This window comes from Dermacentor variabilis, chromosome 1 (genome assembly GCF_050947875.1).
Source record: "Dermacentor variabilis isolate Ectoservices chromosome 1, ASM5094787v1, whole genome shotgun sequence".
NCBI lineage: Eukaryota > Metazoa > Arthropoda > Arachnida > Ixodida > Ixodidae > Dermacentor > Dermacentor variabilis.
The window spans coordinates 203,233,839-203,305,927 of NC_134568.1; the positions used below are offsets into that span (position 1 = coordinate 203,233,839).

General features: G+C 44.3%; 1 protein-coding gene and 1 long non-coding RNA gene across 2 annotated transcripts; one reads left to right on the forward strand and one right to left on the reverse strand.

Annotated features, from left to right (window-relative positions):
• Window positions 1-11,003: 11,003 nt before the first annotated feature.
• On the reverse strand, window positions 11,004-18,682 carry LOC142591085 (uncharacterized). Its single transcript, XR_012830331.1, has 3 exons — window positions 18,469-18,682; window positions 15,112-15,214; window positions 11,004-14,257 (listed from the first exon to the last, which is right to left on the reverse strand). It is a non-coding gene; the product is annotated as an uncharacterized LOC142591085 (long non-coding RNA).
• Window positions 18,683-18,967: 285 nt separating this feature from the next.
• On the forward strand, window positions 18,968-21,130 carry dup (chromatin licensing and DNA replication factor double parked). Its single transcript, XM_075703472.1, has one exon. It carries the CDS (start codon window positions 19,098-19,100, stop codon window positions 20,739-20,741), a length of 1,644 nt encoding a protein of 547 aa, XP_075559587.1. The 5' UTR covers window positions 18,968-19,097; the 3' UTR covers window positions 20,742-21,130.
• Window positions 21,131-72,089: the final 50,959 nt, after the last annotated feature.

Sequence of the window (72,089 nt, forward strand, 5' to 3'; positions counted from 1 at the left end):
TCCTGTATAGATACCTCAACACTCTCCCAGCCAATTTACTTTCTTCCATATTCCTCAGTCGTTCTTCATACTCAATTTTACTGCGAGCTTCCCTCACTTCAAAACTAGTCCAGCCCATATCAGCCTGCACAACTTTATTTATAGTCTTCCCGTGAGCGCCCAATGCGAGGCGACCCACTGACCTTTGGTTCACATCGAGTCCTGATTGTACCCCTGATTTAAAGCAAACAACCGCAATCCCAAAAGTAAGTCCTGCAACCATTACACCTTTTCACATACCTCGGAGCACCTCGTACCTATTAGTATCCCCATAGCGCTCTGCGCTTCATTATGGCTGCCCCCATTTCTCTTCCCCTTCACTGTTATTGTTTTTTCCTGTGTTTCCATATATCTATTGCCGTCGTTTATCCATATACCAAGGTATTTACATTCTCTTACCCGAGGTATTTCCTGGCCCTGTGTCGCCACTGTCTGTTCACAGTTTTCAATGAATACCATAACTCCTGATTTTCTAACACTAAATTTGAAACCTAAATTGTTGCCTTCCTGTCCGCAGATATTAGCCAGATGTTGCAAATCACTTTGCTTGTTATCTAGCAACACAATATCGTCCGCATAAAATAAACCTGAAAGCTGCTGCTGTACTACTGTACCCGCCTGTTTGTATGAGATTGAAACCGATATTACTTCCTTCTAGCGCCCTCTCCATCCTCACCATGTACATCACAAACAGCAGTGGGGATAAAGGGCACCCCTGTCTCAGTCCCTTGTTGATATGAACTTTCTCCTCGCTCCTCATCCCTTCCCATTCAATGCATACGGTATTTTCTAGATAAATCTCTCTCAAAATCTGTAGACAATCGTCACCTAAGCCTTTCCCTTCCAGAATATCCCACAAAATTTTCAGGTCTACGTTGTCATGGGCTCCTGTAATGTCTAAAAAGGCCACATATAACGGTCTGCTTTCTACTTTTGATATTCCAATACACAGAGTAAGAACAAATAAGTTATCGTCTAAACGCTTACCTATTCTGAAGCCATTCTGAAGTTCTCCCAAAATGCCATTATTCTCTGCCCATGCTTGAAGCTTTAATTTGATTACCTGCATTGCTAACCTGTATATTACTGATGTAATGGTCAACGGTCTATACGAGTGAATTCTATCTTTCTCCCCCTTACCTTTATAAATTAAATTCATTCTACTTTGTCGCCAACTGTCTCGTATTCGTCTATCTTGTAAAATTTTTTCCACTGCTTTCATCAGAGCTTCCTTACTTTTTGGTCCTAGTTCATTAATTAGCCTAACGGAAACCTCGTCTAGCCCTGTGGCTGTGCACTTAGGAATTTTCTCTTCGGCTTTCTTCCAGTTGAAATTTGTCAGCACCAGCTCTTTTTCCCACCTGGGTCTCTTTCATGTTTTTTTTTTCCTTCAGGTACAACCTCGGCATTGCCTTAGAAAGATTTGGCTGCTATTTTTCGGATGTAATTTATTGCCGCTTCTCCTTCCAGTCTGTTTTCATCTTCGTCTAGGATATGTTGTTGTATTGTTGTTGACTTCCTGCCTAATAATTTTATGTGGTTCCAAAATATTCTAGGTGCGGCCTTCTATTTCTCTAGTATTTCTGACAACCAACGTTCACTTTCACCTTTTATATTTGCTTGCACCAGTATTTGAACCATAGACTTTTTCTCCCGGTATATTTCCCATTTACTGGCTACTTCATCCTGCGGCAACTGCGCCTTCTTTGCCTGCCTGTGCTCTCGAGATGCTCTCTGTCGTTCGGCGATCGCTTCTCGTATTTCCCTCCTGCTAGTAACAGCGCAAAATGTAGACAAGGGACGAGAGAAGAAGACACCACAAGCGCTGTGGTGTCTTCTTCTCTCCTCCCTTGTCTACATTTTGCGCTGTTACTAGCAGGATGGAAAACCAACAAGCCCAAGCTGCTATTCTATCGTATTTCCCTGTTCCACCAGCTTTTCGGTTTCTTTTTTCCTTTCCAACGAACATGTTGTTTCTCTTTCCGTATTTCTGTCGTAATTACACTTAGAAGCTCACAATATTCCCACTCTTTATTTGGCCATTTGCCAAGTTATTCCTCGACTCTAGTGACTATATTTGTTATTTGTTCAGCGTTCAAATTATAGACCGATGAAAAATTATAGACCGATCAGCTTACTGTCCGTTGCCTACAAACCATAGAGTTTCTCACTATAACACCTAGAGGGTAATCTGGCGCCACCGTCTATGGGAGTTTCTTAAGGGGGCACCGTGCCGCCATGGGAATGACGGTATATGTGTCTGCGAGGCTCGTGTTGGCTGGTGTTGTAAGAGGCTTCGTCTAAAACGTGGATATGGCTACGAAAATAACGCGTTCTCAAAGTAAAATCTTCATAAAATGTTTCCATTCACGCATATTACATCTTTACTCACCCACAATGCATGACCAAGCGAAGAAAAGCAAGAACAGACGACCAACTGTTTCAAAGCGAGCGCGAACCTTGTCGTCTGTCCTCCAACTTTAGCGGCCCGCTGATACTTTTTACGTAACATGTAGTCGTACACACAATAACAAGTTCTCATAGTTAAACAAAACATGTTTTCGAGTAATAATAAAGCTAAAACAGCTTTTCACGTGCTGTTTTAGTAGAAAGTGAATCATTCTGACAGACGGAACGGTACTTGCCAAGCTCGTCTTCAAGATGTCTTGTCTCTACGAGAACGATGCCAATCCGAAGTCACAATATACCGGCATTCCCATGCATACCACAGCGCAGCAGCGCCAGATTTCCCTCTAGGTAATGTAGTGAGAAACTCTATGCTACAAAATATTTACTAAGGTAATCGCAAATAGAATCAGGAACACCTTAGACTTCTGTCAAGCAAAGGACCAGGCAGGATTCCGTAAAGGCTACTCAACAATAGATCATATTCACACTATCAATCAGGTGATAGAGAAATGTGCGGAATATAACCAACCCTTATATACAGCTTTCATTGATTACGAGAAAGCGTTTGATTCTGTCGAAACCTCAGCAGTCACAGACGCATTACGGAATCAGGGTGTAGACGAGCCGTATGTAAAAATACTAAAAGATATCTACAGCGGCTCCACAGCCACCGTAGTCCTCCATAAAGCAAGCAACAAAATCCCAATAAAGAAAGGCGTCAGGCAGGGAGATACGATATCGCCAATGCTATTCACAGCGTGTTTTCAGGAGGTATTCAGAGACCTGGATTGGGAAGAATTGGGGATAAAATTTAATGGAGAATACCTTAGTAACTTGCGATTCGCTGATGATATTGCCTTGCTTAGTAACTCAGGGGACCAATTGCAATGCATGCTCACTGACCTGGAGAGGCAAAGCAGAAGAGTGGGTCTAAAAATTAACCTGCAGAAAACTAAAGTAATGCTTAACAGTCTCGGAAGAGAACAGCAATTTACAATAGGCAGCGAGGCACTGGAAGTCGTAAGGGAATACATCTACTTAGGGCAGGTAGTGACGGCGGATCCGGATCATGAGACGGAAATAATCAGAAGAATAAGAATGGGCTGGGGTGCGTTTGGCAGGCATTCTCAGATCATGAACAGCAGGCTGCCATTATCCCTCAAGAGAAAAGTATATAATAGCTGTGTATTACCAGTACTCACCTACGGGGCAGAAACCTGGAGGCTTACGAAAAGGGTTCTACTCAAATTGAGGACGACGCAACGAGCTATGGAAAGAAGAATGATAGGTGTAACGTTAAGGGATAAGAAAAGAGCAGATTGGGTGAGGGAACAAACGCGAGTTAATGACATCTTAGTTGAAATCAAGAAAAAGAAATGGGCATGGGCAGGACATGTAATGAGGAGGGAAGATAACCGATGGTCATTAAGGGTTACGGACTGGATCCCTAGGGAAGGGAAGCGTAGCAGGGGCGGCAGAAAGTTAGGTGGGCGGATGAGATTAAGAAGTTTGCAGGCATGGCATGGCCACAATTAGTACATGACCGGGGTTGTTGGAGAAGTATGGGAGAGGCCTTTGCCCTGCAGTGGGCGTAACCAGGCTGATGATGATGATGATGATGATGAGCGTTCAAATTTGGACTGGCCATTTTGCACTCCTCGCTCTCGTTCCCAACTACACATCCCATTTTCAAAATGATGCGTTTATGATCGCTCCCTATGCTGCTATACCCTTCCTTATCGAAGACCATTTCTCTCAACTTATCATTAATTCCTTCTGTCAGACAGTAATCAATTGTTGCTTGCCGGTTTCCCACTGCCCCACGTGATCTGCCCTTCACACTTAGGCCCTGTATTCACGATAACGAGGTTATGTTGCTCACAAAGGTCTAGCATTGACTTCCCGTTGTTGTCAGTATAGCCATCTAAATCCTGTATGTGGGCATTCATGTCACCTAATAGGATAATTTCAGCACCATTGCCGAAACCCTTAATATCAGCGCTTATGCATTCCACTTACTCTTTATTCTTCTCTGTGCAATTATTTCCTGTCCACAAATACGTGACGCACAGCCAAGTTTTTTTTTTCCCACTCATTGTACACGATAACCAAAGATGCTCTTGACATTTTGAATTTACTCTTTTCCATTTGGCTCCCTGATGGATGAGCATTCCGACTCCCCCCTCCTTTTCTTTCCAACTTAGTTCTATTGCTCTCCATCACTGGCGGCTCTTCTGAGTCTCTAAGGTGCGTTTCTCTCACCGCATGCACTCCTATTTGTTCGCTATTTAACTGCTCCTCAATCTCTGCCCACTTTTCCTTTCTTCTGCCGCCCAGCATGTTTATGTAGTCTATTGCATGGCAAGCTCTCTTTTTTGCTTGCCTCCTTCTTTCTGTTATCGACGGCGATGCTCATCTGAGGTTCCCCCTAGGGGACCTTCTTCATTACTACCTACTCTGGCCTCCTGAGCGCCCGTGGGCTCCCTAAATAAAGCAACAGCGCGACCATCAAGTCGCCAGCCCACTTCTTGTGCCAGTCTGTAATTGAAGTGGATCCCGTCTCGTTTAAAACCTCCAAAGCTTCTCACTTCCCTGTTTTACTTCGACAACCTCGAAGCCTTTCTCTCGACTCATTTTCCATAGCACCTCATTAGCAGCCATTACTGCTCTTTGTAGGTGACCGTCACGTACAGGCACCTCCGGCACCGTGCACACCACGATCTGCACCTGAGGGGATAGCTCGCCCAAGTCGTCCACCCCCCTTCGCCAAGCGCTGGGCTATTCCTGTCCCTTTCCTGTTTAGGACGTCATTTAGCCCACCGGCTTGCTAGTATGACAAGGTTGCACACGTGGGCACTTTCCGCGAGCTTTTCTTTTGCTCGCTCATGACAGACCACAGTGTCCGCCCTGGAAATGTCCCTACCGCCACTCTTTTATCGCCTTTCATCCTCTCCACAATTACTTCTGAGCGCCCAGCCAGGTTTGAGTCGCCGGTGATAATCACTCTTTCACTCTCTGCTACCTCTCCCTGCTTCCCTTTGTCCTTTTCCGCGTGATTCGGACTCGACAAGGGGCATTGTCCCATGTGCCCCTGCTTTTTCCGCGTGGCAGCCTCAAGGTAGGTGCCGCTCTTTCCAGCTAACCCTTCACTACGTTGCACGCATTCCACGTACTTTGCTAGCCCTCCCGCTCCTGTCACGTCGGGTGACTGCATTCCATTGTCACGCACATTCTCGTTCACAGTGGCGGCCCTGTTCAGCTTTTCCTCGGCTGCTTCAAGTCTTTTTTCAACTACCTTCCGTGCATCACGCTCCCTGCTTAGCTCACTTTTGAGCTGTTCCACCTGTTTGACAAGGTCTTCCTGGAAGGCCTCCATTTTCTGCAGCCTAGTATCGACATCACAGTGTATGTCAGTTTACTTGATTCCCTCTCCATTCTCATCCTTAAGGGACCCCCTGCGCACTGCCTGCTTTCCCGGCTTTTTTGCCATGTATTGCATGGCTTTTTCTGATGCAAATACTATAATAATATAATAATGCAGAGCGCATGCCTTTTAGCAAAAACCGATACACACAGGATCCAAATCCTCAAAAAGTCGCAAAGCAACTCTCACCACTGTTTCAAAAGCAATCAATGCTGTGGAGACCTAAGATATGACAAGCTCTCGCATGCGCTCAACCACGCTCTCACTTTCCTACCAAAACACGCACAGTAAAACCCCTAATAGCTATTAGCCTCAACTATTAGTCAACTATTAGTCAACTATTAGTAGTCAACTCAACTATTAGTAGTCTCAACTGTTGCTAATAGCTATTAGTCTCTCTAATAGCTCAATGACCCACCCGGCTGCACGTGTTAAAGCATGTGGTGCAAAAGGGCGCTCTAACCATCCTGCAAAACCAAATGTACACAAAACACACCCTCGCACACGAAATATGAGACAAAAAAAGGAAAAAAAGAATGCCACCCAGTTACTATTTAAATGCAAAAAACCGGCAAATCAAAAACAGAAGCAAGCTCAAAGCATGCACAAAAACTTATGATTTCATCGCCGCCACGGAGCCCCAAAAGGAACATCCATTCGCCACAAGATCTCAAGCAACACCCCCGTGCTTCTGCACACACTGTGACATCTAGTGGCGCTGCCAAGTTCATGTGTGGCCTCCAAGATGAGAAGCATGGCACACCTGTGGCTTAGAACACTGTTTTCTCACTTGCCACATACCCAGTGGCACATACTCAGCGACCCAAGTTGATAGATTCATTGAAGAGCAGCATGTATACCCAGTGCAATCATGGCGCAGCTGGCTAAAGCATTGGCATGAAAGGCGTTAATTGAAAAGCGGCACATAGCCAGTGCATTTGTGGCACAGCCTGCTAATGCATCGGGTTTCTGCCCTTGAGGAATCCTTGTGACGTGGGTTCGATTCTGCTTGGCATCGGAGAAATTGAAGGGATCTCTTTTGTCATTGTAGAGCGGCACATTCCCAGTAGCAGACACCTAGTTACTCAAGTTGGCGTTCAAAACATTAAATGAAAAGTGGCACCCACCTATTAGCACATGCTCAGTGGCCCAATTAAGTTGGCATCTAAGAGGTTCATTGAACACCAGAACAGCCTGAGTGGCACATGCCCAGTGCTCCAAGTTGGCATCGGAGTTTGTTTGAACAGCGGTACCCACTCAGGCCCGCACCTACAGTGAATCATATCGATGTGAAATAGATTAGTTGAGAGACACATATGTACACATTGCCACATACATACTGATCCAAGTTGGTCTAATGGTTGGTTCCGAACCCTGTTCCCTAAGCACAGCAGCACGATGTGCTACCCATTGCCTCATGGGCTACCCAGTGAGCCGGATGGGCTGGAAAACAATTAAATATAAACAAACATAGATAGTTGGCCCCTGAAAAGTGTGTGAAGTACCCTAAGAATGGCAAAGCAGAAAAGACAGGACAGTTGGCTGTCCAGTTTCCTGGCTGCTACACAGCCCCTCCTGCTTTTTTTTGTGTGTTTGTGTGTGTTGATTCAGTGAACATTTAATGCTACATAGAAGCTGGTTTTTCATCACTGTTTTCTCCCATTTCAGTATTTCTGAACAGTTAATAAATTCCTTCGTTTGTCAAAGTCCAGACGGAGAGACATGCCACGCTAGTCATGGCCACAACTGCCTCTCCGATACTTAGTTCCGGCTGTTTTTTTTATTATTATTCTCTCCTCCGTTGCTGGCTCAGTGGACATTTAATGTTACACAGAAACTAGTTCTCCTTTGTCACTTTCTTCCAATTCATAATTCATAAAGTGTTCATAAATCTTTTCATCTGTCAGAGCAAATAGTCCTGCCACACTGTTTGCCATGGCTGCCCAGCTGTGACAGAGTGACAGAGCACTTAATAAAGTTACTGTACAGGCTTAGTAGGCTCCCTAAAGAGAGCCTATACAAAGAGAAGTGAGACATTTGCTTCACCTGCAGTCCGTTTAACTTACAAGGTTTTTGTTTGTTTAGATGACCTCTCAATAGATGGCACAGCAGGTACACAATGTTATCGTTTGTGAGAGTTGATTCTGGAGAGGCAGTAGGTGCACTGAAAACACAAAATGAGTATACTCAATAGTGGCAGGTGATGCTTGGGTGCTGTGCGCTGCCGGGTGCCCGAGTTATCTCTGCACTGGCAGTCAAAGGATTAAAGGGAGACTAAACAGAAACACTAAATCAGTTTAGATGAGCAACATATTCTTTCAGACCCAAATTTTTGTTAACTGCACAAAAATAAGTTGAAAATTACAAACGAAAATGAAGATCCAAGTTCCATTTTTTTTAAATTTTGCATTAGAATCACAGCATTGGTATGTCAGTGTGATGTCACAGATATCAATGTATTTTTTCCCATCTAATTAATTTATAATGCTCTCTGGGCCGTCATGGCTCCGTCTTAAAGTTTGGCAAGTTCATTGTTTGGCTTTTTTAGAATACAATTTAGCCCATATTTACTGATAGAACATTAACTAGGCCCGCACAGATGCGGTTGAAATTCACGACAGTGAGCTGGTGTGGGAACTTGAGCATCGTCGCCATCTGTCTTCTATTACTGTCTTTTCAGGCTTACCAACCCTCTTCCTTGACTTTTTTTGGCATTGTAAAAGGGTATTTCCTATTACAGCTTAAATTAATTTCTCTTTAGTGGACCTTTAAGTGCAACCATGTGCACACATCATAAAGGGTAGCTTTTTTTTTAAGGCCTACTAATCCGAAGGAAATTTGCATTGTACATTCTGCTAGAAACATTGGTCATGTATGTGAAATTGTGCAACTGACATATGCACAGCTTTACTTAAAATTAATATTGGCAAGCCCACTACCGATTCCTGTCCCTAAATGGACAATTTGTATTAGACGCCTTGCGCTTGTCGTTGACATCAACAAAGTAGCAGCAGTGCTAGTGCAGATTTCTTGCGAGCTGGTCTTTAAAGTGTGAAGGAATGTTGTTGCCGTGAGCAACTGTATTCAACTAATTTGTTGGTATAAAAGTATCAGTGCAGCAATGCAATCTTCATAGCAGATGCCTTTTGTTACAGCTTTTCCACCAAAAACTGTTAGAATTCACTGTAGTCACTGCTCTTGTTCTTGGCGTATGCCTGTCATAACGACAGCATCAACATGCGAGAAGCAGCCGGTGAGCCCTCGGGCTGCCCAGTCCAGTTTCAGTGTTCTTTCAATTAGTTCTGCATTCTTATGTAAAGTTAAATACACGTCACAGGAGGTGCAAAAAACTTTTGAAAAAGCATATTGCTGACATACGGTAAAGGCGATCACTGGAGATGCTCTTTAAGAAAGTGCCCAGCGGGCCACAGTATCAGTCAAGAGCTTGTAAAGTTTTAATATCGCCATTTGGCCCATTACAGTGCACCTACGTGACCATGTGGCTCATCTTTATTTATATTTATTTCAAAACACTGCAGGCCAGGTATTGGCCAAAGCAGGAGGGATTACATCATATAAGAATACAAGTGATTCCAACAGCAGAGAAATCAACAGTAGCAATTGACATGTCAGATCAGCAACATGACAACACAGATGAACAAAAGTGGTGTTCCAATGCAGCTACAGTAGCTACGTCATCAGCTTCAAAAACATTGAGTGGTAAAAAATAAAGCTTTTCAATAGACCACAGGAAAAAACTGTGCTCGTTCTTGCGAAAATTGAAGTTAATGAATGACTGTGGTCTTGAAAGGTTTGTTTGCCAAGAGGTTCGAGATATTTAGGGGTTCTTACATTACGTTTACCTAATAAAATGTTACGAACTGTAAGGCAGCTAGTTTTACATAGAACTTGCAACGTTTGGGTGTTATTTGTTTGCATTAAATGAAATGGCAAGTCCTTTTTTGTACTTACCATAGATTAATCTAACCCCCTTTCGATTAATGCATTCCAATTTAATGATACCTTTATTTAGTAGGCAGGTCCCACATAACAGACGCATGTTCCAGCTTGCTTCTTACACATGTGATAAGTGCAGCTTAAAACTTGCTGGTTCTTTTTACACATTTCTCTAAGTACCATAATTTACGAAGGGTGGATGCACAATGTCAGATATGTTAATAGATGAGCTCAAGTTATTGGTAATAGTTATGCCGAGATAAAGGTATTTCCCTACTTTTGAAATAGCTTTATCTTGTAGTTCATAGTAATAAAGACCGCAAGCTTTCTTCCACGACATACGAATAAGCAGTTTTTTCAGCATTAAGGCACATGTCCATAATGCTTGCACTACTCTTCTTCAACAGCAGAAACACCACCCTGCAACAAGCTATGGTCACTTTGTGATATAATCCTTTTGAATAGAATGCAGTCATCAGTGAATAACTTCATAGCCGCATCATCAGGACCCACAGACTAAATCATTTATATAATTTAAGAACAATAAAGGCCCCAGCACACTTTCTTGAGGGATACCCCCGGAAACATTCAGTGAATCAGATAATGAGGAACGAATTTGTACATACTGCAGCCTGTTCAAAAGGTATGCTCAAATCCATCAAATATTAAAGCGGAAGCCAATGCATTCTATTTTCAGGAGGAGCTTTCTGTGAGGTACCTCGTCGAACGCTTTGCTAAAATAGAACAAAACATAGACTTGCCCACCCAAGTCATGTACAGATGAAAATTCATGCACACGTCGCAAGCTGCACTATTGTTGACAACTCCCTTTGAAATCAGTGTTGGCAGGATGATAAGACATTATGTTCGGAAAGAAAATTGTTAATGTAGGTAGCAATAATGTGCTTCAGTAACTCGCAACAGTCACAGGTGACCGAAATGGAGCAACAGTTACGAACTGTTCAACGCTCACCTTTTTTTAAAAATTGGCACAATGTGCGCTCTCTTCCAATCACTTGGTACCTCCCTACCACTCGACAGTGAAAAAAATATTGGTTAAAAATTCAGAAATTTGTTCAGCCTAACGCTGCTGAAAAACATTAGAAAGCTCATCAGGCCCGGGTGATTTCACGACGTCAAGTTTAAGCTGCATTGCTAAATGTCAGTCTACGCAATTACAAAATTGTCATCCAATCCATCAGAAATTGCTATTTGCTTGCATTCATCCGATTTTGAAAGGACACTTTGAAAATAGTAGTTAAAATGTTGCACTATTTATGCCACAAGAAGTGGCTGCGAGATTACACATTTTGGTTACCGGTTCATTGCCTTGTTTCAGATAATACCAAAAGTATTTGGAAACTAATTTACTTTGGGCTTGGTTCATTTTCATCAAAAGCTCATTATTTACTTTGTGAAAATTGGGCATTGCCCATCAGTTAATTTCCTTTCCCTTCTTCCTCTGCTAGCTTCAACACTAGTTAAGGAGGGAAGGCATTCTCAAAAGGTGCGTGCGAATGCCAAACAGCGACACTGAAACCGGGTGGCCATGTGTTGCGTAGCGCAATTTCCGTGACTACGCTTCCCTGTCTAGCAGCGAGGCTCACAAACAAACCACAGTAGCACCCGAGAAGGTCGGCAGGACATATTGGAAGCACGGGGGCATCTAGTGGTAGCGGTGGCTTCAAACACACCCCTTCCTAAGCTTATCTTCGCACCCCGAACGCTTCCCATTTAGCTCGAACCATCTTCCCTTTTGTTCGGAGTGAGGGTGCGCATTTGGTGGCTCTTCTACAGGGCAAAACCACTAAGCCGCGTTTCTTTTCACGTGTGGGTGTCTCCCGCATCCTTCATTTTGCGGTAATTGGCCGATACAGCAGCATGTGAAATCGTCCTGTGCTTTGCTGTACTCGTATAAAATGGGCCACACAACAACAGCAACACCATATACCTCATACAGACTACATCTAACGCTGCTTTCTTAGCATTTTTAATTTTACCTTTAAGTGTATGATACCTTGAAAGGGGCTCCTTGTACAGTGCCAAGCTGAATGCAAAAAGAATTTTTAAAAATGCGCAAGGAAAGTCATAAAATTTAAGAACTGAAAACAGAAGCAGATGAAAACAACAGTACACCTTTTCGGATTTCACTTGAATCACTGAATAACATAAGCAGCAAACTAATGAGAGCAGTCTCTTTGTACACATAGTGGAAGCTTCCATGTTATAGCATAAAGAAACATACTCTCACCAACGTGGTTTTAATTTCATTTCGCACAAAAAAAAGAGGTGTAGGCAAATGGAGGTGCATCATGTCACCTCTTGCTGGAAAGTATGCAAATAAACAAAGGGGGGGAACAGGGAGGTAAGAGGCCCAGTGAAAGAAAAATATGCATTGTGTTGAAGTGTCTCACAGGAACAATAATTTGGGTTTAATGTCCTGAAGGTGCACAGTTGGCTATGAGGAATGCCAAAGTGGAGGCCTGTGGCTTAATTTTGACCACCCGAGGGTCATCAGAGGGCCCCTCACAGGGCCCTATAGCAAAGTTTGGTCATACTACACTGGAAGTTGTAAGGTGCAGCCTAGGGAGCGTTGTACAATTTTTCTTTTTTTTTTTTCAAATTGGTTCATTAGAGGAGACAGATGACCAAAACAGAAATTTGGGCTTTGTGCCTTGTTTCTGCTGTCGTCCCTTGTCCACAATGCACTGTGGACAAGGGACAACTTGAGATAGAAGAAATTGAAATGTCCAATTGCCATGCCGCAAGGAGGCGAGTGTCACTGCCAACAAGGACGCTCTGCTCCACTGCCTCGACTAGCGTCCACCAGCCTTCCTTCCCTGCCTTCTCCCAAACCAGAGCCAAGGGACCACGGCACACTCAGGTGACAAACCCCGCCTTTTTGTTCTCTTCATTCTTTCGCTGTGCAGCGCACTTCCAGTGGCGACATTGGATGTTCTGCATTGGATGGTTTACCGAAGTGACGTGCCCCAGTCAGTGACATTGCAGGCATTGCGTCTTGCATAGATGCATTCGTGTGTGTGACCTCGGCTCTGGCTGGAAGCAGGGCTCCCTCAACAGGAAGGACATGCTGGCTTTTTTTTTAAATTTCAGCTGTTTGCGCGCCGTGCATCATTCAATACTTTGCAGACAGGATTGTCAGCACTTGATCTATGCGCTGCACTTGTATGTTTGCATTGTCCAAAGCTGGCAAGGGGCCCTTTAATGCACACCTAAATCTGTACACAGGTACTTTTGCATTCTGCTCGTTGTGACCAAGAATTGATTCTACGATCTTGTGCTCAGAATCTGAATGCCATAGCAACTGAGTCGCAGCAGTGGACACGCAGTACCCCTTGTGTCACTGGTAGTCCTCTTGATATAACATTTGCTCCTGTCCTTCCTTATATGTAAAAAGGCTGTACAACTTAATCATATCGCTGTTTAGCACTTTTTTTGTCAGTACAACCGAATGATACACCAACTGAAAGCAATCATAATTAACAGCATAGTGCTCCTTCAACTGCTTCACAAAATGAATTTCTTGTGCCAGATTATCATCCCAGTGTCGTCATGAGAGTTAAGACATTGCCAAGACTCATATAGTGCAAACAACCAATAAAGAATATTTGCTCAATCTGCGTCAGAGGTCCTCTTTGATCAGCCAGTTCATCAACATAAATATCACGCAGGGCAGGTCGCCTGCAAGAAGACGTATGTGAGGAAACATGTGGAATATAATTCCTACAAATCTTTACTTCACACCCACACATTAGCCGAGAGGCAATATTGATACATGATCAGCTGTGTGAGCACACACCATTCAATACAACAACAGTAGTTGATATGCAAGTCAAGAGCTGCAGCAAGGACCTAATATGCATCACAGATGGGACAAAAACAGAACCCAAAAACAGTGCTAGTCCCAAGTGAGTTGTCTTTTCCTAGTCAGTGTTGCAGATGCAATGATGTGCTTCAGTTTGGAAAGAATGCTATCTTGAAAAGATCCAATAAATAGTGGACAAGAAACTTAGGTAAATTGAGCTTTCTTGATCAGGAAAGAAGGATACTTCCACGACTTCTTAAAGCTGATCAAGCAACATGCTGTTATGGGTAGCATGTTTTTTGCCTCCCAACTAGTCAATATCGTAATAAAATATTTCAACATGCACAGAGGTGAGAGCACTGCAATACAACTGCAAACTGTAATTTATTCCTACCCCACTGTAAATTAAAATTCCTTCAACAATACTAGATTAAGAGCAAAGTAAGATCAGCATGGGGCAATTTCGATGACCCTGTCAAAAACACCAGTGTATACTTGCTGCATAGTCTAAGTGCAAATTTGGGAACACTTTGTGGCAGCAGTGGTATTGCATGAAAAACAATGCACTATTCCTCTTGGTGTCCACCGCAATGATCATGGCTCTGAAAATGAATAGGCCCATGCATTTCAGGAACAAAAGGAGGGCACTGGCACAACCTCAACTGTAGCGCAGTTGTGGTTCCAATTTTATAATAATATCGCACGAGCATCAATAGCACAGAGTGTCAGCGACCTTGTAATGGCAAGGAGCCCTCCTGAAGCGTACAGCACAGCAGAACATTTTCAAACTCGAAATCGTCTTGCACGGCTGCGGATACTGTGGCGATCCCGCTGCCCCTTGCCGCTGGTTGTATGGATGGATAAAGCTGACCCCTTTATATCGGGTGGCGGCACACACGACCTAGCCATGACTAATAATATATTTTGTACTTAGTGGAGGGTGAATAATAACTTTTGCCTTGATTTTAGCCACCAATCAGATAACCTCCGTTTGGTTATTTCTACCCGCTTAAAGTATATTTTTCCTCCATTGTCCCTAAGCCCCAATGCTTTGAAAAAGTTTGTGTGCTCCCAAAGCAAGCCTACCTACCCCTCGTTGCTTAATTTCCAACCTTGCTCGAACCTCTGATCTCGTGCATAGGACTGCACTGAAAGTCAGACTAAGGACCATCACCCATTTCCAAATCCCTCTAACCACCTCGTACCTATTGCAATTCCACAGTGCCCCATGCCCCATTTTTCGTCACAGCTGCATTCCTGCTACCTTTAGGTGTTACACATTTTTCATGTTTCAATAGGTACTCAGCCCCATTGTTTATCCACATGCCAAGATATTTGCACTTATCCACTACCTCCAGCTTAACCTCCTGTATCTTATGCTTGCCACCCTGATTATAATTAAAAATCATGACTGCTGAGTTTTTGTTACTAAACTTTAACCTATCTCCCTCTTTACCGCAAATGTCCATCAATCCATGCAAATCTTCCTTGTTGTCTGCCATGGGTACAATGTCATCCACGTACATCGGTCCTGGTAATGACTGTTCAATTCATCCTCCCTGCTTGAAAAAAGAAAGGTTGAAGCCAAGTCTACTAGTCTCTAATCCTTGTAGATACAACATTAACAAAGGTGACGGAGGGCACCCCTGCCTACGCCCCCACTGCATCTCTATGGTCTCAGATACCCTTTTTTCCCATTTTATAAGCACCTTGTTACTTGTATAGATATCCTTTAAAAGATATTAGTTACTCCATCTTTCACCTCTAGTGTGCCCAGTATGTCCCACAAATCCTCTTGGATTACACAGTCATAGGCTCCCTTGATATCCGGAAATGCTAGCCATAGCGGCCTGTGTTCCTTTTTCTATTATTTTGAATCACTGCGCTCATGAGAACAGATTGTTCTCTAGCCTTCTTTGTTTCCGGAACCCATTTTGTAGTACCCTCAGCACCTCCTTGCCTGCAGTCTGTCCTTTACAATCTGCATCACCACTCTGTAAACCACTGCCGTCACCGTTTGGCACGGTAATGTCGCCTTTGTCCCCTTTTCCCTTATATGTCACATTCATACCGCATAGTCTTTACCCATCGGGGGCTTTGCCGTTCATTATCATTTTGCTCACTACTTCTTTTAATGCTTGCTTAGATTTTGGGCCCCAATGTCTTTATTAACATAATTTGGATGCCATCAGGTCCTGCGAATGTGCTACTAGGAACCCTCTTCTCTGCCCTTTCCCACTCGCTTTGTTCAAGCGGAGCCATTACACTAACTGGCCTATCCTCATCTGATTAAGTACATGCAACATTTCATTGTTTATTAGATTTTTCTGTCATCATTATTCTTGTATGTTTCATTGCCTCATCTCCTTCTAGCCGAACACCTTGAGCTGTAACTATCACCTTCAGCCCTAGGCTAATTTTATTACTCAAGGAGTCGAGATGTTTCCGAAATTTGTTAGCTACTTTTCTATCCTTCTTGTTTACTTCTGAGAACCATTCGGTGCCCTTCTAATCTTCTCATTGATCAAATGGGATGCTTCCCTTCTACAGTTTAAGAAGTTATTCCATTTTCTGTCCACATCAGCTTCTTGATCACCCCCTCTGCTTAGAATATCTGTGTTCCCTGGATGCTTCCCGTTTCTCTATGGCCTTCTTAACCTCCTCATCCCACCAGGTCTTGGGTTTTCGTCTTCTTTTCCCTTTGGACCAGTCTCATACCTTAGCAAGCTCTAGTTCAAATAGTCCTGTTAAATTTACGTAGCTCCATTCTGTTTTAGTATCCTCAAAAAGCACTTCCGCAATTTGTTAGGTTACTATATCCAGCTGTTTTTTTGAGTAAGAAATCCCATATGGTTGTTCATCTTGCCTCCTTCCTACTTTCTTTTCTAAAACTCAGCTTGATACATTTGTGATCCCTACCCAGACTTCTGGGGCCACATTCATCTATAGTCATTACCCCTAGCCTACCATACATCCTATGTGACATTAGTGCATCATCTATTATTGATTGCAGGCTCCCTACCTCCCATGTTATATGCCGTTCACACTTCTCAGTACCATTACATACAACTAAGTCATACCTTTCACACATATCCAGCAGCATGTTGCCTGTTCGAGTCTGTGTACCCGTCCATATCTTCTATGTGTGCATTCATATCTCCTAGTATAATTATAACCCGCCGTGGTTGCTCAGTGGCTATGGTGTTGGGCTGCTGAGCACGAGGTCGCGGGATCGAATCCCGGCCACGGCGGCCGCATTTCGATGGGGGCTAAATGCAAAAACACCCGTGTTCTTAGATTTAGGTGCACGTTAAAGAACCCCAGGTGGTCAAAATTTCCGGAGTCCTCCACTACGGCGTACCTTATAATCAGAAAGTGGTTTTAGCACGTAAAGGCTCATAATTTAATTTTTTAATTTAGTACAATTATCTGTCTCCTCCTAGCTCATTAACGTCTGTTGCTATGCATTCTACCATTTTTTTGTTTTCCTTTTTGTCATTTGCTCCCGTCCACAGATATACAAAGCCAAGGAGTGTCTGCTCCCCTGCCACTTTCCCTTTTAGTCATAAATTCTCCTTGCATTCCTGTGTGACTCTTTGCCAGTTTATAGTTTAATGAATAAATGCCCCAATTCCACCCCCCTTTCTACTGCCCTCTGTTCTATTGCAATATTCCCATGCATAGTCAGGATTACAGGCTGGTTGCTGCATGTCCCTAAGATGTGTCCCCACAAACCCGTATACCATCAGCTCCTCCTGTCTTCACTGCTCATCTATCTACCCCCACTTCAGCCTACCCCTACCACCTTGCATGTTAATATACCCTATGTCTTAATTACCTTGGCACTGGTGCTTACATCTATTTCTTCTTCTACAGACTCTACATTTCCTGAATGTTGGGGCCTCTCTGGATCCGTCTTTGTCTACACTGGTGGCCTCAGGGCTCTGGGTCCCCCCAAAAAAGCCATTGCTCGGCGGCCTATCCTACTACCCATCCTCCTGCCCGTGGCACCACTGTAGTGAATGCCATCCTGTGCAAAAAGGTGGGGGCCAGGCTCGTACACGTTCCAGTTTACCTCTACGACATGGTTAGCCTCAGCCACACTCCTTTCCGTCCCGCTAGACCCGCTAGACCGTCCCGTGCCCCTGGACCTCTGGGATTGTTCATATGGTCACATACACCTTCGCAGAGGCCTCTCCGAGTTTACGCAACCCAACCTCTGTATCTTGAGGTCCTGGCTACAAGGCCGATGACACGCCGTGCGGTAGACGTTTGTGAGGTTATTACAAAATTACCAGGGTGTACACGGGTAAGATGGAAGAATCGAGACAGCGCATTCTTTTTTTTTTTTACCCATGTACTTGCGCTACGATTATGTTTTGGGATCACAACAATTATCCTCTTAGAAATAGCATACCATCAGGCCCAAATTGACGCGACTGCGCTACACACAGTCCTTGGTCAGTGGCATCGCAAGTGGAAAGTCAGAAATATACAGAGTAATTACACCTTGGCCCCTCAAGCAGGACGGCAACAGAATGTCGGCATCACTAACCCCATCACTGGGAACGCACTGGGAACGCACTGGGTATGACAACCCGCAAGCTATCGCAAACATATTGGTTACGACATTGGGTCAGGGACCTGCACAAACACACACCAGAAATCAGAGAGCGTTTCGTAGCAAAAGCATAGACACTTATGGCAATAGTAATTTGGGGCACCAACAGACGGCCCAACAGACAGCACCCTGATAGCAGCAAACACCCGTCAGACGGAACGCATTGCGGAACGCGCACAACACACAACGTACGAGCAGATACGAGCACGATACGAGCAGCCTTCTGTTTGCGGTACGGCTTGAACCCTTGGCCAAAGGCATTGCCTTGGCTTGAACCGCGTTAAGCCTAACAGCACGGAACACCTTGGTAACGGGCATGTAACAGGGCTAACAGGGACAAGGCTAAAGCCGTGCGGAGTGAATGGTAAAACTCTAGTAGAACGTCAGCGATTTGAGAAAGCGTAAATCGCACATCAACGAAAAAAAAAATGAAGAAAGAGACAGAGAGAGATCCGGAAGAAAACATCGGGAACCAAAACTCGCGCCGCTGTCACTCGCTTCAGTGATTTGATTCGTTTTATTTACGTAAAAATATATTGTTTTCTAAATATAACATGCTAGTAAATTCGGTTAAGTTTTGTAAAAATTGTTTCAGTTATTTATTAACAAGTCAAATCGTTACCTTTAAATAACGCAGGCGTACTTGTACTGGCAACGCTGGCAACAATGTAAAAGAAGTCGCCAATTTTGTTTTTGTGTTTTGTTTTATACATCCTATGCCGTAGTTTTCGCGCGTTGATGTAGAAGTCCGCGCGAAAAAAGAAGACAGGCTAGGTGTTGCGACTCTTTATTTTGGCGCGAACGTGCATTACAAGCTCAGAATGTCTTTGATGAAGCAGACTGCTCTCACGCGCTATTACAGTGCAAAGAAACAAGGTTCTACGTTGAAGAACAAACGGACCGAACTCGGAAGCAGTGTCGACATTTTGCGAACGCCAAAGACTGTCGCTCAGGGTCTGATCGGTTTCAACTCAGAGCCGTGTGCCAGCTTGCCTCACAAAAGGAGACGCACTGACGCTGCGGAGAAGACTCCGGTCACATCGAAGCAAGGTAACTGCTTGCCATTTCGGCGACCTCCTACTTCGGTTCGCAAGCGCCTGCTTCTTCATGAGGATGTTGACGGCGCCGACATGCCGGACTTCTTCAAGAAAACCAGCGCTAAACTACCATTCTCACTGCTTGAAGAAACGGAGAAGAAGCCTGACACTCTGTTGAAGCATGCATCTGACACGGATGAGAAACAGAAGAGTGCCGTCATAAAAAGGCTTATGGCGTCCGGCAAGCTGCAAGAGCTGCAGGATAGGCTGAAGGCTATCGACAACGCGCAGACCGCTCTCCAAAAAGTGCAGGCAACGAGGAAAACCCAAGACCAAGCCGTGCAAGGCCCAGCCTATGAGCGCTTTCACCACCTTACAGAGCCACTCGTACCGAGCCTGACCCTTCCATACAGTTACAAAGAACTGGCCGAAATATTCCGGTGCTGTGACACGATCGTTAGTATGTTGTTCAACAGAAAGGAAGTTTGCACGTTCGACAAACTGAAACGTTCTGTTGAGGAGATGTCAAAGAAAACCTTCAGCAAGGCCAAACTCGGTCAGATCACAGCAATCTTTCCAGGTGCATACATTTTGAGTCGGGAGAAGTTGCAGCAACGTGGACTCGCTGACAGTGGCTACCATCTTGTAATAACACCACATTTGCCCCCGGAGGGCTCAAACGTGCTCACTGCAGCCCACCTTCTGCACCGAAGAAAACAGTTTCATGCTCTTCTACTTTCTGCTGTGAAAGAGCATCACGAGAAGTTCCTTCTGAGTTTGGACCCACCCGTGAAGATTGCAGCGGATGCTCTAACCCGCTGGCATCCGAAGTTTCCTTTGGACAGCATACCCAACATATGTCCAAGACCTCTCCCCGAGTCTCCACTGAAGAAATCCTGCACCTCGGCACAGGATGTGCTAGACAAAGTCAAGGGAAGGCTTGGTGAGCGTATTGAAAAAGCACTGTTGAGCTTGAGCGCAGAACAGCGATCAGCTGCTAATACACCGCCTTCACATAATAATAACGTGGCCAGCACTTGCTTAAAAGGGATATCTGAAGATCTCCTTGCCCGCATACGTGAGCGCGAGTCATTCAAACTTGTCAAAGAAATGACACTTCGACCAGAGGATGAAAAAGAGCGGGCAGAACTGTCCAAGCTTCCAGAGTTCATCAGAATCACACGGTCCCATTTTCTTGCTGAGCAGAAGGCAGCTATATTGAAGGACGACCTTGTGCAGAAGATCAGAGAAAGCTTCTCATCGATTCAGGCAGTGGCTGAAGTTGAGTCTCTCATCACCCTTGCTTCAAAAGTGCTTCCTGATTGGTTTAAAGTACTAACTATCCGCCGGGGCACATTTGTTAAGATTGTGAAGGAGACTGACATTAATTGTCTTATTGCTCGTGTAACTAACAAGCTGCAGCAATGAGTATTGCGCACTGCTGATTTTAATCAACACATTGCACTGGCACTTTTTACCTTCTTGTACTGTGAAATAAGGCATCTGTTATCAATGTCATGCACCATGAGCACATATTGTGCATCTCATTGACCTACTTTTATTGCCTTTCATTTTTTTGATGCCCTTTATACCAGATGCTTGTGCACATTTTAAAAATTTTTATACAATACTTTTTATACACATTTCACATTGTTTTTTATACTGCCAGCATCTGGATGTGACAATTTGTCTTTCGGAACCCGTTACTCATGTACCATGTATATGTGGTGAGCCTCATTGTCGCTGCTCATGTTTGTACTTTATATCTGGCTTTGCTCATAGTTTCTTCAAGTCAAATAAAGTATACAATTTCATGATTAGAGTACATATTTGCATGTTTTGTTAAAGTGCATGCTGAGTTTAAAGATGCGGTAGAATTGGGAATATTTACTCCAAGCAAGTTTAACTACTTAACAGTTCATGATATGATGGCACCTTAACAACTTTTCTTTAAAGTTAAGATGCCATTTTATGAGCAGCATTATGCTCTGTGGAGAAGTCTGCTAGCAGAGTTTTAAAAGCCCTATAGTAATAAGGGAAATTTTTCTTGTGAGAGAAGTACTTGTTTTGCATATGTGAACTGGTTTCTTAATCCCTTTGTCACAGACGAGAGGTTCTGATTCTGCTAAAAAACCTGGACCTCCTATTTCAGCTATAAAATTTGGCTTCTCTGTCAGTTTTGCATGTACTGTCATCACAACATGGTTTAACAAACATAAATTGTCTCTGAATTTTTAAGTTTGATGCACTTCTGTATATTGCATAAAGCTGATGAGAGGTTTTGGTGCCGAAAGCAACCCATTTTCCTGGGAGGCCCACTGGTTGGAGTAGTATGGCAACAAGCTACATATTGTACCTCAGTTTTGTTTATTATGAGGGGCCTCCAGAATGAGAGCTCCAATTAATATTTAAATATGGCCTGAACATCAGAAAATGCAATTTATATATATTGTTTTATTGATGTATAGGCTGCTTTTTTTTATATGTGAACCATCCTTCATTAGGAAATTGTCATAGCACGGCACTAAGCTCTCTATGTTGGTTTCATGCTAATCTGCCACCCAGGTCTGAAACCGGGATGTCGCCACTGCCTGAGCCAGAGCATCACTTACAAAACATTGCCCTGCCAGAAATGGCAATTCTGTGCAGTGGGGAGTGTTTCATATCTGAGAAGAAAGTTCAGAAATTCTCAAGCATCAATTTTTTCTGATTGCTTGCTACCCACTTTCTTTCAATTCTGTAATGAGTCGTGGCTGGCAAAAATGGTCTTCATCTTGGACATTACATAGGCCAGCTGTGAACTTCGTGCACAATCGCCTGACCATAAAGTCATTCACAATGCCTGGTCCATATCGCGGGATCGAATCCCGGCCACAGTGGCCGCATTTGGATGGGGGCGAAATGCGAAAACACCCGTATACTTAGTTTAGGTGCACGTTAAAGAACCCCAGGTGGTCCAAATTTCTGGAGTCCCCCACTACGGCGTGCCTCATAATTGGAAAGTGGTTTTGGCATGTAAAACCCCATAATTTAATTTTTTTTAATGCCTGGTCCATACATTTCATACAGCTGCCAAAGTGCTGTCATCAGTTTCTTGACTTGCAAAAACTTGATTACTCCACGAACTTCGTATTCTGTGAGAGAGAATACCAGAGAAGCCATTTTGCACAACACAGTGAAAATTGCTCCTGCGACACTGTACTCAAACCAAATTTGCACTAGTGCAAACTTGTCCATGGAAAACTAGTGCTCTCTTTGGGGTTTCCTAAGCAGCAGGGCAACATTTTTTCATTTATGCTGTGATTCAGGCAGAGGTAGGTGACAGGTGGGCTTGATTTGTTGGCAGCAGATTAACATGACACCAGCATACAAAATTCAGCAATGTGTTAAGGTTTTCAAGAACTGATGGTTCACATCTTCAAAAACAACTTTTACACCACTTTGATAACACATAAGTGTTTCTTCTTTTTTTTTCAATGCTCATGCATTATTTAAAAACACTCGGAACTAACCTGCTGGACGACCCTTGTAATTTGAAGGCCAGAAGTGTAATACTCGCTGGCCTGTGAGACAACACTAGAACTGCTTTTAGTGTCCTCATGTATACAACAAAATTGGAAGCATGGGTCATGAGGGGGGTCCTATGTGAACACAAATTTGAGCTACTGTGACGTAATAATTCCTTTGACATTACTAGGCAAAGGGGCTTTACTACTAAAGTGATAAAGAACGAGAAAGCAGCGGTGCTATAATGGGCGAGGCGCGTTAACAACCACCGCTTCTCCCCTTGCTTGAAGATTGGAGTGAAGTGCATGCATGTGTGAGCTTTTGAGAGTAATTCATGGTTATGAAAAATAACTTGTTGGCTGGTGTCTGGTGCTGTTGCACAGTCATAGATGGGACATAATAAGAGGGGGACTCAAAAGCCGCAGGAGTGGGAGAATAATCTTTTTTGTTATAGTGTGGGCTACCTGCTGCATGCAGGAAATATTTGGCTTGCAAGTTCGTGGTAGCATTTTCTATGGATCACAAATGTTTTCTTACCATGTTCTAAAAGTGTTGTTGTGCCCTTTTTAAGCGGTATTAGTGGCTATGCAGGTGGCTGGCATTATACTGCACCGATTTGCAACATAGCATCTGTTCAGCATGAGATCAGCTTAAAATACAGTACTGTGTGATCTTGGCAAGCTTTTGTGGTGTTCAACATGGACTCCTAATGTCAAAATTAGATTTTTGGATGCAGGTATATATAAAAGCACGATGCAGCAGGCTTGGGCGCGACCATCCCGGGATTGTAGTTCAGTTTGACTTCTGTTACCTTTCCGAGAACCACTTGCATTGCCCTTGCTGAACTATATCTTCACTTAATTTATATCCTGCACGGAGTGCTAAAGAACATTGATTGATGCAGAAAAGGGGAAGCACTTGTTCAATGCTTTAAGCAACATGGCGTTGCTTCAGGCCACGACCACTACAATGGTTTGTTTAGAATGATGGATCCTCAGCACGTTGGTCGTCTGTTATACCGTATGATCACTAGATACTAGTCCCATGGAACAGGATTGCAGAATTTGCAGTGTTAGAGCTTGTTAAACTGGTTACAACCTGCGTTTGTCACATGCTGGAGCAGAGGAGGTTTCATACTTTGATCATTGAGTGATATCTACCTATTAAAGAAAAACGTTTTTTGTTACTATGTCTTTAAAATTTATGCAGGATGTCTAGTGACCTGGAGAAGTTAGGAAAATTCTGAGCACCTGGAAAGGTCTGGGAATTGTCAGGGAATATTTAATTTTAATCAGAAAATGAAATTCATGGAAAATGATTGATTGAACTGTCCAAGTTGCAAATTTGTGAAGGTTGGTTCCCCGCTAGGTTATTAGGCTCTTTGCAGCAATGCAAGTCTGCTCTTCTGTACAATAATTCTGATGGAGGAAGTGACTGGACATGGGCACAGAGCTGCTGTGACTCCTGCACTAATGCATTTTGTTACACTATTAAAACCCAGTTGTAATGTGTCTTCGTGACTACCATAAGGCAGCTATGTGGCATAAACCTAATCTACCATGATGAATTAAGCTTCTGCTGCACCTCTGAAAAAGGTTTGTTTTCTTGAAGAAATGCCCGTATACAAAAATTTCAACTCCAAGGGTGCAGTGCTTAGTTATAAAATGCAGTACCAAGAACTACGTGGTAGTGCGGTAAAAGCCACATGTCCTGCACTGATGCAGCACTTTTGCACAGGAAAACATACTGTCAACACATCAATTGCTCTCCATACTAAGGCATGCACTGCGGTAAAGTTATCATCACTCTCCTTTTATGTCCACTGTAGGACGAAAGCCTCTCCCTGCGATCTCCAATCACCCCTGTCCTGCACCGATTCCAACTTATGCCTGCAAATTACCTAATTTCATCACCCCACCTAGTTTTCTGCCGTCCTCGACTGCGCTTCTCTTCTGACACCCATACTATAACTCTAATGGTCCTCTGGTTATCTATCATACGCATTACATGACTGGCCCAGCTCCAATTTTTTCTCTTAATGTCAATTAGAATATCGGCTAGCCTCATATGCTCTCTGCTCCATGCCGCTCTCTTCCTGTCTCTTAATGCTATGCTAACATTTTTATTCCATCGCTCTTTGCATGGTCTTTAATTTTTTCTGTACTGTTCTTTTATGTTAACTTGCTCTGTTGTATTGTGACCCAATACTAAGGCGTGCATTGCAGTAAAGTTGCACTGTGACTGAACTTTTTAATTTGTTTTTGGTTAGGGTTTGGCTGTCTAAAGAACAATCACTCATATATTTAGATTGCCTGCGAAAATGTGCCACTTACAGCAAAACACATTTAAAAAATGGCATCTTCTTAAATGCGGGTCCATTGTTCTTGTTGCATGACAAAGTATTTTTATCCAATTATTCGATCATGTTTAAGACTACAAATAAAGGATTATAAAATGACAGGGAACAAAGCTGAAAGTTCTTTGAACGTTACACCTGCACCAAGTTCTGCTTCTTGATTCAACAATAAATATAGCAAAAAGTTGGAAGCTAGGTGATTCAACCTCTAGTTGAAGTTGATACAAAACAACGCCTTCCTGTTCAAATTGGGGGTGAGAATGGCGTGTATGAACCGTATAATTTACCTATTGTGAAAGCAGTGCTGAAGCGACAATGTTTGATCGGTCTCAACTACAGGTTGAATCGCCTTCCAACTTATTTGAGTGCGTGCACAGGAATTGGCCTCCCTGATGCAGTATTCGGCCACTACCTTCCTCATCATTCCTACAATTAACCCATGGCCCTCAGTCCCCAGCACCTGCGGAGCACCTGACCAAAGCGGCGTTCAGACCTGTCGCACGACAGAGGGTGCTAAGAATCTCTGGACCCGGATAGGCCACCAATGGAAACTGACCCTTTCAACCTTTAACACCAGAACTCTTTCTAGTGAGGCTAACTTAGCATGACTCTTTGAGGGACTATCAGGCATTGTTCGGGATATCATTGGCCTTTGTGAGGTTAGAAGAACTGGTTAGGCTTATACAATGCTTACTAACGGCCGCGCCCTCTGCTATAGAGAACTCCCAGATAAGAAGTTATACGGGGTAGGATTCCTAATACATAAGGACATAGCAGGCAACATTGACGAATTCTAGAGCATTAATGAGAGGGTAGCAGTAGTCATAATAAAACTTAAGAGGTATAGATTAAAGGTGGTGCAAGCCTATGCTCCAATAATCATGATGATGAAGTAGATCAGTTTTATGAAGATGTGGAATTAGCCATGAGAAAAGGGAAAACTCAGTATACTGTAGTAATGGGTGACTTCAATGCAAAAGTGGGGGAAAAGCAGGCTGGTAAACAAGCAATTGGAAACTACGGCATCGGTTCTAGAAACATCAGAGGAGAGATGTTGGTAGAATTCATGGAAAGGAATAAGCTACGAATAATGAACACCTTCTTCTGAAAGTGTAGCAACAAAAAGTGGACCTGGAAAAGCCCTAATGGGGAAACAAGGAATGAAATCAATTTCATACTTTCTGCTGATACCAGCATAGCGCAGGATGTAGAAGTGTTGGGTAGAGTAAAGTGCAGTGATCATACGTCAGTGAGATCTAGCGTTCACATGAATTTGAAGAGAGAAAGAGTGAAATTTGTCAAGAAGAAACAGGCCAGCCTAGATGTAGTAAAGATTAAAGCAGACCAATTCAGGCTAGTACTTGCAAACAAATATGCAAATATACAGAGATGTAGATGAAATAGAGGTAATGAATGAAAACATAACTAGGCTGGTTTCAGAAGCAGCAATTGAAGACGTGAGCGCTAACTTCCAACTGATGGTTTATTTCGTGGCACAGAAGGCTACTTATACACTCAGCGAACTATGTGACATGAAGAGATTACACAAAACCAAGCAACAAAACTGAAAGTAACCATGTGAAAACACATATTCAGACAGCCTGTGGTGGCAGTCTGTGCTCGCCGCAATTGGATCAACCCACTGGAAGTAGGTTCCATCTTTGGTGGATTCATTCCCTCATCTGGACATTCCAACAGAATCTGCAAAATTCTCAAATCCGAGTTGCACAGGCAGGCTCGACTCTATCGCCAGCTGCTCTCTCCTCAGCTAAAGGCTTCTACGGAACCTTCTTCGCTGGGTCCGACACTGCGGAAATTTCTATGCTTCGCTGACCAAAAAACCGAGTGCTTGCACTGGCAGTGCCAGTTGCATGAAGTTCGCGGTCGTTGTTCCGAGAGAAGACCCACTCCTGGAAACACTGTTCACTCGCTGGAAAACTTGGACCTGCCAGAACACATCCACAACATTTTGACGTTGGGACCTAAGTTCGCAGTGGACTCTAGTAAACCACCGGAAGAGATGCTGTCAATGGTGATCGAGGCAGATTTCCAAGTTCGCGGCGGAAGAGGATGTTTCGCGCGTTATTTCCGAAGGTGTAGGGGCCATATGCCGCTGTAGACGAACACTTCCGAAGGTTTCTTTGAGACGTGTAGCTAACTATATCTGCGTGACAATTCGATTTGCGTGTTACCGGCAGATAAAGAAGGCGGGTTCTGTGTACTCTCAGGAGGGAATTTTCATGCAAGAGCTCGTCAGGCAATTTCCACCATTTTTAAGCGGCAGGATACAGTGTCCTTACGTAAGGTAAACGCTAAGGCTAAGAAACTTTGCGGAGAATTTAACTTGGACAAAATGTTGAAAAACATTGCCAGCAGCAAATGAGATATCACCTAGAGGTGTTTTTTAGCGTGAAAACGCACAAACCTGATGTCCTGGCCGATGAGGGTTATTGTTTCAGAAAAGGGCACGTGGCAGAAGTCTGTCGCGCTGTTTCTGCAAGCCAAGCAACCCGTTTTCAATACGCAACTCTGATGAAGTGATTGACTTTTTGAAGGACGACTCCGATTGAGGCTTTCTGAAGTCTTCTCCATCGCTGTGAAGGACCTGTACTATTCTATTCCTCACAATGACCTGCTGTCAGCTATTTCACAGACAATTGATGTGTTTGGTGTCACCTGTTTTCAGAATAATGCTGGGCTGTCTAGTAACAAATTTTTGGAATTTTTGAGCTTCTATTTGTCATCAATGTTCATTACATATGGAATGACACGTACCATCTATTTGCAGAAAAACGGAGTATGCGTCGGTTCGTGCATTGCCTCGCGCCTCAGTGATTTATTTTTAGCTCACCTAGATGTCTCCATGTCAGTGAACCTTAATCAGACTAATGGTTTTAAAATATTTCGTTATGTGGACAATTTTTTGTTTTGTATTCTGTGTTCTCCGGCTGACCTTGAGACTGAGGTTGCCGTGGTGGTGCCAATAATCAAAGAATGCCTTGTGCCCCTTGACGTTACTGACGAGCTCCCACAGAATCACACGATCCAGTTTTTGGATCTGCGCTTAGCTTGTTCCGATATTCACGCGTGTTGGTACTATGAACCTCGTGCTAACAAACGACTTCTTCCGTTTCATTCTGCTCATTCTAAGTTGGTCATGAGCAGGGCCGGATTAAGAAAAATGGGGGCCCTGGGCTAATGCACATGCAGGCCCCCTTTGCCTATACTGCCTCTCCCCCCCCCCCCCCTGTCGCCTGCTACGCTACTGGAAATATGCCATATGTTTCATTTTAATTCCACCAAATTAAATAAAACGAAGTGTGATCAACGGGATTATTATTATTGTTATTATTATAAGGAAAACAACAAAACCTGCTTGAAACGCACACTGTTGTAAACACCAACACATACGTTCACTTTGTGATTAATCTGCATTCTGTTTTCAGCAAAAGCTAGGCTTTAAGGAAAAGTTTAGTGCACTCAAGATGAATAAGAACGTAGAAAAGACAACACAGCTCAGATGTCGATCCTTCTGAAGGGCTTTGTTTGCATCACTAAGTTTAATCCCGTGAGGAGACGCATGGTTGTATCCAAAACATTCTTTATTAAAATTCAAGCATCAGACTGCAGTAATCCTTATACACGTTACTCTATAAATATGCAATGGATACATACAATACTTAAGGCAATACAAACACCATAAAAGTGCACTAGAATACAGATAAAAATTACCAACTGTAATTACAAAACATTATTTGAATATTTTCGTTAAAGGTAAGACAAGCAAGGACAACACCAAATAAACGTGGCACTATCAAAAACAACAAAGATACAGTTCTTTATAAGCATGCTAAATATCACAAGAAGAACAAACAAGAGACAAACAACGAAGATTTGCATATCTTGAATTACACTGCTCAGCATTTCATGGGCAATGTGGAGGCTGGGAGGCGACACAACGAACTTATTGGAACTATTCATGTATAGCGAAAACAGTCCTCTTTTAAAATGGCATGTTTCGCGCCTTCGCTTTGGCGAAATCAGATATGGTCTGCCCGAAGGATAAATCATGGAGGAGGTCACTTTCAATGGACATGATAGCATGCGAGTTCACCTTGTCGTCAAGGAGGCTCGAACAAAGGTGATTTTTTATCAGCGACAACGTGGAAAACGATCGTTCGGTCTCACAGTTTGCCACGGGTATGCTTAAGTACATTCGCAAAGCAATAGAAAGGTTCAGAAACACATCAATAAGCTTTATTTCATGCAGCAACTTCATTATTCCCAGGGGACTCGTGTCCTGCACACAGAGTTGTGCAGAAAATTCGCAAACTAAATGACTTCAGCAAAAAATGCTGGCTCCAAATCATTTTTGTAGATTTTCACCAACTTCTCAGCCTGCTGTGCCAGAGAGGCCTCGCTCCCAACTTCTGTAAGCAATTTTAAGAATCCAAACCTTTCGCAGAGTTCATTGTAGGCACCCTTTCGCACTCGCAAAGCAGAGCCTAGACTGTGAAGTACAACATTGTAGGTCTCTACGATAAACTTTTTTCTACCTTGTAGCGCGCTGTCGCTTTTTCCGTCTGGGTGCTTAGTCAAAACGATGCGTTTGCCGTCATCCTGATAACATTTATTGGTACTTAGCGTGTGTGCTCTCTCTTCGAAGGTATCAAAGAGAGGTCGCAAAGAATTAACAAAGCCTTCTAGAGAGCTCAGCAGGTCTACAGCAGTTGAAATGTCTAGGCCTGGTTTCTGAAGTTCTACGCTCGTTTTGTCAAAGCACTCCAAGATTTCACTCCAGAAAATTGCCATGAATGCAGTCTCTAGTTTTGTCATTTTGTTAAAGAGAAAATGCGCTTCATTCCTAGTGTCACCGTTTTCTTCCTCGTTCTTTGATATAGCTTCAAGGCAACACAAGACTGCATTGAAATTTTTTAGAATGGCCTTACATGATTCAGCGTGTCTTGACCACCTGGTCCCAGAGAGACTTTCCAAAACAAGCTGCTAGCCAGATCCGCCCATGCTGTCCAAAAGATACCTCCATCGCTTAGGTGAGGCAGCAAAGAACACATACAGTCTCTGAATTACAGTGAAAAAATTGACTGCCTCAAGGCAACTGTCAACGCTACACGCACCAACTAAGTTCAGTGAATGACCAGCACACGGGACATAGAATGCCAATTTGTTCAAGTGTTTGATTTGAGCTTACAGTCCTTTGTATTTTCCTGACATAGTACTCGCATTATCATATAGCTTGGTCCCTACAATCATCAATTGAGATGCCATTGGTCGTCAAGAGGGACATCACGGTATCGAAAAGATACGAGCCGGTATGCCATTCAATTGGAATAAATCCAAGAAAGCGTTCGTACACTTTCCCATTTAAATAGTATCGTAAAACTACTGACAGCTGATCAACGTGAGTAAGGTCTGGAGTCGAATCAACAATTAAAGAGAAGTATTTTGCGCGTTTCGCTTTGTCAGCGAGGCATTCATTGACAGCCTTTTCATCACAAGTGGTTTTTGACAGATACGATGGGTGACCTTTTCCTTTGTTCCCGTAGCATTTGATGTGCTCCTCTAGAAAGGGATCAAACTTGGCAATGGCCTCAAGCACCCCCATATAATTGCCATTTCTCGGTGAACCAAAAATCTCCTCACTGCCCCTAAACGCTAGGTTGCACTCAGCTAGAAGCTTAACTACAACGACTACACGCTTCAACACCTCTGTCCAGTAAGCGGTCTCAGTGACAAGATGTTTCACCAGCTCCTTGTCAATTGTGCTGCTCGAGTTAGAGCGGGCGAGCCATGCTGCCACGTAGTTCCGGTGCTCAATGCTATTTTCAAGTGCGCAAACCTTTTCTTCTGCTCTTTTCCAATCAGAAAAGCCCTGCATGGTGAAAGCACTGGGGTTGCTTGAAATCGAAAATAGTTTGCACATGAAACAGTAAACGGAACCTTTGGACTCCGAGTACACTAACCAGTGTCGCTCGTATGCCTCCCCATTTACAGCCTTTCGCACGAAAAGGTGAGGTGACATATAGCGTTTCTGAGTTTTTTATTGCCTTTCGGAAGATGGAAAATTTTCTGCCCGATTTTGAAAATACAATGGCCCTTTCTCAAGGCATACACTCCAAAAGCTGTCAGTAATAACGTCCGGCCACTTAGCAGGGTCACTTCAGAGAATCTCGCAACGTACCTCTTGCTGTGGGGGTGTCTGTACTTCTCTGTTGCCGCAACGAGAAGCCATCTCATTCGTCTTCTCGAGGCACACTTTGGGAGTGGGAACATGGTTATTTGAAGCCAAACTAACAGAAAACAAGTGAGTCAGTTCTTGGAGTGTTGTTTCCTGGTGCTCGTCAGTAAAAGGAGGCTCATCGGGGAGGTTTGGCACCTGTTGATCAGCAGTAGTAGAAATCGGGCGTGGCGGACCGGGCACCTGGAGCTCTGTGGCAGGGGCCCGGCCGAGTAGCATAGACGTTGCTGACTCAGGGACAGGACAAGGCTCGGTTAGCGTCGGTTGCTCTGAAACATGGACGACCGAAGTTGTCACCGTTTCCACAGGATCCAGACAACCAAGATGAGTCAAACCTTGCTTCTTGCCAGGAAACCGTGGTGATGGAGTTGGCAAGTCCTCTACAGAAGCACAGTCGGTACTTTTGGGAGTTTGACACGGACTCTGGGTAGAGCGATCATACTGCTCCGCAGAAGCTACATTCAGTAGGTACTTTGTCATATTTGGTAGCTTCTTTTCACGCTCTTCTCTTTCTAACTTCGCCTTTCGTTTAGACGCACCACTTTGATGCTTCCGACCGAGCATTCTCGCATGAATGGATGCTAATTGTTCACCGGGCATTTCGTCAGTCCGACGCGACCGCAGGTGTCCGACGGTGGCCGTCCCGATGACTGGCGCACGCTGCCTGGATGGTCCGTGGCTGGCCAAGAGTGGTACGTCCCCCGGGAGCTCCTCAGCAGGCGGGCTTATGCAAGCTTAACTGGTGGCTCGGGGCTGAATCGCAGCCCGCGACCAACTTCCTTTTATAGACGCGCGCCTCGTATGTCTGTTACTAGCGCTAAAGCAGGCGTTCACATACGCATAGAGTTCCTTATACAAATTCCCTCCTTCTCCGTACAAACACTCTCGTCTTCCTATTGGCTAGGAGCAATCGTCTGTTCTAGGAGGTTCTCGATTTTTCTTTCGCCCCGTCGACGCCGAGCGCGAGAACGAAGGGGAGAGGGCGAGTCCTAGCACGGGCGAAGTTACGCGCCCTCCGTCGACTCTGAGTCGTCCTTTTCTACTTCTTTCTGGAAAGTTCGGCGGCCAGTCTGACCTACTTCTTCCATCGAGCGCGCGCGAGGGTGCGCAGCCACTAGGCAGGAATGGGCCCTGGAGACGGGCCTTTGTGTCCAGCTCTCCAACTTCCCCCTTCACTATTCCACAACCCTAGCCCGAACAGTGAACATTCCATGCCCCACAGCACGCAGACAAAAGCATGTGTGACGTTTTCTTTCCTTTCCTGCCTAGACTCTGTCACCAGACTCATCATCATCTGCTATCGGACTCATCCTCCCCCGCCCAAATTACCATCACGGTAAAGAAAACTCGAATGGAAGGCACTGTTGGGTACTGCAGCAGATCCTTTCTATGAGAAGGCCAGCAGCGGAACTATTTGAGAGGTGGAGGGTGGCGTGGTGGTGACGAGGGGCAAGAGAGATTTAGGTCCTCACCCCACATTACATGTTTTAGGTGTGTCCCCCTTGCCCCTCCTCTCCAGACAGCACTGGACAGACGGACTGACAGGAAACCACGAGAACTCTTCCAAGCAAATGCACCTCGCTTCGTAAGAAAGAGGGCCCCGCCGGGGTGGCGGGGGATTCCTGTTTTTGCAGCTCGACAAGCTCTCCCCAAATGATCAGGCTAAATGCATGTTGTTACATTAGGTGGGGGGCCCCGTCTGCTCATTCTGGTTTTCTCGCTTCATACATATGTCACTCGAAGTTCCGTTGCCCATGGTTCCATATACTAAGCAGGTTAGAATAAACGGGCCCCCTTCTCCTACTGTCCGAGGTGAGGCCCTGGGCTGCAGCCCCCTTAGCGCCCCCCCCCCCTTAATACAGCGCTGGTAAAGAGAGGCATTGCTAACCTTTGTCTAAATAATGCTTTGAAAAAGTCTTGCCGCCATACTGTTTCGTCTAGCTTTGCCTCTCAGTGGAAACGGCTTTCGCAGGCTGGTTATCCCATGTCCCTACAAGTGTCAGTAGCAGAACGGATTCTAAGAGAGTTTAGAAAAGACAACCAGCACAAAGGTAATCCTGCAACTACTCAGGGTAGGACAGGCATTATTCCTTATATTCACACCGTCTCACATAAGCTTAAGAAAATTGCCAAGCGAGCGAATATTCGTGTAGTGTTTTCTGCCCCTAACAAGCTTATGAGGATTTGCAAGCTCACTAATCCGGATAAGGAGGCTCCTCCTAGCTATGATAAGAATCATAAAAAGAAGTTCATTAATTGCACACATTGTGTTGTTTATTGTTTTCCACTCAAGTGCGGAAAGCGTTACGTCGGTGAAACTGACCGATGTCTGAATGCTAGGCTGCGCAAACATAGTTACAATGCTAAGAATTGTATTACAGCTGGGGGGTTCTCGCGCAGCACTGCAAAACGTGTGGTTGCAAACCTGTTCTAGAGGAATGAGTCATTCTAGGTCATATTCATAATCAGCTCACAAGAGAAATCATTGAAGCAAAGACTATCATAGGTCTGGGCCATGCGTGTGTAAGCTCACCTTCATTATCTTTATCAAGCAATGAATTGGCGTATCTCAGACTGCCACCACAGGCTGTGTGAATATGTGTTTTCACATGGTTACTTTCGGTTTTGTTGCTTGGTTTTATGTAATCTCTGAATGTCACATAGTTCACCGAGTGTATAAGTAGCGTTCTGTGTCACGAAATAAGCCATCAGTTGGAAGTTAGCGCTCACTCTGTTCTCCGTTCCTTTTCATTACTCCTTCCACCTTCCTTTTTTTTTCTTTTTCTGAGCTGCGCTAGAAGCCTAAAAAAGTGATGGAAGTATGTTGGAAACCTGCGTACCCCAACTGAGAGAGTGTGTGAATGAGAAAGTGTAATGCCCAAGTACTTATATGATTCTACTGGTTCTATGGGAATGTTTACTATCGTATAAGAGGACAAGAAAGGGTTATGGCAGCGGGTAAAAGATATATGTTTACATTTGTTGGGATTAAGAGTCATCAGCCAATGTTCACTCCAAGACTGCACATTGTTAAGACTTTGTTGTGAGGTGTTTACGTCAGTAGCATTAGAAACTGGATGGTAAATAATGCAGTCATCGGCAAAAATTTGTATCTTGCAAGATACATCTAGGGATAAATCATTAATATAAATTAAAAAGAGAAAAGGACCGAGAACTGATCCCCGAGGGACACCAGAAGTTACAGAGAGAAGAGTGGATGATTTGTCATTTATAGAAACGAATTGGTCGCAATCAGCAAGGAATGCTTCGAGCCATTTGAGTATGTCACTGTGTAAGTTCAAAGAAGAAATTTTTATATAGTAGTAAGTGGTGGTGATCGAGATACTTTGTCAAAGGCCTTTTGACAGTCCAGAAAAATAGCGTCAGTTTGTTGGTTAGAGTCAAGGTTTACATGCGATGGAGGGTCGTGCAGAAACAGAGCTAGTTGCGTTTCGGTAGAGAAACCCTTACAGAACCCATGCTGTGCCGAATGAAAAAAATTGATTGGGGTCCAACTGATTCATGATCAAGGAGTAGATGACATGTTCCATGATTTTGCACGGCATGTTCTTATTACCAGACTTGTAGATGGGAACGACCATACCCACCTTCCAGTCGTGAGACATGGAACCTGTAGAAAGTGACTGCGAGAATATAAGACACAAAAATGATGAAATATGTTTTTTTTAGTTTTTAGCAGTTTAGAGTTTATACCATCTATACCTGTTGAGGATGAAAGTTTAAGGTTTTCAATTATGCACAAGACACCATCAGGATAAAAGACCATGCTCGACATGCTAGAAGCTATGCTGCAGGGGACATTAGACAATGGAATGTTATTATCATTAGAAAATACTGACGAAAATGCATTGTTAAATATGAGTGTGCACTCAATTTCAGGCATGATTTCCCCCGTATCATTAACAAGAGTTATATTGCATGTGTTGCCTGGGTTGATAACTTTCCAAAATTTCTTGGGGTTGTCTGTTAACATTTAAGGTAAGTCATTATTGAAAAAGGACCATTTGGCATTGCGGACAGCACGTAAGTATTCTCTCTCAGCGGCGTAGTATTTATCCCATGAAGTTGGGCTTGGTTTCTGCTTGGCATTACGAAAAAGTATCTTTTTCTTACTTTCCAACATCTTTACATTGTTATTAAACCACGGGTTCTTATGATTTGCACGGAATGTTATTTTCGGAATATACTTGTTTGCTAGATAATTCATTTTATTTTTAAACAGTTCCTAGTTGTCTTGTACAGATCGTTCATTGAATGAGGTTTCAAAGAGTGCAAAAAAAGTGCGCAATTCTTCATTTATAGCTTCGAAGTTTGCTTTGTCATACAGGTTGATAGTTTTGCTGGAAAAAACAAGTGGTAGTGGGGCAAAGTCAAATGTGGCATGAACTGCACTGTGGTCGCTGATAGGACGAAGGTAGGTAACCGATGATAAGGTCTCTGGATGGTCAGTAAGTATAAGGTCCAAAATGTTTGCGCAGTCGCGCGTTACGCGTGTTGACTCTGAGATAAGCTGTGATAAGTTAAAATTCAAACAGATGTCGACAAAGTCCTTCGCCTCTGTGTTGTTTATTGCAGAAGTCAGGTTATTCAGGTTATTCCAATCAATAATGGGGAAGTTGAAGCCACCGAACAGAAGTATATGAGCGTTAGGATGGCGTGCTGTAATCTGGCATAAAGTACTGTTAAGTTCTGGTGAGAAGCGCCTAGAATGACATATCGAGGGGAAGAGCAAATAAGAAGGCATAGTATTTCTAGGTTGGAAGAAATAATATTGGTGTACAGGATAATTCATGACTGCAAGCAATAAGAAATCCACCCCCGTGTGCCCCTTGACGGTCACAGCGATAAACATCGAAGTAAATATGTCGCCGTACTGTCGATGTGCTTGTATAATAAGATCATCTCAATGAACGAAAATTAAGTTAGCCAGTTCAAATGTACGTATACGCAAGTTCGGACCAGAAGGCCTACTAATGAAGGCTCTTTTCATGCAGCTAATTTGATGTTTGGTGCACGACTGCATGTCATTCTGCTCGGACGCACGTGTTAATACGCGTAATAATAAAATCCGCAAAAGCAAGATGGCCACGTATAGCGGAAAGTCGCATTCAATTACTGGCAACGCTGGCATAAACAAATGGAGTGTTTTGACGTTTTAACGCGAGCGTTTGATGTTCGCTTTTTACGCGTCTTTGCCCATATAATGGGTATCCCTTGACTAGATAATGGTGTGCTGATAGGCAGGTAGCATTTGCTAGCGCGGCCTACGTCGAGCATCCCTCCTACGAAAACTGAACCAGGTAAGCGTTTCACAGTAAACGAACCCCTTCGCCCGTGTTTTTTATCTTCGCCTATTATTTTCCCGACCGCATCGAGCGTCTATTGAAAACGACGTGTTTGTGCGCACGCAAAAGCATTAAAAAGGAAAAATAAAAGCGAAGAAAAAAAAAAGATGCGGTGCGTTTTGTTTGCAAACTGAAGTACGTTAAGAACGCATTTCACAGGGTGGAAAACCTCTGGATCTTTCGCACAAAGATGAAAACATGGCGTCCGCAATAACGATGTTTCTTATAAAAGGACTTCAGTGACATTATGAACTGTTTTTAAACGCTTCTTTCAAACCTTTAGCTTTTACATGACCGCGTGTTTTGTACTCCACTTTGGTTCCGTTGTTAAATTTGACGTGCCGTCTTCTGAAATGCGTTTGGATTGATTAAAGAACATCGAAAGTGATCTTGCTAGTCGCGCGGAGATTTTTTATTGTTCGGCGGCAGCGCGGAAAAACTTCAAACGAGAACCACGGGTGGAGATGAACGCGCGAACTGTCGCTGCAAATGAGAAGTGCGTAAAACAGTGGAATAATAGTTTGTAATGGAGGCGGGAAGCATATATAGTTGTGAAATTCGCGCTCAATTTTTGGATGTGCTTCGATGTTCATCTGTGCTCCTCTGTCAACGTGACGCTAGGGCACTGCATTTTCCTTGATGAAAAGAGCTCTGAGTAAAATAATTGTTACTGTTCCAACACCTGCAGAGATGGACACAAACTTGGTTTTGGGAATGCATCAAGGTGAGTGCACCCCGGCGCAAATGTGTATTCTGCCTCCCGAGTTCATACACTGAGCTCGCCACATTTTTCGGAATTATGGACACTTGCATGCTAAGTGAACAAATATTTCGTGTCCTAATTGTTTCCAGGTTGCTGCAGCTTCTCTAGCTAAGTGCTAACAGTGCTGTTTTTCCAAAGTCGGATCACAGTAGTGTGTGATGTTTATAAACAGCAGTAAAGTGAATCAACGACAAAAACCTTAGCAGTTTTAGATGTGTGGCTGCGTATTCGACGTGTTGGAATGCATCATGTAACTGCACAAAAACAAGGGACAAAGAAGGAACACACAAGACAGGTGCGGAACTTCAACTAAGATTTACTCCGGGAAATCCCACATTTATACAAGTATCATAATCACACTTGCTAATCATCAGACAGCCATCACTCGACGTTTGCATGCGGGCGTGAGTGCCACAAATTTGCTTGTAAATATTTGAACTCTTCATCGCTTAATGACACTGAAGAGCTGCTTACGCAGCTGCCAGATTGCATTTTTATACAGTAAGCTTCATAGATGTTAATAATGTTAATAAGCTCATAGATGTTAATAAGCTTCATAGCTTCATATCTATGAAGCTTACTGTATAAAAATGCAATCTGGCAGCTGCGTAAGCAGCTCTTCAGTGTCATTGAGCGATAAAGACTTCAAATATTTACAAGCAAATTTGTGGCACTCACGCCCGCATGCCAACGTCGAGTGATGGCTGTCTGATGATTAGCAAGTGTGATTATGATACTTGTATAAATGTGAGATTTCCCGGAGTAAATCTTATTTGAAGTTCCGCACCTGTCTTGTGTGTTCCTTCTTTGTCCCTTGTTTTTGTGCGGTTACATGATGCATTCCAATAACGACCACCAACTAGCCTGCTTATCCCTGTTAAATATTCGACGTGATAGCTTCAGTGACACTGGCATCGGCAGACTTTCTAGTTTTGTTTGACGGAAGTGGTATATTGGTCAAAGTGCTGCATGTGGGGTGTTTCACTGACATACGTATATCACAAGTGTTTGCTGTTTCCATCAGTGCTGTCTCTGGACATGTACATGCACGAATGCTATCACTCAGTCTTACTTCATGACTTTTAAAACCATGTTTTTGAATTAGGTCTGTGCGGTAATATCTCGAATACTTAAATTATTATTGATTTTCCATCCAGGGATGAGCTGTAGCAGCATGGATGGGAGCGACGTGAGAGGTCTGCACCCATCAAGTGCTGCCAGTCACATGGGTAATAAATGCATAGCAAATATGCATCATTAGATGTCCCGTGATTGATGAAAATTACACACTTTCAAGCAGCCAAACTGCATGATTGACTAGTCATTGTCATTCAAGAGCACCTGTCTAAATAATGCTCAGGAACTGATAATTGCGTACAATATGTGGCTGTCTGTAAAATGCTGAATATGCTGGTTGTGAAGTGCGGATGAAATGTCAATGCCAGCATATTCGCTCGCATTAAAATTGAATTTCATTCACTATTGTGAATGAAATTTTGCTGTGCAGGAAAGCTACCTTGTAAGTTTTGCAATGCATCTGTACTGCTAAAAGTGAGTGTATTGGATTCAAGTGTTGCTGTTTTGCCGGTGCTGGTGATTATCCAACGTGGCTGCATTCACCAAATCGGTAAAGGCTATCTATACATAAATCTTGGATGTATCACCTTTTTGCCTTACCCAAGTTCGAACACTCCTTTGATGCTTATTGATTAAACTTATTTTATATCTCACGTTTGGTGTAGTCATTGGTTTCTAAACATAAATTTAACATTTTGTTTTTGTATTGTTCTATTAATAAAAAGAAAATAATGTGTGAGTGATGCTGGAATCAAACCTCTACCATTGAGCACAGCAGCCTGGTGCTCTAACCATTAGGCCACGGTCTCATGCATACTTCTCGCATTTCAAAGCCACCTAGCTCTTTTAAATGCTGGGCACGTGCATTCTGTGCTACTTTCTTGTCTTTTTTCCTCTTGACGACTGGCACTTTGAGGTGGCGTGTTAGACTGCAGAATCTGTGGAACTGGCCCACTTTCCCCAATGCAGAAAAGACACCTGCTTGTCCTTTCTTCTTTCAATAAATGTTTTTCCTCTTCCTCCTTCCCAATGCTTTCCTGGTAGCAGCTAACGCTATGTATAAAGTGTGCGACATTGTACAGACTTCATGATTACTCAAGTTAATCATGTTTTAACATTTCTTGGTTGGATTACTAAATGCCATTGTCATTTTTAACAGACACCACATGACATAGCCATATAGGTACGTACAATTTTGTAAGACATGGTTGCTGATGACATTGCAATTCATGCTTTTCTAGCTTATGCTCGTCCGATCTCTGTGTAGAAGTGCACAATCGCCATGTCGTAAGCGTGTGTTGAACGGCCAGCGATAAACCATGCTGTTGCCATCATACGATCATCTTCAATGCGGTTAACTTCATGCTTCTGTCATCACACTCGCATATGCTTGCTGACCTGTGCACACAATTACTCAATTTACACAAACATGCTGGTTCACCTGGTATCGCTTTGCCAAACTCCAAATAATGCTAAATGGCCAGGTACCTGCAAAATGCTTCGCATAACGTTGATTCCCAGTGTGCGTGGGATCTGCACAATTTATTTCTTCTTTAAAATGGCTGCAGCTCCTTTTGTTTCTTTTAATCGCTGCCACTTGTTTTATGTGAGTGTCATAAGCTTAGTAGTCCTGAGCAGGGAAGTACATAAGTAGGCAGTGTTTTGTACTTTTCTTTTTACTTGCCATACAAATATAGCCTGTGAATGTGAGCACTTCCGCATGGGGCTGAGCATTTAAAAATTTTTTTAGTACCTCATTAGCATGGTCACTTTCAAATTTTTGTTCTTTTTTCCTCATGTTTTAGGGGATTTGCTAACTGAGCTCAACTCCAGGACTCTCTGCAAGACTAGTATGCTTTGCACTTGAGATGCATTTCAGTGTCTCTGTGTGACATAAGACAGGCTGCATTTTTGTTCCTTGCTTCAGTGCTGTATGCATCTTATAAAAACAAGGAAATTTAAGTCTGAGTAGTGGCAGCAATAATAAAGCAGATTAAATTTAATATCCACACATTTTATGCTTGTATGTTTGACATAGTGAACAACATTCAGTGCCAATATACTTCATGATCCCCTTTAGCTGGCATTACGTTCCTCGTGTGCACATTCCTGCTGTACTCGTGCAGCAAGACATCCCCTTCATAGATTATGCATGCTCTTGAAGCTTTTGTTGCAGCCTCCGCTATCTGATTAGCATATCTTACGTCTGCCAACGCCTCTACTAGTCTCTGCGTTCTGGTTGCCACCATGTATTTTGCATCTTTGGGGAGACCATTGTTATCTGAAGTTGCTGAGCTGGCTTCCTTTTGTTGAGTGGAACAGGCATCGTGGTTGTTCATAAAAACTGATAAGCAGTTATCCAAACTCTCTATCTGCTGCTCTTCTGTGAAAGGTCTGCACATCTGTGCTCTAGAGTTTCGATCTTTGGATGGCGTGACCAAGCTGTGCTGCTGCATGGCTTCATTTTATCTTGTGTGAGGTGTCCGGTTAGAGTGACGCATCTCAACAGCCTCTGTGTAGTAGTGAATACAGGTGAGATCAAGCCTAATTGTTCAGTAGTAAAACTTAATTTCTTCCTTCTCTCTAGCTCAGTTCTATTCACAAAGTTGGTAATACATCACCTTTGTACAAAATTTATGAACACATTGGTGAAATCCTTTGTCTGGGGGTATCCACATGCTGTGCATTGCTAAAACTCTGCTGGCACACAACAAAAGGTCATGCAATTTTTTTTTTTTTGCTTTTCATGTTACTTGTTTACTGACTAACGTTGTAAAGCTGCACAAGAAGCAGTACAGCATTTGGCTCATGTACTGCTGAATTTATGGGTAGTATAGATACAATATTGAAGAGAGGTTAATTTTAATAATTTGGTTGTCTTCGCTGTAGTTGGGAGCAAGCATTCGGCCCAATTTGACAGGCTGAGTTTTGCATGTTTCTAAGTCTGGTTTCATGTTAATTTTCTAACAGGGATGAGTTGCAGTAGCATATCTCCTGGAGATGTGAGAGGGATCCACCAGACAAATCAGCATGCCAACCCGACGACTGCACTTGGTAAATCTGTTCACATTTTTGTAGCTTTGGAATTAATTTCTTGTGCAGTAATGAAACTTTGTGTTGTACACTTTTCCAGGTATTGGCTGCAGCCCCATGGGGAGTAGCGACATTAGAACACTGCACCCTGCCATTGACTCTGACCGAGGTAGATATTTCTTTTATTTCCTTTTCCTTTCACTTTACAAACTTGCGACTTACCTGGCCTATGAAATTATTATAGTCCACTGCAATTTACCGCAGCGGTCGACCTCTTTACACTGATGTTTTAAGCATAACCTCTCTTGCCTCTCTGTAGTGATGTTGGCTGTCATTTGTTGATGAAATATGTGGAAGAGGAAATACAATTATCTGCTAGGTTCTTCTATCAAAAACCTAAATTCAAGTATTGAGCCAGCAGTCATTACAAAGAAATGTAGCGTTCTGAAAGATGCATGTGCACTATGCATATGTGAAAAACTTGGAACAATTTCTTGGGTGTTTCAAGCATTTTTGTAAATGTTATGTGTTTTGAACGTCTACTTTGAATAATCAAAGCCGATCTTCTGATGTTGGTCTTAGTAATCCTTCCATGTTGCAGACATATTAGGTGGAGCAGTGAAAGCGAATTTGATGGCTCTGTTATAACAAAGTGGAAATATTTAAAATTTGGCATAATTGAAGTTAATTGGTTAATTATGTGCACTACAAAAATATTCTAACTCATGATGACCGGAAACAATATGCCATTAGTCTATTCATTTACAGTGTACCATTTCATTAAAAGATTTTGATTCAAGTTATTGAACCATGTGGTATAAACAAAAAATATAGATTTGAAGCAAGGTTGTACAATCTTATGCAAAGTGCTGCATCACAGGCAGCTTTAACGAAACTAAAAACAGTTGTAGCATACTTGTAGAAGCTGGAACGGCTGCTTAAGTGCATGTGTGGAGAATTCATTTCAGGTTGAGCAGCTGTAAAGGACCATGGACCACTTTTCCAAGTTTTAGCTTCTGTATAAAATATATTTTTTTGTGGCAACTTTGTAATATCGTTAGATCTGCTTTAGGTTTACGCATAGCTCCCCATTTTCATTGTTGTCATGGGTATAAAAAACACAAAGAGGGGTCCTTAGAAAAAAAATGTGGTAGTTGTACAGTTAAGGCCTTTGAATTTTTCAAGCTCTAGAGTTCTTTATTTAACAGGCATAAGCAGTTCTAACTTTGCTGTCTAAAAATTCCTTAGCTCATTTTTATTGCTACATATGGTTTTAACAGATGCTGCCATTGGGAGCTATATGTGTGAAAGTAATGTGCCTATACCACCAATGTATATGTTCAAATTCAGTTTGTAGAGAGCAAAATAGTTGCACAAGAGGTATTTAGTTGTTGCATCTTGCAGTAAGTGGTACAACTGCAGACACCAAAGAGAAACATGTTTAGTGCATTATAGTTAATATGAGTTTCACACCATATCTGTGGCATCTATGTCCGCCCTGTGCACACCACAGAGCCTCCACAAATTGCTCATTATTTCAAATACTTTCTGCAGACAGATGGATCAGGGTAGTAAGCTGAAATCTTGCATAGATATGATATACAGCCTGGTCAAATGGGATGTGTTTTCAGAAATGAGCTGGTATAATCAGTATAAGAAATACAATAGCACCTCGGTGTTGTTTCTTAGGGGACCACAGAAAAAGAATGCATGATCTGGGAGAACTTTTTTTGCGGGCCAGATACACGAATGGGTCTGATGTTTCAGAGCATAAGAGGTGGGGGAACGTAACAAACAGGAACTTATCAGCAAGGTTTTACTGTAATTACTTAGCCCCTTAATAGGGAATTGTTTACTCCTTCAGGATTCTTTCTTCAAATTTTGTTTTATACTAGAAAATGCTTTTCTTACAAAAATTTAATATGAAACAAATAATAGCAGTTATTTAACATCGTGTTACGCCCCTTTTCACTTCAGAAGCTCACTTTTGTGCGAAAAACTTTGAAGCGCAGTGCAATACACAAGGCAACATCAGAGTCCATTCGTAGACTTCCTTGAAACAAACAGAGTTCTTATGGCTCCACTGTCATGCCATTCTTGGGAATTTACAGGTGTTTTGATTAGCTCTTTCAAGTTATTCTCATCATCTTTATTGGTACTCTTGCTGTCGAGCGCCAACATATATTGTCCAGGTTGTCTACCAACCGGGAAAACGAAAAAAAAAAACGGGAATTCTCGGGGATTTTGAATAGTCCAGAAATACTCAGGGAAAACTCTGGGAATATTTTTATTTATTTATCAAATACTGCCGGCTGCCCATTAGCAGCCAAGGCAGGAGTGGGCACAAGTGGAAAGTAGAGCAAAAGCAAACATACACTACTAGCGATAGCATAAGGTTGCAAAAGGAATACTGTCCATTATACAGAGAATTTGTGCTTCTATCAGGGAAAATGAGCAGTAATTTTGTTAAAGGGGAACGAAAGTCACGGTAATGCTGGTTCGAATAACAGAGATGAATCATAACAAATCCTCTTTGACGCCGTGTCGTCCACTGGAGGAGTTGCCAGTGTACCGCCAACTACCGACTTTCCGAACGCCCGATAATTCAGACCGCATTGCAGCGCTACCACATACCCCATAGAGTCACTGTATAAGAACGTCTGAAATTTCGGACGTGAGAACCCTTCGCCATCCAATTTTCTAGACCTTTTGCCGTGACCGCAGGTCCCAGCAGCATTAATCAAAGCTACCACCAGCTGCCATTTTGATTAACGTGCCGCTTAGCTCGAACTGGCCCTCTCGCACGCAGATCCGCTGGCAGCTGTAGCCACAACCGCGGCAACTCTAGGCCTAGCTGCTTCGACATTCACTATTAAGCTTCTTGCCGTTCTGTGCCGTGTTTTTCATTGAAAGAATTCGCCACTGTCAGCAATGGCACCGACTCCGTCTTTGTAGTCCTCGCGATTGACTTCGAAGCTCGGGAAGAATGGTGCGTTGCATAATGTTGGTCTTGGAAGTCAGTTTCGCCTCAATACGGCAGTGTTACGCGGTGAAGCATACGCGAAGTTATTGCTGTGAAGCGTAACAAGTCTGGGAAGGGGCAATTGTCACTGGACACAGTATGTATTCCTTAATTATACACACATGCACCCGCCATCCCCTGTCATAGTACGACCACCTGTATGCCTAATACGTGTACTGGCAGGCCTTCAGAGCTTTTTCTGACATGCATGTGGCGATTTGAGCCTTTAAGGGCAGTAAAAGACATGCATGCATTTTTTTTAACTGCCCGATTTTTTTGATGTTTTTGCGGCCCCCAGGGAGTCCGAAAAATCAGACGTTGACTGTGCATCTGACCAAAAGCATGCTTCAAATAGTCCATGGGGCGAACGCGCGGCAGAAGGTGGATGAGAAGAAACGACTTATGCATTGAGGAGTGAATGGGAAAGGAAGCGTGCCGCTGCTTCTTTGAAGAAGCTTGAGCTCAAAAAGCAAAGTGTTGGCTGATGCCGAGATGCAGGTGTTCCTCATCCAAACCAAAATAAACTCTTTAAAGCAGTGAAATGCAACAGTGAGGCGTTGTGTGCGAGCTGAGAGTATGTCAGGACAGTTGAGGTTGACCTACCAAATCTTGAGAGAGAATCAGGCCTCATACAGTAAGAGCTCGTTAATTCAAACTAACGGGACTGGGAAAAATGCCCGAATTATCCAAATGCCGAGTTAACGAATGAACAGGAAAAACATCAAAATCGACTTGGAGAAGCATACTTTCATTTACTGAAGTATTCTGCAATAGTCGTGTGCTTTTTCGTGCAGATTCCGGCTGACATCACAATTTTTCTTAAAGGGACACTAAAGGTTACTATTAAGTCAACGTGGACTGTTGAAATACCATCACAGAAACCTCGAAACGCTTGTTTCGTGCCATGGAGAGACTTATTTTAAGAGAAAATGCGTTCTGAAGCGTCCGCGTACCTCTAGCGCAGTTCAAATCGCCCGCCCTCCGATCGAGGAGTACTGACATCATGGTCTCATAGTGACGTTGCGCCATCGGTGAGTAGAACGGCGTCCGCAGACGGCGCTACGGCTTTTCTGCGCAAAACGCGAACGCGCGGCCAGAAACAGAGCCAAGACAGAGCCGACAGCAGAGCGAAAGCGGGAGTATGGTGGCTAGCGGAATGAGAAACGAATTACGTCCCACATTACGTCCCACGGCACACGGAGAGTCCGTTTTTGTTAAACTATAGGCTGCGGCGAGCTCGCAGCGTGGTCGGCGTGGTCTATGAGAAGCGACGAGCCTTTTCGCACTCGCAACAGGGCATAAAAATGTGCGAATCTACGCAAAACTCGGCCTAGAAACGTGCTTCGCCACAGCCAGGGCTCAATACGACCCAAGCTGGCACGACCCAGATGTCGTTTCCCGCACCGCCACCAGGCGCCGCTACTATACCTCAAACTCCAGCGCAAGACGCCCATAAGCTGGTACTTCATTCTGTGACGCTAACTTCGACGCTCGTCGCAATGGACCCTGACACCGACAGATTAGCTCGCGATGGTGGGCTCAACTTCAGCGATTTGAGCACCGACGAGCGCGACCTGCTGCTGAGGGCTCGCACTGCCGGCGTCGTTGCGTACTACGACGGCGGCCTCGACACCGGCTCTCCGGAGCGGGAAAGCAACGAGGGCTTCCCACGACATCACATGGACGTGGCATTCTCGCTGATTGTTCCAAATGAAAGTTTCGCGAGCCAGGAGAACCCTCACAGCACGACGCGATAACGAAACTACTGAAACTCCAAAGCGTGCGCGGCGCAGAGTCGAGCGCGCAGAGTCGAGCGCGCAGAGTCGAGCGAAAACGAAACCTTTCGAACACCCATATTACTGAAGGGTAACGTCAAAATGTTATTTTTTCTTAGAATCGAATAGACGTAGACAAGTAGCATTTTTTTCAGTCTTATAATCGGATGAAATGATATTTTTAATACGAGTAGTTGAGTATTAGTAACACAAATTATGAGGAGTCCTTTCGTCATCGGGCTAGTACCGGAATGTCGCTGGGGGGTCTCAAATCGTGTCATGCATTTACCTCAACTTCTCGGTTACTAAAGCTCTGTTCGCGACTATATTGACGCCTTAGACGTTCTAGAACATTGCTCTACCACTTTAACTTGAGTTTCTGGTAACCTTTAGTGTCCCTTTAATTCTTCCAAGTGGCCAACAGCCCGCAAACTGTTGGAAGTGCTCAGGCAAACGTCCTCCAATATCAAAAGTGCCTCCGTGACTTCTCACGAGGTGCGATGAGGTTGCGGCTGCACCTCCTCGCATGACTCTTCATCTGAATCATGGTCTTCCCGGGTGCCTGTGACATCATTAATAATTTCTTCATCGGTCAGGAGACCAGTCGTGGCGACACAATTATCAATCGCGATGTAGTCCGGAAGGGTCACATCTATGGGAAGGAGAGCATCGAAGGTCGGGCAATCATCATCGGTGGACTCGGCTGACACCTTGTCGGCTAGTGCCGCATGCTCGGGCCTCACAAAACCGCTGTGCCGAAAACAGTTGGCGATGACTTGCAGAGGTGTATTTTTTCACACGTGAGCGATGAAGTGCACTGCACCGAGTAAGTCCACGTCATGCAGCTTTCCAACTTCTGAGCATAAGATCATTCGCTGTAGCAGGTGCTTTCGGTACTTCAACTTCACATAATGAATAATACCCTGGTCCATCGGCTGAAGGGCACATGTAGTGTTGGGCAGCAAAAAAACTACCTTGACGCTCTTCAGTTCGACTACATTTATGTGCACTGCAGTTGTCAACAACTATAACTATCTTGCGGTCCTTAGACGTGAAGTGCTGGTCTAACTGCTGCAGCCAGCCTCAAAAAATGTCCGAGGTCATCCAAGTCTTCCTGTTTGCTCTGTACTCGACAGGAAGGCTTTTGATGTTTTTAAAACAACGCGGCTTATGCGCCTTCCTGATGACAACAAGTGGCAAGTGCTCCGTGCCAGTCATATTGGCGGCAAGAAGCACAGTTATCCTTTGCTTGCACTTCTTGCCACGAATGCACAGGTTCCCTTTGAAAGTCACCATGTCGGGCAGAGCTCTGAAAAATAGAGCAGTTTTGTCTGCATTTAACATGTCACTTGGTTCATATGCGGCGATGTTCTCAAGCAGGTTCACATTTTTCCACTGGGTGGTCACGCTTTCATCAGCGCTGGCCTTTTCGCCGCACACACTTCTGAAGACGAGTTTGTGTCTCTCCTGAAATCTCGAGAACCACCCTTCTGAAGCTCTGAACGATTTAATCTTCATCATTGCAGCGCACTTCTCACCTTGTGCCATGATGAGAGGTCCGCTCAGACAGATGCTCGTTGCGACAGTTCTCTCTCTCTCTCTTGCGACAGTTAGTAACCCACTGAAGCAAAGCTTCTTCGAGTTGGGAATGAGCTGTGGTTCGCAACCGCTTTCTTGATGCATGAAACTTCTCGCTTTCGAAGGCTTGAAGAATACGTTGTTCATTTTTCATGTACGTTCCCTATGTGCTCTGCTTCACAGTGTACTTGGTCATAACGTGCTGTCGCGATTCGCCGTTCTTCAAAGCCTTCAAAATTTCCACCTTAGTCACCAAGTTCTTGGCTTTGTACTTCTGCCACTTTGCCGGCGTTGCTATCACTGTAGTGCGTGATGGTGGTGGCATGCAAAACATGGTCACAACGAAAAAAGAAAACTCTGCAAGAAGAGATGATGCCTACTCGACAACACAAGGGAAAATGGCGTCGAAAGCACAGTGGAGTGAAGAAAGAAGACACTGACGTTTAGTGATGCTTCGATCGCCCCCACTAATTGATGACTATGACGATGCCTCTCAGGTTTTGGTTTCACTCCAGTGGTGCCAGCGCTGCTTTACCACACTTTCATGCAGCGGCAGCCGTCAGCATTTGTCCAAATTAAGCGGTGCGGGGCTGAATTCTGATGAATTAACGAAGGTTTGGTACCATAGACTTTGGCTGGGACCGATAAAGCTGTCCGAATTTCTGTTAACGGGCTTTGAATTAACGAGCTTTTACTGTACCAATGAGCTTGCTATCAGTTAATAGAAATAGCTCATATTCGAAAAGATTTGCTTCTGTACGCATCTCCTTTTTATTAGTAATTGAGAATGTTTGACTCGATTTGCAATGGGTTTTACTATTTTTTTTTCAAAGGTATTTTATTCACTGTGCATTTTATTAACTCCGGCCTTCCGTTTTCTTTTTGAGTAAAATAAACAGTACTCCTTACTATTCAAAGTGGATCAAATCGTTTTTAAATTTTTTAACGTGTTTACTAGAGAGTGGCAGCATCGGGTGACATGGTGTCAACCCGTCTTGACATAATACTAAGTTCTGTGTCACTCAGGGAATTTCGCAAAGGCACTCGAGGAAAACCTGGACAACTCAGGGAATTTGGAAATGTCAACTTGGTAGACACCCTGTTCTCTCTTCCCGTTGTCTCCTTCAAAGAGCTTGAGCCTTCTTGAACCGTCTGTCTGCACGCTCAGACGTCAAGATTACCGGTAGAGGAGGGCCTCGGCACGGCTCTGGGACGTGCTCGCAGGCATGCAGGCCTTCGAGGTTGTTCGAAAAAATTCTCATCTTTTGCTTTCTCCGGTGGCCGCGCTGAAAACGTTCGGCGTTACCCATAGCAGCCTTACAGGTTGCTTCCAGCGACAATGTTGGCATACCTTTCAGTGAGCAAAGCAGGAGTGACGTCGATAATTCACGGTATATGCAGCAGTCGCATGTCGAGTCTCCAGTTTTACAGGTCATGTTGATTCCGGATGTTGATGATGCACTTGATTTTTTGTCTCGTGGTGGTTGCGATTCCGACAGTTGGCGGAAGGTTTCAGTTTAGCTTCAATTGCTCTGATTGACATGTTTTCTCAGAATCCAAAGGGGAAGAAGAATAAGTGCCGGAACTTCTGAGTAATAGGCTGCCACGCCACAGTGGCGAAGAAGACGCAGGCGAGAAATGACGGCTTCTCGTAGAGACTGTGGGGAATATGCACCGGAATGTGTCGATGATAAGCTGTCCGAGCACTCTTCACAGACCAATGGGTCCCCCTTTCTTAAGAGGTGGCTGTGTGCTAAGTGCATGTAGCCAATTTCTGAACGGCACAAGACCACCTTGTAGAACCGTTCCCAGTGTCTGGCACTCTGCCATTCGCTCAAGATGGGTTTAATGCTGTGGAGTTTATTATGGAGGTCAGAGTCCCATTCATTTTGCTATAAACATTTGATTTATATTTGCAAGGATGATGTGTAGTCTCTGCTGGGCTTATTTTTGAAGGTAAGTTCCTAGTTGGTGTTTTGAGTAAAGAGTTGATTTGGGCGTCTGGGAAGGGTTCGAAGTCTTAAAATCTTAGAAGGGAATGTGGACGAAAGAAACACCTGCACTTATCAAGTGGTTGTTCATTTGATTCCGCATAGAGACTGGAACTGCAGACGTTCGGAGAGCTGCCATTGCCAGTCGTAATCTCTGATGGCTAACTGGATCTAAAACTCTTGATGTCTGTTGGTGTGAGACAAATCTATGTAGCCGCGGCAATTTAGGGCTGTGCTGTTCTTTCAACATTGAGGCAATTGTAGCTGTTCAGTCGATTTGTCCAAAGCCGTACAAAAGGAGACATGATGCCCCCTGGCCCCATTGCTAATGTTCCGGGGGGGCTTGAGCCCTTCGGCCCCCACCCCCCCTCCTCGTACTCTACACCTGTGTCACAAGGCAAGGGCACATTGAAATGGTGGTAACTCTCCAAAGCCCTTGACAGATTCTGGTATGAAAGCAGATGTCAATTCTGAGGTAAAAAAGGTGCCTATTGTTTCACGGTATGTTGGGAGAACGGTGGTTGGTACAATGTAGGGATCTCTTTTGCTTGATTTTATTTACTTATTGCGAAAGCTGTACTCTTTTGCTCTTTAAGAGGGGGGGGGGGGCTTGCTGATGTATTATTTGTGCACTTGCGGTGCTTTAGTTGTTACATGAAGATGTAGTTTGCATTCTTATGTGGTTGATTTCATGTTGTGCATTCATCATGGTGAGCCTGATGTTGAATGTCTGTGCAAATTTCGACCTTGAAAAATGGCAGATGGCGAGCCTCAAGTTCGATAGTCTTCTGCCACCCACTTATAGTTGCATATCATAAGATGTTCAGTCATCTGCCTGGCGTCAAGTCAAGTGAACTGAAGAAATTTTCTGAAGCGTTGTCATAAAACCCCGCTTTAGGAAACCATCAAATCAACTGGTCTGTTTTGATGCCAAGAAATGGAGGTACTGCAAAGCTATTGAATGCTGCATGGCTTTGGAAATCTCAGCTTACGTGCACTTATGCAATTAACATACTCAAGGGCTGTTTCTGTTTAACATTCCTACCTAAACATCCATGGAAAGACAAGGTGAGGCATCCAACTGTTTTTTCAAAGCCAGCTTTTGCTGATGGTCAGTGAAAAAGAATGCCAACAGAACTATCTCTACCACTTGGGAATGTCCTTACACAGTGAACACACCTCCCATTACCAACCCCACACACAAACAGTGGGAGGCCGTGCTGTTCAGCTTGGACTCGCATGATCAGCGCAGACTAGTGTGGTGGGCCCGAGATACCGCTGAGGCAGCAGGAGTCCTGTACTAATGGCCTTCCACCTGCTGGCGCAAGCAGGAAGAAGCCTTGCAATTTCTTTTACTGAATAAAGTTTGTTCCTCCTCCTCTTGTTTGTCATGTCCTGCAACAAGAAAATGTGTTGAGCTCGCTGCACAAAAGAACACATTTGAAGGTACTTCACACCATTTAGCAAAAAGCCATTACACAAACGTGATGAAATTATGAGTGGAATGAATAACAACGTGGGCATGTAGGCTTGGGAAGGGACCAGGGCATGTGGCTGCCATAGACATTGCTACTTCAATGTAATGCTTATCACATTTTCCTTGGTCATGCAAAATCCACTGCTAGCAGCACCTGAGAGCTTTTTTTTTTATACATGGACGGGCTTATTGCTGCATGAATTTATGCATTTCCAAAAAGGGAGGAAGTCAACATGTATTTTCCACAAATTCCGGGGACTACCTTTGAACTTGCAGACCATAGCAACCAATGCTGCAGGTCTAGTTCGCAAGCAGCAGCATGAAGATTAATAAGTCAACATTTTTTGGAGAACTACACAACATGATGGGGGGGGGGGCATACCAACCATAATTATTGCATTGCTTTTTTCTTTAATTTTGCAAAATATGAAGCATCATTTTCCTCCTTTCAATTGACCTCTTTTTTTGATGAAGGCAGAGAATGGAAAGCTGGTGAACTAACTTTTTTTGTACGTATTGGGCTGTATTCCTGTAAGCACTATATGTTATACTGAATTGTCACTTGTCAATTCTGTTGCAATAATATTGAAACATGCGAGCGGAGTTTGGGTGAAGAGAAGAACTAAGTTATGCTGGCTCGTGTGCAGCGCTGGGAACTGCTTTTGCTGAGCGATACCTTTGCATTATTCATCTTGCAAATAAAAGTGATCCATCGTCACAATTGTGGTGGAAGGTGCGGGGTAAGTCAGCTACTACCTAGTGCTACCTGAGGGACACCGTCTGCCAATAAGGAAGCACAGAAGTACGAGCTTTGCCGCAGCCGTTGACTTGCGGGCTTGGCACCACTACCTCAAGAAATGAGCTCGATTGGAGATGCCCAGCCACCATCTGTGAGGGCATCGCCTTACCACTACACGGAGCCACGCACCTTCACATGAAAACCTGGTGATGACATGGATGAGTGGCTCAGCCGCTATCAGCGGTTGAGCTGATCCAACGGTTGGAATGCCACTAGCCAGTTGTCTAACATGGGGTTCTTCGTTGATTTCTCTGCGTTGGTATGGTTTGAGAACCATGAAGGCACTTTGACAACCTTGGAACTATTTGTGGAGGAAATTAAGAAATGCTTTAGAGACTCGGCAATAAAGAAGAAACGTGCAGAGCAGATGTCGCAGAGGGCTCAATTCACCGGGGAGACTTGCAGAATGCACATTGAAGAGATACTGAAGTTGTGCAAGGCAGTGGATGCCCATATGGCGGAAGAAGACGAGGTGGGCCATATTCTTAAAGGTATTACCGAGGATGTTTATCACTTCCTCATAGGCAAGAAGAGTCTGGAATCAGTGGCTGATGGGATTAATCACTGTCGAACCTTCGAGGCCCTTAAAACACGTCACATCACTTCGAAGTTTGGATCTCTGGCTAACGTCACGACTGCTGCCACCGTCGATGTATTCCATGATTCACTACCTGCCGACCTTTCCTCCACCATTAGTCTCATTGTACGTAAGGAACTACATCGGTATGCTTCTGTTTCTGTGCAAGTAAGAGACACGCAGTGTGATATGCCATCCACAACTACCAATGCTGCAAGTTTCGACGAGCGCAGCTACTCCAACCGCGAGCTTGGCTGAGGGCTCCACTGCCAATGGCCTCTACCATCGAGCCGCCTTATGTGCCCCATGACAGTTGCAGCTACAACAGCCGGCCATCTACTTTTGTTCCCGAGTGGGAACAGCGTGCTAAGTACACTCACAATACCGCAACTTTTGGCATGCCACGTGAATGCCCCGTGTGCTACCAGTGCGGTGTTCATGGACACATCGTCTGGTTCTACCCTAAGCGATGTTGCCCACATATGACATTTTCTGAGCGATTTGCAGCATCCACATAGCGAAGCCAACGCCCCGATCATGCCTACTGGCCTTCGGATCCAACTGTCCAGCAGCCCGTGTACCGGCAGAACGTCCGTAGCGACTCTCCTACCTCTGTGTGAAGCCTAACGCCGCTTACTATGCACCAGCGACGGTCACCACCTCCACAGCCCCGGCTGTGGCTTTCATCTCTGCCACTAGGAGACTAGTCTGCGTGGCCGATGGAGATGAGGTTGCTGGACGTACCACATTGCACACAGTTATGCCTCCACCAGTTTCGATGCTTCAAAACAAGGTTTATGTGATTGTTAATGATGTTCCCACAATGACTTTGATAGACACCAGGGTAACTGTTTCTGTAATGAGTTTAGCTTTCAAGGAATGACTTGGCTGTAAAGTTATGTTTCATTGGGACAAACAGACTACCTTTCGGGCAGTGGGCGGCGCGTCTTTGCGTCCAGTCGGTGCATGCACTGTGTCTGTCTGTGTCGCTCGCAAGGCGTTCAAGGCAGAATTTGCAGTACTTGCTTATTCCACTCACGACGTTATCCTTGGCATCAACTTTTTGCAAGAGTGTCGTGTGACTGGACTGTGGAGCAGGTGAAGTTCTGTTGTTCACTCTTGCCCAACAGCCTCCCTGTTCAAGCGACCACCTCGTTGTAGTAAAAAATTCTGTTCTGCTGGCTTGGTCCGCCTCCAGTATGCTAGTTAATGCATCGGAAACCAACCTGAGTACAGGTTCATTTGACATTGTGATTGAGCCATTGCCCTTGCCTAGTGTGAAGAAAAACATGTTTGTGCCTTGCTGCCTTGTATTGCCTACTGGTGGAAAAAGCTATGGGTGGTGAACCGTACAGCTGAGTCAGTTACTCTCCCGGAAGGTATGCGCCTTGCCCTATTTGAAAAGGAGTGCGTCATCTGCATTGGAGCCCTAAGCAACTGCTCTAAGTGTGACCCTACTGATGTTTCTGTTACAGAATTGGAGTACTTAAAACTGATTAGCAAGTCTATTTCCTTGCAGAAGTGCAGAGCCTTGGTTGCATTGTTGGCCAGACACGCTAAAGTATTTGATTTTGCACAGAAGGCGCACGGAACTCTGTTACCGAGCTCACGCACTCAGTCACAAGATTGACACCGGATCTGCGTATTCTCTTCGACAGAAGCCGTAGCGTGTTTCCGCTTCATAGCGCAAAGTCATTTCAGAGCAAGTCAGCGAGATGCTAACCACCGACGTTATTCAAGAAACGTAGAGTCCCTGGGCTGTGCCTGTTATCTTGATTAAGAAAAAGGATGGGTTGTGGAGGTTCTGTGTTGACTATCAACGTCACAACTCCATAACTAAGAAGGACGTCTACCGCTTCCTCGTATCGATGACATTATCGATTGCTTACATTCAGCGTCTTATTTTTCCTTGGTAGACTACGATCTGGGTATTGGCAAATTCCTATAGATCCGACAAAGAAAAGGCAGCTTTTGTAGCGCCAGACGGTTTGTTTGAATTTAATGTTATGCCATTCAGTTTCTGTAATGCCCCTGCAACATTTGAAATATATATGGGCACAGTTTTCCAGGGCCTCAAGTAGGAAATCTGTTTATGCTCCTTGGGTGATGTGGTGATCTTTGGCCGAACATTCGAGGAACATAACCATCGCCTTTATCTTGTTCTAACCTCTCTGGAGAAAGCTGCACTGACATTGAACTCCAAGAAATGTCATTTTGGAGAACATGAAACACTGTTTCTGGGACACCTTGTGGAAAAAATGGCGTTAGACCGGATCCGCAGAAAGTCGCCACTGTCAGCAACTTCAAGAAGCCTCAATCTCTCTGGGACCTATGAAGTTTTTTGGGTCTATGCTCATATTTTGCTGATAAGGCACAACCACTGACGGACTTGTTGTAAAAATATGTGCCTTTCCACTGGACATCGGATTGTGACTCTGCATTTATGCAACTAAAGTTCATGCTGATATCAGGGTTAGTGCTGCTCCATTTTGACTCTCTGCTCCTACAGAAATTCATACTGATGCCAGTGGAATCCGCCTCGGCGCAGTACGTGTCCAACGCCATGAGAATGCTGAACACTTGGTTACCTATGCAAGCCGTTCATTGAATAAGGCAGAGTGCAATTACAATGACAGAACAGGAGTGCCTGGCAGTCATTTTCGCCATTCACAAGCTTCACCCATACATCTACGGCCGTCGTTTCTCAATCATCACTGACCATCATTCCGTTTGTTGGTTGGTGGGCTCATGTGACCCCTCTGGCCGACTTGCGCGATGGGCCCTGCGCTTACAAGAGTCTGACTGTAGTACGTTACAAAAGCGGTAACCACCACGCAGACGCTGACTGCCTATCACGCCTACCCCTACCTAAGACTGAGTGTTATGCTGACACCTTCGATTAGTATATCGATGATATTGACTCCCCGTTCCCTGATCTCGCGACATTCCAGAAAGTACAACATGACGGCTGTGGCTTAGATCCTCTGTTCGCTTCTGCGAATGAGCATGCCAACCCAAGCTGTTTTGTGGCCCACGACGACATCTTCTACTTGAAAAACTATTCAGGCCAAGGATCCCGCCTGCTTCTCGTCGTTCCACGCACTCTACGTTGCCATGTTCTTCGCTTCACGCATAATGACGCAACCTGCGGCCACATGGGCTTTGCCTGAACGTTTCACCGCATCCAGCAAAGGTTCTGTGGGCCCAAAATGTGACACAAAGAAAAATATGTCGCTGGTTGCGAACAATGGCAATGTCACAAGCGTTCCACGACTTCGCCGGCCAGACTTCTTTATCCTCTACTGCCTCTTAACTCTCCCTTCGAGGCTGTTGGTGGCAATCTCCTCGGCCCGTTTTTGCAATCAAACAAAGCCAATCGATGGGTAGTCTGTGTCGACCATGTGATGCATTGCGTAGAAACTGTGGCAATACCTGCTGCAATGGCTTTCCACGTATCGCAGCTTATGCTTTACTTAATAATTCTGCTCCACGGCTCTACACGAGTCATCGTCAGTGACCTGGGGCGTCAGTTCATCGCCGACGTTGTGGAGACGATACTACGTCTGTCTGCCTGCCAGTTCTGCCAGTCCACCCCATATCACCCGCAGACCAATGGCCTCGTAGAGCGCACGAACAAGACTTTTGCAAACATGCCATCCATTTAGGTCGATTCCAAGCACAAGAACTGGGACGAAGTACTATGTTATATCACTTGCACTTCAAACACCGTGAAGCACGAGACCACAGGGTACCCTCTATTTTATCTGCTCTGCATTTGCTCTCCTCACAGCTGTCTCGACACGATTCTTCATTTTACGCTAGACATGGAAATTTGGGCTGCCGAGCAGAAGAAACCCGTAGCATCGCACGCCTCCAAACTCCGGCATCTCAACATTGTTCAAAGATTTATTACGATGCCCGCCATCAATCTGTGTCTTGTACTAAAGGTGACCTTGTGTGGTTGTGAACACCGGTCCGCAAACGTGGTCTGTGTCGGAAGTACTTGGCCTGCTACTCCGGTCCATTAGTCATTGTTGACGCCTCAGTGGCATTATGTATGTAATCTCCAGCGTCACAAGCAATGGTTGCCACTCTGGAAAGACACAGCTGACACGTGTCGCGCACCTTAAGCCATTCTACAGTATCTTCTGAATGACTCGCCCAGCGGGCATCATCTCCGAATGGGAAAGTGAAACATGCGAGTGTAGTTTGGATGAAGAGAAGAACAAAACTAGGTTGGCTCGCATGCAGCACTGTGAACTGCTTTCGCTGAGCGATACCTTTGCATTCCTCATCTTGTAAATAAAAGCGATCCATCATCACAATATATAATGTGCACAAAAGGTCAAAGGCACGTGCCACAGCAGATGAATATGGCAAAGAAATATTTTTTTAAAAACACCGTTATGTATTTCGTAATACTAATTTGAAGCACTTGATTGAAGACGAATATTTTCAGAGATATAGCCTCTACGATTATAGTATGTGGCGTTATCTCAAAAATTGTCGCAGCACATTCTTGTGGCTGAGTGTTTCTAAAAGTTTAAGACAGCCATGATACCTACTGGAAGTGGTCATGCTTTAGCAATATAAATTACTCAATGCTTTTGTTGGCATATTTTGGTATATTTTTCTGTATTGAATTATGAAGGTATAGAACTACTTTGTGAAACCTTATGGGCTTGATATATCTGGGCTATGCTATAATTATACATTATACAATGTTCTTGCATAGTTATCTAAAGATTGTGTTATCAGCATTCCACTGTAATTCCAATGCACAATTGTAAAATGTGGCATTGTGAAGGTTCAGCACCGCAGTTGTTGCCATTGGTGTGGGAAGAGGAGACGAGCATATGTCCATTTTCGTAATGTAGTGTGCATGATAGGCTTGTTGGTGTATCTATACTCCATTCCATACATAGCAGTCAACACTGTGGAGGCTAGAGAGACTTTCTACAATGGCTTTGTTTGCACTTAAATATATTTAGATGTTTTTTGACTGCAATTGTGACCGACTGTATATATTTAGGCTCAGGATTGAATGAAACAAATTTTAATCCTTAGAAACAAGCACACTGTAGTATATAGCTGCTAATATGTTTTAGGTCATTTTTAATTTTTATTGTTCGTGTTTTTTATTTGCAACCCGTCGCCGGGAGTGTCATGCGCATGCTTGCGCGAACGAACGCTGTTGGCACGAAGCAAAGCATGTACGAAGCATAGACGGAAGGCGCGGAGTGACAACTTTTCTTGACCGAACTTGTTGCGTAACTTCTACAGCGTTGACTGCTATGTATAGAATGGAATATAGTGTAGTTGCAATGAATTAGAATGTGCTCTATTTTGCCCGAAGGCAAGAAATAACCCTGCACTTCAAGATTAATTTTTATTTCTTGGCAGACTGATGAAACTTGCTGAATTTGTGTATTTCATTATGTTAATATAAGATATACATTGTTTTCTTGCAGAGTAAATAATGTTTTAGAAATTAAAAATAAAACAATAAGTTTTTTGCACATTCGAACTGAGCTATTTACTAAACTATACATGGTGTAATAAAGATTCACATAAATGATGTGGAAAGAATGAAGAGTGAGAAACAGCAGGAATAGTGTTCTAAGCCAATTTTATGTCTAATGGGAGCATGGCAAATTGTTAAAGTAAGACCTCATAGTAACACCCAGACAAATTATTACTTTTTGAAAATTTCTGTAATATTATTTGTTCATATTATAGGCCTACTGCACTCTCTAATTGTCTGTCTTTCTGACAAAAAGAAAAAATAATTATTGCAATACAATGAGTACAAACAGATATCATCATTCCAGAACTGTGACACTATCAAAAATGTGGTTTTGAGAAACTGAGAAAAAAAAAATTTCACGACATGTTCATAGTGACAGGCTATGGCCAAATCAATCGAGTACGGCTCAGGGGTCCAATCAAGCAAAAATAAGTATTCTGCACCAACCTGGAGCAAAGGCAGAAAGATATTTAGGCCAATTTTCGGCTCCAAAGGGCAATCTCCCACCTTAATATTTGGGGCATGTTTACAAAATTTTCATGCTGGTGTGCATCAATTGAAGCATGGATAGCAAAGGAATGTGTGCATCCACTCTTTGCTTACAACTGAACTACATGCTTTTATACGCTGTCATTGCCCCCCTTTTTTTGCACTCGTACAGCTTGTCTATATGCAGCATCCTTCAGCTCTGTGTGCTGGCCATATGGGGCATGTTAACAGGTGAGAGTTGGGATTTGGAATAAATCTCTCTTTTTTCTGCCTACAGGGTTGAGTGCGAACAACTTGCCAAACAGTGGCAGTGGCGGTATGCACACAGCCATGGAACGGGAAAAGGGTGAGTAAAACTTTATATATATATACCACCGTGGTGGCTCATTTGCTATGGCATGGTGCTGCAACAACACTTGTGTACCATGCTTTGGGTGCACATTCAAGAACGCAAGGTGGTCAAAATTAATCCAGAGCCCTCCACTATGCCGTCCCTCGTAATTCATTGTACAGTTTTGGGACGTTAAATCTTGCAACTTAATTTAATTGTGGATGTATATTGCAGACCATGTTCACTGGTGTGATTGCTTTGTCAATTGCTCTGGGTGCTACATCCTGCTCTATTTTGGAAAAATTCAAATAATTTGTGCCTGGAGGTCATTGCTGCCTTCCAAAAAAAAAAAATAGCATATGCAAGTGCTCGAATTCAGTTGTTCAGCCTCTTACACTGTTGTGCCATTTTGCATAGTAATGAGAGCATATGTGTGTTTATTCTGAAGCTAAGGATGAGGGGATGGTAATATAATGTGCCACAAGACTTCTGGAGGTGATTTGCTGCTTACTGAACAGAGGACGATGTTGGTTTTGGCTGATAATTAGTGATTTTAACACCCACAGCTACCACCTTTCTCTCTCTCCCTCTGTGTACACACACACGTATGCGCACGTGTGTGTGTGGATGTTGTACACCACACAAAGACAAACTCCCAGCACTCTTTAGACAATGCATGAATGAGGATGCATGATTTTGCATTGCCGAAACAACACTTTGCTTAACTTCTCACTAAAGTTTCTCATTGCTAAGGTGTGCAGCCACTTCACATCAAATTATGCTATTTTTAAGCATGATGATATTAACAGAAACTAAAATTTCTTTTTCATATTGATACATTATATGATGTGTGTCGATGGCCTAGCTGGTACATGACTTAGAAAAACGAACAGCACTAAAGATGGGGCCAAGCAAGACAGCACACTATCATGTGTTTTCATGTTTGCAGGCCAGACTTTTTGCAGCCCCGGTAACAGTGGAGATAACCGTTGTTTTCCAGCCAGACCTTCTAGTGAGTCGTATGGCCATGGCTACGTATGGAAGAGGGCGGGTGCTATTTTGCAAGTTGCCTATCAATCACTCGTGCTTTCCGCATAGGGGGCTTGCTATATTATTCTAGATTTAAAAATACATGAACGAAACTTTGAGCTAGAACCTCGATAGTATCATATGATGCAAGTTTCACTCACTTTCGGTGACCTGCTGTCTGACTTGTTTGAAGAGATGTTTGGAAGTAACTTAAAATCATGGAATTTTAGTCGTCACACGACGCATATTATTATTTGATCACACTCTGGAATTAATGAGGCAGGTCAAAAGCAGGCTGCTTCCTGTTTAGAAGCCTTTGTGAAAATTACGCCATCTGTTGTTAGCAGTAAATAAGGGCCAGTAGCTCCGAGACTTGACCCTGGACTTGACTCTATTAGGGGGCTCCATCTGGGTGGTCTCTGAGATTCAAATCTTGGGCCTCCTCATACATAGCAGAACCAAAAATGGACCTACGTTGCACAAGTTACGCAGTTGGGGAACAGGTCGGATGTATGATCTGCCAAGTCAAACAAATGCGGGGCGTTACGTGGTAGGGACGCGCTTCAGCTCGCCCATGCCTTTCTAACTAGCAGGATTCTTTACTCAGTTCCATATTTAAGAATGACTAAACATGAGGAGACCAGGGCTGATGCAATCCTCAGGAAAGTAACCAAACACGTCTTAGGCCTGCCCATCAGCACTTCCAATCAGCAATTCTCTGCCTTGGGGGTCCTTAACTATATTCAGGAGCTCAGGGAGGCCCACCTGACAAATCAATACACACGGCTTATGCAAACCTCCCCGAGGCGTCACCTGCTGGACCGCCTGTGCATTCAACATGATTGCGAACCTGAACACACACAGCGCATCCCAGAGCTTTGGCGCACCAAACACTGGGTGCCCCCACTCCCTTGTAATATGACGAAGGAAACACATGAAGGAAGAAGACAGGCGCATGCCAAAGCGCAAGAAAGCCAGCTTGGCTCACATACTGGGGTTTACTATGTTGATGTAGCTGGACCATTGCCCAGGGGATATTACACGGCAGCGGTTGTACATCAGGGAACTCAGGTGGATGGACTCTCATTTAGAGCCGTGAATCCAAACCAAGCAAAGGAGGTCGCTATCACCTTGGCGGCTGCAGATCCAAAATCTAAATGCATACTCGCAGACTGAAGGGCCTGTGAAAGCTACTTGGTAGGGGAAATCTCTCCGCTAGCCAACAAAATTCTGAGACTGCATCAGGGACTGAGATCCCGCGTCAAAACGAATAATCTGGACTCCAGGCCATTAGGGCCTTCGAGGTAATGAAGCTGTACACGCAGCAGCCCGTGCACTCATTCCCTTGGAACCTCCCTGTTGCCCTAAACAGCCTGAATGTCCTACCCCTCTACTACGGTTCAGCGCAATCCGAGATTACTTCTGCGAGCAATGCCGGGTGTATCCCCCTTTGGTGAAAGGCCTATCCAAAACAGAAGAATGCACCTCCAAACTAATACGTTGCTCTATCTAGCTATAGTTAAACATTTAGATCCAAAAATTAATGGGCAATGCCAGCACTACAGTGATTTGGCAGATATATATCACATGATCTGAGCCTGCCGACAGAATCCGAAGCTATCCCATATTCCCCATCCCACTCGAGAGGACTGGGAGGCAACCCTGCTCCGCAGCTCCGGGACTAGAGGAACATGCTCTGTTCCATTGGGCTCAAGTGGGGGCTTCGACCAATGACGTCCCGGACTAAGGACGACACCTAGTTTAGTGGAGCCCACGAGCTTCACCTTCTGTTTTGAATAAAAGTTTTCACCACCACCACCACAGAAAGCCTGGTGGGGAGCAACAATGCCTCCAAGCTTTATGCCGACGCTCATCCGATCTTTATCTGTGTGTGGAATTCTTAGCGCTGATCCCCCCTCAACAATTACGGTTAACACGATCCGGAATGAGGTAGAGGTGCACCATGAGTGGGTCCGCATTGCTCTGTGCATGAGAGAGAGGATCGCCTCCATGACAACACCCCCCAACGGCCCTCCGCTAGCCTTCGCGATGCATTCACATTAAAGCTTTCAAAAAAGTGTCCTGGAAAAATAACAGTAGATGTGAAGCAAAAAAAAATTACCCTGCAAAACATCAATGCGTTTTGCTGTTATGTTATTCCCTCAAGTGACAAAATAATCTAGATAATTGCATAGCATACAGAACACTGTAAGGTAATTTGTACTTTACCTTACACAGTTGAGTTCGAATGAACTACAGTTTCTTGAAAATGGTGCATTTGATTTAGAACACAAGCCTTGCTTTTGTCACAGTGTGCAATGTGTTCATGAAATGCCTAACATGTATGCAGCTAAAGTGAAGCTAGCTTCGGTGTCACAAGATGACAGCTCTAGGCTATACAGTCAACATTAAATTTTTGGGACTCCCTAAGGGCCGCAAGAACGTCCTAAAGAATGAATGCATGCCTTTTACTGCCCCTAAGGGCTCAAATCGTCACAGGCACGTCCAAAATAGCTCTGAAGGCCTACCAGTATATTTATTAGGGGTATCTTTGCTCGTACTGTGATAGGAGACGGCGGGTGCACGCGTGTGGTAATTAAGGCTTACATGCAATGTCCCGGGAAATTTTCCCTTCCCTCTCTTGGTATGCTTCACTCCAATACTTCGTCTATGCTTCACCGCATAACATTTATCTTTGAGGCGAAGCTGACTTTCGGAAACCGGCATTATGCCATGCGCCGTGATTTCTGAGCTTTTAAGCCATCAGCGAGGATTACAGAGCCGGAGTTGGTGGCACTGCTAATAGCAGTGAATTATTTAAATGAAGATGGTGGTGGCTACAGCTACCAGCGGATCCGCATGCCAGAGTGCCGATTGGAGGCGGCGAGATAATCAACATGGGGGCAGCGATGGCAGCTTCGATTAATGTCGTTTCGGACCCGCGGTCGTGGCAAAAAGTCTGGAAAATGAGACAGTCAAGATTTGTTGCGTCCAAAATTTCTGACATTCTTATACATTGACTCCATGTGGCATGCGGCAGTGCCGTTAAGGCGTCCAAATTATCGGGCATGTCTGAAAGATCGAGCGTCTGGAAAATACTCATAGACTAGTACTTGAAAAATTGCTGCATCATGATGCCAGAATTTAGTGTCAGGTTTTGCTTAAAGCTAAATTGAAGAAAAACCACGTAGACATGACAAGGTGTAATTTCACTTATGAAGGCCTTGGTTATTGTTGACAATTCTTGAAATTATGGTTTTGAAGGAGCGTAGAGGGAGCCTTTGCTCTGTCTCTTCGCTTTTTCTATGTAAGGAGAGAGGTGCTTCGGAAAAGGGGACCACAATTCAGGCTGTCACCGCAAATTGACATGTTTTGGAGATATTTTCGTCATATAGAATGCGATGAAAATATCTCTCTTTCAGCATACTACATAGCAACTTTTTCATATCACATGTTCATGACTTCTAATCAGCGCACCTAACATGTTTGTTGACACTGTTTGATAAGCGAGACAATTAAATTGATGTAAAATGCTTTATATGTTTCTTTGCCTTGTCCTATTAAATGTAATTGTCTTGAGTGTGCATATTTTATGTGTGTTTGCAAAGATAAGGTTCTTTATGTATGGCTGCTGTATTGACCAGGCATGTGCTCTGCCATTCGAGTGTTCATGCGATTCTTCTTTTGAGGGCTGATGATCTTTTTCACAGCACATAGGCGGGTAGATTTCTGCAGAAGCACGAATTCACAAAAGGCTGATTTAAAAAATATTATGCAGGTCCAACGCACATCTTGGAATTTATATGAATTGGTGCTTTCGTGAAGCAATTAATCAGATGCTATAAATTTGCACATTTGATTCCAGTGTCTTTGGCGTAAAGGTAACTGGTGCTTGCGCATGTGGCTATCGCACTCCCGTGCTATGCAATGTGATACTCTCTGCGATCATTTAAAAGAGCTACTTGGCATTGGCACAATAGCAGTGTATGTGTGATTGTGGCCTGATGGTTAGAGCATGGGGCTGCTGTAGATTGAACCACAGCCTAAGGAGTTGAAGTTTTATCCCACCATCGGACACCTAATTCAGTTTTCTTCTTTTTTTTTTTTAAGTATGAACTTGTAGCGGGATGACAATTATGTGCAGGCGGCCGCAGTTGAAGAAGGTAACCATTGGCAAGGCGTGAGCTAGGGATAGAATGTTCCAGGCATACCGGGCCTGAAGGACGGTATGCTGCTCGGCTGGCCAGCAGCCACTGTTAATTGCCGCTGCATGCAGTTAAGTAAACAGTCCGCATCAGTTGTCCATCTACAATTGGTGACCTGCGGATGTGATCTCTCTTCCTGACAACGCAGCAATGGTAGGCCGGCCATCCTTGTGGTTCAACTCACAGCTTCCCCGTTTTAGCTTGAGAATGTCGTTGGCTGGTCTGTCAGGCTCGATGTTGCCGTGGCTCAGAATCCCATCACCATACAACTCTTCAAATATGAGGTTCTGGAGTATGTCCTCCCGCTGGACGTAGCTATGGACCTGCTCTTCCCGATACTGAGTGAAGTGCCATATGATGACATAAAGACCGACATGCTGATGTACTTTGGTGTGCCAAACTCCCAACACAGCCCTCCTAGATCAGGCAATTTCGTCGAAGTACCCACTCTCTACTATGGATCATGTGCGGCCAGACATCTCATGTCTGACTGTGCCGTCGATGCACCATGAGTCATCAGTCAGCATGGCGATTCGGGCTTATTGTGACTCCCTGTATGAGTGCCGTCAATCCTGTATGACAATGCGCACTATCAGTGAGACTGCAGGCAGTAGCTGGAGTGAATCGCCACCATCTGACGGGTCACACACAACCAGCAAGGCAGTCACCGTGATGGCAATGTCTCAAGACAGTATGCTTTGTCTCCCAGAGGTGGCACCGTCCACATATGCCACACCGACCAAACAGGCAGACAACCTGCATGCTGCTTCGCACCCCACTTTCCTGCGCAGGCCACTCAAACCTGTTTGACGACCACATGTGCGTCGTCACCTCCTCCTGCGGGGTCACGTACGCCTCCTGTGGTCCCCACCTTGCTTCCTCATGAGCCCTCTGTGCATGAGTTCAACAACCAGGTGAGCAACTAAACCACACGCGTGCTGGCCCCTGTGGCACCAATGCCACAACACATGTGCCACCCTCACCCAGCACTGTACATGACACTCCAGCACCAATATCTGCGTCTGGACTCCACTTCACACCCCTGAACTTTCCCTGCCTCTGCCATCACAGAGCATTGTACGCAGCCACTGTCTTCGACATCCTCAGTGACGTTTCAGCAACCCTTTCCCTAGGCACGTGCCAGGCTCCGGCGAGTATACCGCGGCTCTGCTGTACAAGATCCGTCACACTGGGTGTGCAGACGTCAACACAAGACGACACTCTCAACACGCAAGACAATGCACATCATGTACGGCAGCAGCTTTGGTCTGCACAGAACTTTGTTCTCGAGCAGGCGCGTGGTTCACAAATGTGCCAGGGCGCTCCCATGATGGGATGGCGATGCAGTTCCGTGCATTGCTTGGATACATACAGCATCTGCGATGGACATGTCTACCTCCTGCCCACAATTACTGCCTCGATGCCACAAACTGCCTGGCCCCAGCACCACTATCAGCTTCAACCACCAGAGAACTGTTTGCTCCATTCGCCCGGACACATACTCCGTCTGGACTCCGAATGCACATACTGAACTGCAGCTCACGTATAGTAGTCTCTTTTTCTGTTTGTGCCTCTTTTGTATGTAACTTTTCAATCCTGCTTTGCACTAGAAGGGCTAGACAAGCAGCACTCGGCCAAGGTCAGAAAAGTTCTGGAGGGTTTGCATAAAAGCGTCGCTTTTAAAAAGTACATATTAGCCAGGGATTACATAGCACCGTGCTGCAAAGATACAACAGTAAGAGCTTGTTAATTCAAATTCCGCAGGTGTACTACGAAAATTTGAATTATATAAAATTTGAACTAGTGAAAATCAGAGAAAAAAATTGCTTGGTTAAGGCGTGTATATAGCCTGCCGTAGCGCACACAGTGCATATATAGAGTCGACTCCCGTTAATACGAAGTTCACGGGGACCGCAAAAAACTTCGAATTAAACAAACTTCCCATTAAGAGGAAGCTTTAGCTCGGGCCCAACTCCGACGCGGCCTATTCAAATACATGTAAAACGCAAAAACGTTTTATGAGATAACCCCTGGACCGATTTTGATGAAATTTGTTGCATTTGAAAGAGAAAGTTAAATTCTAGTGACTGTTGGAAGCGGAATTTCGATTTAGGGCTTGAATTTTCTTAAAACGATTTTCAAATATTTGACCGTTTGAAAAAAATAGAAGCACAAAGTTTACAAGTTGATAGCTATGCATCAAGAACTGATATCGCGGTTCTGTAAACAGCATCCATTAGATCATTCAAAGCGGACAAATTCAATATGTCACCTTACATCTTACATGAATTTGTTACGTTGGTTACAACGGTTTTACAAAAGTTGTATTTCCCTATGATTAAATTTTTTATATTCATGTGTAACATATCAATTTTGTCCGCTATGGATGTACTTTTAGATGCAATTCACAGAATTGTATTATCATTCTTAGTGGTTGAGTTACAGAGTTGTAAACTTGATAGTTTCGTTTTTTGAAAATTTTTGATTTTCGCCAATTTTTAATAAGAGATTGGCGACCTAACTCAAAAATTCGAAACCAACAGTCACTAGATTTTAAGTTTTTCTTTTAAATGCAATAAACCTCGTCAAATTTGGTGCAGTGGTTGCCGAGAAAAACGAATTCTCCTTTTGCATGTATTTAGATAGGAGCACTCGAGCTAAAGCTTCCTCTTAAGCACAAAACACAAAAATAGCACTTTATTGGTAGTGAAATCGACTATTTTCTCTAAGAAAAATAGTTGTACATCTTGCTCTGCTTCTTCTTGCCGAATTGTGCTGCTGAAAGCAAGTTCTGCAGGCTGTAGATGTGGCGGAACGCTTCTTCCGCGTTACCTTCAGCGACAAAAAAGCGCTCCACAAGAGCAAAAGCTGCAGTGCATCGGCAGCCTTAGGTTGCACCTCGTCTTCAACGTTATCGTCGCTTCCTGGGGCCGAATAATCTCCACAATCTCGTTATCCGTTAGTGCACCACACGTTTTGACCGCCTTGTCTACGGCGACGTAATCTTCAAAATTGATGTCCCTGAGAGCATCAGCAAAATCAGTGCTGTCAAGCTCGCTTGTTGACACTTCCTCCGATAAAATTGCAGAGGCGTCCTTCGAAGAAGCTGCCACAAAACCGCAAGCCCTGAAGCAGTTTGCGATTGTTTCTTGCTTCACACAATCCCATGCTTGCGCTAACATGTGAATGGCACTGAGCAGGCTCACCTCCTATTTTGCGCAGTTATCCATACACAAAATCATGCGCTCGAGGAGGTGCCACCTGTACAGGACCTTAACATTCTTGATGATGCCTTGGTCCATTGGCTGCAAAACAGCTGTTGTGTTTGCAGGCAAAAATGCGAGGCGTATTGCACTCAAGGCTGGCACATTCACATGAGCACTGCAATGATCCACAAGGAACACCTTGCGGTTCGAAGAAAGCAAACTTGCGATCCAATTTCGTTATCCAGCTCTTGAAGATTTCGGCTGTCATCCACGCTTTCTTGTTTGACTCATAGTCCACAGGCAGCGTCTTTACACCTTTAAAACATCTCGGCTTGGCGGCTTTCCCGATCACAAGTAAGAGACGTTGTTTCGTGCCAGTCATGTTTGCCGTGATCAGCACCGACACGTTCTCCTTGCTGCGTTTGCCCCCAGCACAGTTGTCGTCCTTGAATGTCAGGGTCTTCTCTTTTAGAAGCCGATAGAAGAGTGCAGTCTCATCTGCATTGAAGATGTCTTCCGGTCTGTATTCGCCGAGATATTCACGCAACTTTCCGTCCTTCCATGTGGCACATGCTTCCTGGCTAACGGACGCTTTTTCACCACACAAGCTCTTAAAAACGAGGTCATGGCGATCTTTAAAGTGCGTCAGCCATCCATCTGACGAAACGAAGTCATCGATCCCCAACATTGCTGCAAGCGTTCGGGCTTTCATCGCAATGATGTCTCCGCTGAGAGGAAGTTTGTTGCTCCGGGCCTCCCTAATCCAATCCAGCAGAGCCTTCTCCAACTCTGGGTAAGCGCCGGTGTGCATTCGCTTCTGAGACGCCTTGAACTTATCGTTCTCAAATGCATCCATTACTGTGCGCTTGTTCTTGATGTAGTTTGAGAGCGTGTTCGGCTTGATCCTGTACTTCCGTGCTATGTCTTGTTTGGCGGCACTTCCCTTCTCAACTTCCTTCAAAACCTCGACTTTCGTTGCCAGGTCGAGCGTCCAATAACAGCAACGGTTTGCCATGGCTATCAACTGTGCGACTATGTACTGTCAATTCCGAAGCGTAGGATCACCCGCGGAACAACCTAGCCAATGAGCTACACGCACAAAGGCCCTCGACCAACACACGCCACAGCACACGCCTCGACATACGCTGCGCACGCTGCAAGCCTAATCTCGCACAATCTCGCCACTGCCAGTATGCAGTGCTGCGTGCACCTATGGCACCCGCGTGGCCTCCGCGATCAGCTCTGGCCACGCGCAGCAGCTGCTTCGCCTCCCGCCGGAGCTGATCGCAGAGGCTACGGCAGCCGTAGCAATGAATAATCGCGCCGCTCCAAGAAGGGCGCCGTTGCGGACGGCTGCGGTGGCGATAACACCAACGCGGAGCATGGAGCTGTTGTAGCACTTGAAAAATTGCACATTCTATCAAAGAATGACGGTCACCTCGAGGATCCTGGCTGAAAATTAACTTCCAATTAAACAATATTACTGGATGAGGACTTCGAATTATCGAGCGATTTCTTCCATAGGATTACATGCAAAACTGAGGGGACCAGCACTTCACTTTTAATTAACCGAAAATTCCAATTAAGTGGCTTCGAATTATCGGGCGTTGACTGCATATGTATAGGCACGTATATGCGTATATATGTATATAGGCGCGTATATATGTGACGTAGTGAACACGCTATGTCACATTGACGAGAACAACAGCATCTATAGCTTGAAGCACTGGCACAGCCAACGTAACCGGGCGCGGCCAATGTGGTCCGCTGTGCCTGACGTTGAGATGGCTTTTGCTCTATCCGCACGTTCTTCGCGCCAACTGCGCCGACCCACAATGCATGGCGTGGAGAAAAAAAGGTGCCCTCGCCGCTTCGCTGACGGTCGCAGACAGCCGTTCAAAGCGACGCGCGGGTTGGGGGTCATTCTGTGCACGCTCCGAAGAGAGCAGCTGACGGCGCACGTAAGTTCCGAGGCGACGGCATTTCTGCTGGCACACTGCAAGTGGCGTAGTGCGGCTGGCCGCAAGCAACATGCGCAGAAAACGTCTGACTATAAACGTGCCTTTCGGCTACCGATGCTCGCCGCAGGAACAAGAGCTGCGCTCTAAAATGCACTCGCGAAATGCACCACAACCTGCTGCGACATTGGTCTCCCTTGTACTTTCGTAGTTGCACCAGCTGCACACTGCCAAGTTCCTCTATACATATAGCTGGTACCCAAACACGCATCTCAGTGATGCTTGCCTTTAAGTAATACCCACGAATCTCAAAGGCTACACTTTTTGGTACTGCCATCGCCGATAAACGTCACGGCCACCATGTTCTAGACATTACCTAGTGCCGCTTCTTGGCAGAACACCTCGTAGAGAAAGAGCATAGCCTTCAAGATGCGAGACGGTGGGGGGGAGAAGCAGCTCTGCGTTCGCGTTTTTATCTTGAAGGTCTTGAGAGGGAGAGGCCCGACCTGCAAACGAGGCATTGGCCATGCCTGGCCAGGTGTAAACGTGTGTCTCACCAGTCGGGCCTAAACAAAGGGCTGCAGATGGAAAGAGCCAAGCTACGTGGCGATGCCAGTGCCACCAACGTGCTCTCGCACACTAGCACTCTCGTCATCCATGATGGCGCATAGTTCGAATTAACGGGGGTGATGCGGGTTTCAATCTGAATTAGTGGGATGCATTACATATTGCTTTCAATACATTGTTGGGCAGTATGCAGTGGCTACTTTGAATTATCCGAAATTTCGAATTAATGAGCTTTTACTGTAATAGGACACAAACATGTTCTTCGAGTGAAAAAATTGCATGTAACAAAATTTTTAACATTGTTAAGATTTCAAAGATATTTTTAGTAACGTGGCACACAAGTGCAAGCAGTAAACAACTACAGTTGAATGCCTTCATAATGAAGTGCTTGGGGTCTTTGAAATCATTCATTATACAGATCGCTTCATTGTAAAGATTGCGCACAGCTCATAATAGAAAGGGGACGTGATAGTGATGGGGCTCCGTATTCATTTCGGCCATTAGATGCCTAATGTGCACCTAAATCTTAGTACAGGAGCGTTTTTGCATTCCACTCCTATTGGAATGTGGTTGTCACGAACGGGAAATCCATCCCCTGCGGAGGCGACGTAAAGGTTCTTGAGGCAACAAGTGGCTAAATGCGGCAGAAGTGCCATCTTTTTATAGTGAGCGGTAAAAAGGGTCTAAAGCCGTGCTCTGTCGTGCCTGTTAAGGCCAATCTGCATGAAAGCAGATGTGGATTTGAAGACATTTAAGTAGAATGGACTAGAAGGCCGGAACTGAGGATATGTGAAGATTTTGTGCTTTCTTTGAAAAGCGCGTCATGCTTATGTATTTGCTCGTGTAAGGCCCGCACTTTTTTTTTCCGGAATTTTCACCAGGTGCGGACTTACACGAGGCAGGCACATGGCTACTCACTGAAGCCTGGAACTGTGCTCAGACTGCTATCCAAATAAATGCAGCCACTGTTGTCCAACTATGAAGGCATTTACAGTCGCCGACCAATATTTTGGGCACGGACTAGTGCAATTTTGTAGCGGCTTACAGGAATTCACCAGCATGTGAGTATGCGCGTGACCACTTAGAGAAACTCTTCTAAATTTTTGTACCCCCTATGTGGGGGTGCGGGCAATACGCGAGTAAATATGGTATATAATTTGTGGTTTCCAGTGAAAAAACTCCAAAACCCTAATAGCTCAATAAAGATTATACATGCATAAGGTTCAATGCTGCAACTTGATTGCTTCAGCACTGATGTTTACAGTGTCTCGCTGGTATGGTCAGAACCACATTTGATGATGCTTTTCTTTCTGGGAGTCTTTACTTGGGAAGTTTATGAACATTGCTATTTGTTTCTTCTCATTGTTTGTACCTATCAGCACCACATGCTCATGGACTTGGCGTAGTCGTGGTTTAATGGTATGGTATTAACGTCCAACTTTTTGTTTTAAACTAGGGGCATGCGAATATCAAAATGTTTTAATACAAATCAAATATGAATACTTAGCATCGAATATTGAAAAATGATATGCACATGCGTTTATTAGCAAGTTGGATTACTTTAACACATTGGAACATTGCAATTACGTTGTCATCGGTAAAAAAAAAATACAGTCGCCGACCGTTTATTCGGACCTCACGGGGGCTGCGGAAATGTCCGAATAAACAGGTGTCCGAAAAAATTAGATTAAGAAAGAAGAAAAAAGAAAAGAAATCCTTTATTTCCACGCACTTATTCGGGCTTGGCAGTAGGCTTGAAGAAATCGTGAATGCGCCGTTGCACGCTGTTCCGTTTACGCGCAGTCAGATAAGCCTGAATCTCGGAGAGGGTCGTACGGTCACTATAGGCGGCTGAAAGCACAGTCACTGCTTGTACACGCTCCGCAT

Bases quoted from the DNA above. Each gene is read 5' to 3' on its own strand.
- dup (XM_075703472.1), top strand. From the start codon at position 19,098: ATGTCTTTGATGAAGCAGACTGCTCTCACGCGCTATTACAGTGCAAAG.